At 40.2% G+C, this 72089-nt stretch overlaps 2 long non-coding RNA genes across 2 annotated transcripts; one reads left to right on the forward strand and one right to left on the reverse strand.

The window, feature by feature from the left end:
• The first annotated feature begins 20795 nt into the window (after positions 1–20795).
• LOC118493934 lies at positions 20796–22091 on the forward strand. Its single transcript, XR_004896001.1, has 2 exons — positions 20796–20892; positions 22016–22091. It is a non-coding gene; the product is annotated as an uncharacterized LOC118493934 (long non-coding RNA).
• A 23464-nt stretch (positions 22092–45555) lies between these two features.
• LOC118493982 lies at positions 45556–47143 on the reverse strand. Its single transcript, XR_004896067.1, has 2 exons — positions 47027–47143; positions 45556–45954 (listed from the first exon to the last, which is right to left on the reverse strand). It is a non-coding gene; the product is annotated as an uncharacterized LOC118493982 (long non-coding RNA).
• Between the last annotated feature and the right edge of the window lie 24946 nt (positions 47144–72089).

The raw sequence follows: 72089 nt of genomic DNA on the forward strand, positions 1-72089 counted from the left end.
ACTTGAGGGAAATATCCAACTCTTTATAGCTGCTGCATGCTCTACTCCGGCAAGCTAGTGGCTAACAAAGCAAGGTGACTAGTTAGCTGCTAGTCTGGCTCAACCGATGTACATTGCTGGGATAATGCATGATATGTCCCTCCCCATCCGCTGTCTCTGCTATCTTGGGGCTTAGCGCCGTCCAGGACGGTTGGTTTGCTATCTGCCTTTTTTCAGAAAAAATACAATTAGAATAAAAACTCTTTGAAAACAAATGGAAAATAAAAAAATAAATAAAACGCTGGGTCATATATTTTACTTTTTTTGGTAGCAGTGATGCGCGCAGTTGTGTCTTCTCTTTACAACTTCATCACAATTATGACTTTGTCCTCCCCAAGGCGATTCACTTCTGTGGAAATTTAATTTTACCTTATTTTATTAAATTATTCAATTTGTGCTTAGAGGGAATTATTTTCAACGGACATTATTACTGGAGAGATTTAAATATGTTGGACTTCAACAGATTTTAAACGGTAATAGATAAAAAAAAAAAATCAAAAAAAGATGAACGGTAATTACAAGATAATAGAAACCCTGGGAGGAACACACCCAACTCTTTGACTCAATGTCCTCTCTATGACTTCTGTGCAGTATAAGATGTCACACTTCTGGATTGGTAAAAATGTTGCATGTGAATATTATCGAGGAATGACATTTCCTCAAAAACCTATATGGCAAATCATATTAGAAGTATATAAAGTATTTTGTAGGAGACTAGATTGGTAGTACAATATGCAGGGGTGCCGTTACCTGACCATGTTCAACTCTACAGTTCCAGTGAAATTCATGTGTGGTCATACATAATAAAACTCAGTAAGATCCATGTTTTAACCAGCAAATTGATGGAAGTTAACAACAATACACGGCTGCCAGAGGATACTGCTGGCATAGAATTCTCGATACTCAATTATTTTAATCCAGGAGTTCATTATTTATTGATTTGCTGGGTCTGGTGGTTTATAATTTAGGCCCCAGAAAGTGAAAATTCAACTGTGGAGCAATTAAGGGGATGTTCAGCAACGGAGCCCAAAATTCACCTCCAGCTAATGTTTATAATATTCAAAAACCGCCATGGATTCCACTCCTCTGTATCATTATGAGTCCTCACTGCACTACAAGTTTGAGTCAAACATAAGAATAGTTGGAGGCAATGTGTTCCTTGGGGTTTAGTGGAAATTAAAGTTCTAGAAATTGGTTCATGCCAATCAATGTGGTGAGTAAGGGAGAGGGAGAGGCAGGGAAAAGGGAGAGATGCAGGAAGAGAAAATAATGAGGCCAATGGTGCAGGAAGGATAAACCGCCATGATGATTGGAGTGACAGTGACTGAGTGGAAGAGGAGGGGAGACAGCCAGGGAAACTCAAACTTGTTGAGTTCATCTTAAGCTCAACGTACCCAAACTCCTCTGCAGCACTTGTCTCCTTACAAACTGCCAATCCACCCAAAGTGTCTCCTCGCTCCATCATCCTTCACCACTCCATCCCTCCCTCCCTTAACACACTCACCGCCACAATATTTTCCTTTCCTCCCGCCTTCCTCTGTTCCCCACTTTCCTTCACTGTTTGGATTTGGGCAGAATTGAGCTTCCCCCCCTCTGTCCCCCAACCAAGCTATGAATCACATGGAGGCCAGGGACCCAGTGGCTGCCAGGGCCTCCTGATGACTCCCAGCCCGGCCATAACAAGTGGCTGACAGCTCTATTTACATAAGACCAGCAGGCAGCGCGGAGAACCAGCCCACTCTGAGTTACACACAAGCACAAACACTGTGCAAAAGGCAGATATGTCATAATAACACTTGTGCATGGGGTATGAATGAATGAATGAACGCCTCGCTTCGAATAAATACAGGAGATGCACTGTCAGTTGGTTTCATGGCCTCAGGGCGAAGATCCAAGCATTTGTTTTTGGGAGTTTTCCCACATGAGTGCAGAGGGTGGTGGGACCCAGGGGACTGGGGGGGGCTTTAGACCTCTATATCCGCCCCAGTCATACGTCTCTCATCACTAGATACCACGGAGAGCAGAGTGAAGTATAGCCCTGTTGATTGATGTTTAGCTGTTATATTACGGCTAATGTGCCTCTTTGACCTTTCATGTGGACATGAGCGCTCTAATAATACATCTTTGGCTGCATTTCAAAAATTTAAAATGATGATTTAATAGCTACTTTAAAAATGCACAGAGCAAGGGAAATCTGTATCAAATTGTAACCCCAGCTTCAACTTGAAGTAGCTGTTTATTATTAGGCAGACTCTCCCATTCCATGTGAGGACACTATAGTTTTGCAGGTGTGTTGCTGCTTATTTACCCCGTGGGTAGCTGAGGGGGGAGAAGGAGACCGTATACTATCTCTCCCAGACTGACAGCTGGGGAGAATGTGTATGAAATAAACATGGGTCTGATGCAACACTCAGAACCCTGCTCGGCAGTGGCCTTGGAAGCCTCCTGTACCATCCCCCTGCCTCCCCCTCCTCTCTTTCTTCCATTCTTTCTTTCTTTCTGCAGCACATAAACACACATATACACTCTGATGACACACACACACACACACACACACACACACACACACACACACACACACACACACACACATACACACACATATTTCCCCAGAGCTGTGGATACAAAGGTGCTCATGGGCCTAATGGGGTCAAACAGACTGTAAATCAATTGTAGACCCTCCTCTCCAGAGCTTACTGCCGAGGAGAGGCTCTGCCACTGAAGTCATTTACTCTGCTCCACACAAGCAACTACAGTATAACACATGTTCACACTGTATCAGAGTTACACTGTGACCGGAATCACTGCGGAAGAATTTCAAAGTACGAATGTTACAAACACAATGATGATAAATGTCGCAGAGGTTGGCACATACATATGCCCAGCACCTCCAAATTGTCCAATGGTCCAAATTGCATGCTGCTAGAGCTGATAAACTTCTTTATTATGAAAGAGGCAAACTGTCTTTATTATGAGACAGTTATGTGAAGGGTAATAACATAACTGCAGATATTGTGCAATTTCTTCCATTTTTCAATCAGTTTCAATATTGATCAAATACAAGTAATCTTGTCATTTTACTGAATACTAGATTCAAGATTTTTGAATGCACAATGCAATTAAATAGGACCCTTCCTCAATATAAAAATGTAAAGAATCAATTTGACCTTTTTAGTGTTTTAGTTTTGTACAGTTACAGTTATTCTTATATCCTGTGTGTGTGTGTGTGTGTGTATATATATGTACATATATACTATATGCTATCCCAATTTAACCCCAGCACACATATATGCATACACATGTGTTTATAGTAATGTATATGTATTCAAGAACACACCTACATCATAAATCATACTCACAGACATGTCTCAAAAAGATGGTGACCAGAAGATGTATAGATTGTGATGCAAGAAGTAAATATCTCAGACATATGTTACCTAAAATACCTTCAACAAGTCTTTGTTCAATTTTAAAAAGGCTGATTCTTATTGTCAGTAGCACTTGCTCTCGGAGACAAGGTGCGTTAATAAATTATACTGTTAGACGCTTGGCATTGTGCTTGTCAGCTGACTTGAAGTCCTGTTGACAGGCTATTCTGCATGTTTTATCAGCAACCTGCAAATAACTGTTTCCGGAAAGTCAATACTGAGCTAAAATAGAAAGTGTGCTGAAAGAAACATAGGTGAGAAAAAAACACTAGGTCTGATAATACTTGATTGCTGCATGTGTACATTATACATAAGAACGTATTGACAGCAATGAAAATTGTAGTGTTTAAAACAGAGTAAAAAGACATTTCAACAGCTAATCAATAGGACACATTTTTTATTTTTAATCATGGCCTTGATATGTTGCTCATTACAAATCAAGTGGTATTGAGCGATTCTATCACCTTTAATATGTATTTTATTCCTAAAAGCAAAGACTGAAAACTCCCTTTTAGATAAACTCATGGCTCAACGCTTCACAAGCATCCAAAGCTCTGAGTAATGTCCTGAGCAGCGCAGGCCGTTGCTAGGAATAACAGGCCCCGGCCAGTGTGGAGTCTTGGCCTCTTTGTGCCATTATTCCCACAAACGACCAGAAAGAAAAGTCTCTCGCTGGAGTAACAGCTCTCCAGACGGGAGGCTGTCATGCAGACTGTAATGAAGACACAGGTCGCTTGTTTGCCCATGCTGCGAGGCAGAACGAGCACCAACATCCAGCTTGAGTGTTCACTGTATGTGTGTGTGTTTGTTTGTGATTGGTAGCGAAGGGTTTCTGTAACGATTGATCCATGATGGAAGGTGGCCCTGGCTTCAAAATCCTGTTTTTTTCTTCACAAGCAAACGTTCAGCTTGTTAAAAAAGAAGCTCTAAAATCTATTCACATCCATTCAGATCGAGTCCTGTGGTTTGATTGCTTTACAGAGGCAGTTAATGCTGCTTTTTGCTTTTAGTCGCCTTGGTAAAAATTCTAAGTGATTCCGGTTTTATTATTATAGCGTGAGAAGGAGCTTGCCATCTGAAATGTGTGCATGGTTACAGATGTGACCTCAGTTTGTATTATATTCACTTATTAGAACACTTTAAGTAATAGTCAGAATAAGCGATCTCACTACCTGAGTCATATCCTAAAACTCAGCTGTGGATGTTTTCCTCAGTTACATCCAGAATGTTTACTTCAGTAATTGTTTAATGCCAAAGTCCTGAAAAAAAAAAAAAAAAAAATAGTTTTTACAGATTTGTAGCTTTGTTTTCAACCTTTCTCTGACCAGAGCTGCATCAATGAGACAATACTCCAAAAAATGCAATGGCTTCTCCTGATGCTGCAATACAGTTACCAAATATCCACCATACAATAATTAACTAAAGTATTTAACCCGATGTCAATTACTATATAAACACACATTTGTCAAGGATGTGACTAAGAATTGCATCAAAAAAGAGTAAATGGAAGAAACCAAGGAGGAAAAAGAAGCTAAAAACAGATGCAGAGATGCAGTACAATCTTTCTGGTAAATAGGCTATGTTGGCTACCTGGTCTGGTTAGCAGTTGTTATTGTTCCAATCCTTTCCTCAGATTCGCTTGTTTCATAAAGTTACCACCAGCAGCTTTGTTGTTACGGAAAGGTTTTGGTCTTGGTTTATTATTGGAAAAGTCAAAAGTCCCCTAAAGCACAAGACAGGACGTGTTTACGTATAGATATTTAACTAAAACTCTTTCCCTCTTCTTAACTAAGTCTTAACCAAAATGGTTTTGAAACCTAAACCTAACCTCATGGGACTCAGGACGTGAACCCTAAAATTTCTATAGGAGATATGTGTATCTTCCGGTAAATTCATTCTTGGCACTCCGGGTAAGTACATTGACAACTACTACAGGGTCAAATTCCTTGTATTGTTAAACATTCTTGGCCAATAAAATTGATTCTGATTACAGTCCATGTATGTAATCAACGTTGGGGCAGAACTGACGACATTTCATTTCCGGGATTGTTCAGGTGCCGCTGGAAAATTTGCCGGATGTCTCTCATTTTGGCCGGATGTCCGTCACCTTCCCCTTTCATTGTGTTGGCATTCTAAACTCTAGTCGGTATATGAGGACTATGGTTAATTGCTCCTCAGATCTCTGCAGGGTAAATCCAGACAGCTAGCTAGACTATCTGTCCAATCTGAGTTTTCTGTTGCACGACTAAAACAACTTTAGAACGAGCACATGTTCCATCAAGACAAGTTCCTTCCCGAGGCTATTTTGCAGCGGCACCGTTGCTCCATCTGGTGCTTAGTGCCGCCCAAGACGATTGTGATTGGTTTAAAGAAATGCCAATAAACCAGAGCACGTTTTTCTCCCATCATGGAATGCTGTGTGGACTAGCCAGACCCTCCTCCGCAGCGCTGTGGAGGAAGGGCTGGCAATGCGAGACTAAGCCGACACTAAAGAATACAAATATGTATAATCAAGATGCGATTTGTGGAAAAAGCAGAGAGGGGATAATTTTTGATCATGCACAACAAAACAAAACATACAAGAATTAAACCCCTCTTTCAATACCATGGATATTGAAGTTCATTAATACGTTTTTAAATAGTTATTTATGAACTTTAATATCCAATGAAAAATAATCTCAAAATGAAAAAGCACAACGTGGTGTCAATATAAAACACAGCGCTGTCAAGCCTGGGGAGCTGAGTTCACTTTGCTGCGAAAACAGAATACTTTCACTTGGGAAAGTATTAACTAACCCTAACCCTTAACTACCCAGATAAATGAAAATATAAAGATATGAGATTAACAATATCACAAGAAAGCAAGTCTAACAACGTGCTCCCACGAAAAATGAACCAGGAACTGGATATTTTCCCACTTCCTGTTACAGAATCTACATTCTCACAATTGTCTATATTCCAAACCTCTACCACCTTCAGAAAGAAAATTATAACAAAAAACTTCTGAATACCCGCCCACAAACACAATAAAATTGGATTTGCGCCTACTTCCTGTCATCCTAGAGACACATGGCTGGTACCGTTGGATGCAGAAGACTATTCCAAACTTCTATAACCTTCACACAAAAACCTATAAATAATAAAAAAAACTGTTTAAATCATGCAAAAAAGCACAAAGCATGATGGGAAAATAATTGTTTGTGTCTAAACCATAACAAAGGGTACTGTCACAAATGAAGATGTCAGGATTGCTGGACTTCCATACCAAGTCTATTCCGTCTGTAGCTTTGATACCTCTTTGGGTTGGCCATTGCATTCTGGAGCTGAGCAGTTTATGGGACACAGGAAGTGCCTTTGAAAAAACGGCTTAAAGGGCATGAGGACCTGGGCTTCCAGTGCTTTGGTCCTGGCTGACATAGATGGAGCTACCTTGCGGTGTTAACAACCATCTGTGTTAGTCAGGTAGTAAGTTAAATGTATTTGATTAGGATGATGTTAAATCAGACATATGTCACATATAAGATGGTAAAAATTAAATCAATGATCAATATAACTAGATTACTGCAATACAATTATATATTTAAAAAAAGCAGACCTCAAAACAGAGCTTACTATAATAAAACTCTAATTGGCTACGGGACACATTCCAAGGCTTGATCGACCTCGGGAAGGGTCGCTCTTGGAGGAGGGTGTCTAGTTGGTAATGGCTGAAACGCCCGATGATTCCAAGGTTCAGTACCGATTATTTGTGTCCTAAAATTTAGAATAAAGATTATGCATAGTTCCGATCAAAATTTAAAATTTAAATAATAATAATTTAAAAATATGTAAGAATAACAGAAGCTAACAACTTCAGACAACTACAAAACCAGACTAATGAAGAGTTTCAAACAGAATAAAGACAACATAAAAACTAGAAGAGAAACCAAATCCAATGTAAAATCCAACTACAAAAAGGAATAAAAAATTCAAAACTAATATTAAAATACAAACTGAAGAATAAACTCAACACAGACTTTTAAATCCAGATAAATACAAAACCAGTACAAGGAATGACTACAAATATAAAAAAGGTATATAAAACCTCCAGACCAAAAAGAAAACGGACTACAGACATGACTGCAATTTGAAAAACACAGACTAAAAAACTTCCAAGCATTACTCTGAAATTTGAAGAAAACATATTAAAAAGCCTACAGCTTATTGTGCAATTGATTGATTATGCAATTTCAATTTGACTTTGAAATAATGAAGTGTGGGAAATGCAGGAGAGGAGAGGTGCGGATGGCATGCGCCGGCCAGTGCTTCTGCCGTTGGCTTTCCATCTAACTGCTCAGTTGTCGGACAAAGTGGGGGAAGTCATTAAGATAAATAACAAATACCTAACCCTATCCTTAAACTTAAGTAGTTGTTTAAGTGCTTAAACTTAACTTTCATTGCCGCATGACGCTCACTTTTTACCATGGGCCCTGGTGGTGCCTGTAGGCTAAACAACTGCCGATGGTAGCCGGCGTCCCAGAGCTCTTGGCTAAATACAGCCAGCGACTGCCGCTCGGATTTTTATCGTACTATGGCACTATAGACTGTTCACGTTACAGCACTTTACTTAGTTTAAAATACTTCTATTTTAGGTGTATAATATATGGTGTATTGGTGGAGTATTATGATCACTTTGAGGTGGGGTACATTTTGTCCGTAATTAGTTTAGCTAGTGCAGTAAGCTAACGTTAGAAACTGCTACATGAGTAACATCTTACTATGTGTATCGCTAAAGGCACCTGTCACGTCAGCGTCTGAGGGCAGCTGTGCTGATCTCTCTCCAATCCGATTCTTTCTCACTCATGTCCAAATCCAGCTTTCTCTAGCTTGTGATATGGAGCCGCCTTTTCAAAAGACGTGTAAACAATACGCATTGCTAGGCAACTGGCTGTGTTGTGAATGCTGAGCGCAGCAATATACAGCGGTTTTTATAAGGGGGTACAAATTACAATGTTTCCATTTTCTTTTTATACCACACCCCCCATAACTCACTAGATGATTAATTAACCCATTTTAGGAAAAGGCATGAACTGAGAAATGAAGGAGGTTTTATAATAACAGAGTTACATGCATTTAAAAATGCCAGGCGGTTGCCTTTCTAGTGTTAAGAGAATAGCAGAGCCGGTATGTGTGTATGCTGGGGAGTGTGTGGTAGAGCGAGTGAGAGAGTGACGGGGATTAGCTCAGGAGCGAGTACCGACTCTGGAGGCATAGTGGCAGAAACAAAGTGTCTCTTCTGTGCTTTCTGACTACGGTGGGAAAGCTGTAGCAGGAAAAGTTAACCCTCCTAGATTTCATATTGTTTATGGAGAAGGAAATACAATGCTACCAAGCCACGAACAGTCACAGTTGTTGCGATCTGCGTTACAGCGACGTGTAGTTACATTTTTGGAGAGGTGTAGGGTCCGTATCTACGTACGTACCTACCTTGACGCAAAAGCATATATCCCACTTAACACAGCACTACCAAGAGATGCACTACACAGATACTATCATAACTTCACTTCTCTTCCACTCAGCTGAACAATATTTACCTGAGAAATATTTACCTGAGAAACATTTCCCTCATCACTCTGTTTACCTCTGCCCATAGATGATTGACATTCTTTGCTCCTTCTCACTTAATGTTTTCTTTCCCTTGTCCAAAATCACTTACAGCACCACTGTCAGTCAGCATACTGTTGAGCCATTCTTGATTATTTTAATGTGCATGACTCAACCCTCTGAAAATCATCAACATTCATTCCACTTTTACTGTGTCTAATTGGTTTGGCTCTGACTGAAAGCTGCAGAGTTTACCTGTAGTGTTAAATGCTTTCATTGTCAAACTGGAACTCCAGTCAGTAAAAGTCATAGCAAACGGTGAAAAATTAAGCAACTGTTCTGTAGATCTAAACCCACATGGACAGAATCCTTGCAGGCCATGAGTTAAAAGACTGTACTTTACTGTACTCTACTGCTGTAATGATCTGCTGCAGTAGTTCACTTTGCAGGGTATTGCATCATGATCCGTGATAGCATGAATCATGACAGCCAGCCAGAGGGGCACTCAGTTCCTGCATTCTCAGCTTCATGTCATTTTGCTTTATCGCGATAAGGCTCAAGCCTAGATGAATGCAAAAAGTTACATCTGAGGCTAAGAAGTGGCTGTCGTGACCTCAAAACTCATGTTCCTATCTGATTGTGTCACATCTCCATCAGTGAAACAAGCTTCTCCTATTTCAGTGTACCCCATAAAAATAATTTTGCAGATTTTGACCTCCATTATGATGGTGTGCTGTCTTGGTGCTTGATGCAAATATGAAGAACTCCATTGATGAAAAAGTAGTTGTTTCTTTAAAATAACATGTTGTAATCCCTCTACTGTTAAAGCTTAAACAACTTTGTTTCAGAAAATGTGCTAAACTACCGACTTACTGACAGAAGTTCTCTTATCTCGTTGTCTCTCTAGTTAGACATTTCGGATTTTCAGATGTTTGTATTCTTCTGGTTTCGCACCAGTCAAATATCATCACGCCCACTCGCTCGCTGTGAATTCTCTGGATAATGACATGCTCTAATCAGACATGGGATCAAATGGACATTACACATATTTTGTACTAGGAAGCTGGCAGGGTAAAGTTAATTTAATGTCTGCTCCAACTGATTCAGACATTTGCTTTCTAACATACAACTCCTCTGGGTAATGCCTACATAAGTTCAGGGTTGCAGTGCATGTGTGAAAGGAGCTTTGCTCTCAGCAAGAAATAAAAAAAAAATGCATTGCCCAAAATGTCAAACTGTTTCTTTAAAGTGCTCAGAAAAAAATGGAAATTCAAACATCTTCAATTCCATGAAAAATTGGCAAACTATCTGCAGATAAAGTTGATCGAAAGCTCCAGATAACACCTAAATGGATCTTGAGGTGATATTGATTACCAGTAGCCTGGCCCCGCCCTCCTACGTACTTCCGCTCAATTTTCATTTTCCTTCAGTACGTCATCTGGGTTTGCGGTATATTTGCAGGTTTTCTCCGGCCAATCTTTACTGGTCCAATCAGTGAATGAAGAGAGTGGCTGAGAACGATGACGTTGAGGTCGTGCGCTAGTTTGAGTTGTAGTTCCGTAATAGCGGCGGAGAAAGATGCCAGCGAAGCCATTCGGTCCGTTGTGGCAACGCTGCCGAATATCCAGAAGTTAAAGCCCGAGCAAGAACAATCTTTGCTGAGTTTGGTTGGTGGCCATGATGTTGTGGCTCTCCTCCCCACGGGGTTCGGGAAAAGAATGATTTTCCAGCTCGCTCCATTAGTGGTGAAGCAGTTGGCTAAGGCAAACGCTATCGATGCTAAGCCGACGTCACGACCAAACGTTGGCGATTGGTTATGGCAGATCCAGAGTGGCTCTGGGCAGATCCAATAGTTTTAAACTTCAACAGAGTACAAGGAAGTTAACACTTGTCAATGGAGAGTGGCCAGACTCTCTGTACAAATGAAATGTACCAGAGTCTGGTAGGACCAGGCTAGATTACCAGCACTGAAATTGTTAAAAAATACAGTACATTAAACAGTTCTTACTAAAGTTTAGAAGGCCATAAAACTGTACAATTTAGTATGAGACCTCTGCTTATGCATGCACTACACAATGACACATGCATATCTTATGGAGTTTTTTTTTTACCGTTTTGACTAAAGCCTGATCTAATTAAGAGAGCTTGTTTGTACAGCATGCAGATTTGAATGTGTCTCGGAGGCCTCTAATGCTGCAGGACATGGGGGAGGTGGGGGCGTCTCACCCCTGGACCAACTCCAATTACACTGCTTCTAAACTTCTTACTGTAAAATTTCCATATTTCTCCCACAGGCCCAATAAATAGTGCAAAGCAATATCTCTGGCAGGAGTAAAAGAACCAACACAAGGGACTCTCCCTTTAAGAAAACCTAAGGGGGCAAAGCAGTAAATTTCAGCTATTTTTACAGTGCTGTTTTCAAGATCTAAGGAAATTGAATACAGTGGTGATATAGCCTAGACGCTTATTAAGCCCAGCCTTTTGTAATAGGAGAGAGGCTTGTTCTACAGCAGGTAGACTTGCCAAGAAAGGGTGATTTCACTGAAGCGGCAACACCAGACTGAGAAGTGGTGAGACAAGAGCATTACTCATTACCTGAAACATGATGTGGACAGGAGAATGGCCTTGTTCCAAGTCTTTTCAACCATGCTTTTTGCCCTGGCTGTAAATGTTCATGAATCCTCTAATTTGACAGTTCTTTGTGTAATTCATGGTTGATTTCTGCTCAAAGCTAACAATGACGTTACTGCTGTCATGAACTGGAAATGTTTACTTTGAAAACATTAACTGGGAACGCTCAAGTTAATCGGACAGAACTTTCTTGTCTTGTACAGCCGTTAAAAGTTTTACTGTTCAATAACGAGTAATTGGGGTGAGGCAAAGCTGGTGTTATTTATCTGTCAAACTAATAATAATAAAACTAACCTTTCTGTGTATTTTACCAGCCTGCCAAAGTAAACAGTCCCACTTATTACTGATGACTTCAATATTGTACAGACCTTCAAGAGATAGACGTAATCCTTGGACTTTGCTAATACTGTCGTGAAAACACATTTTGATGTTTGCAGGACTAAATGTGCCTGCTGGAACTGTTCAATGACCAGACAACAGTAGCTGCAATATCATATGCAATGGAAATATATGTACAACAATTTCTCTCAGATGTTTTAGTGATGTATCTTATTTTGTTTTTATTGCATACTAATGGATTGAATTGCACCAATTATTAGTACATTTATGTGTAAAGTCCTTCCTAAGTTCTTCTTAACTAGTTTCAAACTCATATTGGTTGAGTTATGACTTTTTTTGTTGTTGTTTGATCAATGGGGTGCTATGGGAACCATTATTCATAGCTGTGGTATTCAGGCAACCGGGCCTGCTTTGAACACTTTTTTAAAGTAAACAGGATTAAAACTGTTATTTTTGCACTTATGTTGCTTTCAATTACACAGCATAACGCGGGGTCGCGTTATGCTGTGTAATTGAAAGCAACATAAGTGCAAAAATAACAGTTTTAATCCTTTGTAAATGTAGGTATTAATGTTTTCTATTTACATACATGTACATATACATCAACAGATGTATAACAGAATCTGTATCAGAGTTGGTATTATTCATATGGTTTAAAATGAGAGGGAGATCTCCAAATATGTCAACTTAACCAACGCTAGTCTACCATTATGCTAATAATGTTTATAATTAGTTTTTTTGTAAAGCACAAGTTGAAATTTTTCCAGTTTAAATTATTAAACAGCATTTTGATCAAGTGGCAGGTCAGATGTGTCAACCATATTTCACAATACCTCTTTTACTTCAATCTAGGATCATATAATAGCAAGCTAACTTTAGTTTAATCTGTTAGCTCAGGGTACAAGCGGCCAAAATTGGTTCGCTCAGGAGAGTGGCTGGCGTCTCCCTTAGAGATAGGGTGAGAAGCTCAGTCATCCGTGAGGAGCTCGGAGTAGAGCCACTGCTCCTTTGTGTCGAAAGGAGCCAGTTGAGGTGGTTTGGGCATCTGGTAAGGATGCCCCCTGGGCTCCTCCCTAGGGAGGTGTTCCAGGCACGTCCAGCTGGGAGGAGGCCTCGGGGAAGACCCAGGACTAGGTGGAGGGATTACTGTATATCTCCAACCGGAGCTGGTTTGGGAAAGGGAAGTTTGGGGTCCCCTGCTGGAGCTGCTGCCCCTGCGACCCAACACCGGCTAAGCTGACGAAGATGGATGGATGGATGTTAGCTCAATTAGCTACACAACAGTTACATGTGGCAGTTGCTGAGTATAAATAAGTGATAAAAGAAGTAGTTTGCATGTTGCAACCATTTCAACCCATTTTAAACAATTATAGTACAGTAATGCATCTCCACGTCACCACGTTATAACTATGCTACGGTTGAACTCACAAACAGCTGGTGCAGCCAGCTCCTGGTCATGAACTTTCTCCGGAATGGATTTTGATTTCATACAAACCCTTTATGTGTTTCTATATTGATAACAGTAAATCGGTGCTGTGGAACTTCACTTAAAGAACTCTTTCATGTAGGTTTTTTAACGAACACTAAACTGTTTTTTTAGGGTGCCCAGCCTCAGCTTGGCGTGTTTGGTTGTAAAGGAGGTGACGTGATGACAGTGGGCACAGGAGACAGGGTTAAAGGAGTGAAAGATTATGGTTGGCACCACTCGGCTCTGGCCTGGAGGCTCTGTAGGAGCCAGCTGGGAGCACGGCTCAGGTGGAATGAGGTCATACTGTAGCAGTCATGTGAGACGTAGGTAGGTGGGGACGGAGACACAGAGCTCCATGGGTTGTTGTCCCATGGCTGCTTCTCTTTGTGGATATAAGTGTGTGTGTGTGTGTGTGCGTGCGTGTGCGTGTGCGTGTGCGTGCGTGCCGGCATGCCTGCAATGAAAATTAGGGACCTGGGCCTGTATTTACTGCTAAAAGTTTTGTACTCAGTGAAAGATAAAATAACATTCTTCACTCTTAATTCTACTCACAAACTTAAGAATAAAGGTTTGGTTGGTCAAGAGTTAATCCTAGTTGAGAAAGTGACCGCTGCATGCATATGCGAGTGCGCACAGAGTGATAAAATTGAATCCTATCAGGCATTTGAATGATTTCTGAGGGGAATCAGTGTTTGGGAGTTTACTATCCAGTTCACCAGTATTGACAGTTGGCCTGGGGCCTGCACAATAATCACATTGGCATCATTATTCCAGAAATTTAATATAAGTTCATTCTGTTCTAGTCACTTCAAAAAGTTACACATCACACATTATCTTTTTTTTTAGGGGGAGGAGAGTTTTCCCTAGCCTATGTGTGATGTCTGTATGTCATGACATTTACTCTTGTATTTACTGACTCACAATATTTCCATATTTCCTTATTCTCAGAACACTTACTACCTAAAATAATCCCCACACAGACTCAACTATTACCCTGTGTAATTTACAAAATCTCTTGATGATCTTGCTGGACAGATTCACTTACCTTATGAGCCGAAATCACAACTCACAAAACTGCATGACAATGAGTACTTTTAAGGACTTATGAGTCACTATCTGTTTCAATAAATGAAGGAGGTAGGATAACTCATTACAAAAATCTAAACTAATATGTTTGGAAAATGGTTGCATGCAGGTATAGCACATAGTATTATGCCATTATGCATCCTAGTTTCCATAAAACAGTTTTATTCTGCAGTGTGTAGCATTACGATGGTCATATCGCTGCTTACAAAAGCATTTTCAGGAGCACTTTGGTTTCATCTGTTTGTAATCTCATTCTCTAAAAATAATTTGTTTATATTAAAAAATATTGGTTTAATAACTTATCTAGATGAGCAATTGTTGCAGTGTAGCTATTCAGAGTTCCTGAGCCACAATTTTCCAAACTGTATGTCAGATTAAAGTAACAGTCTGGTTAGACTGTATCGGTAGACTCGTCTTGGGAGTTTGCAGAGGGAAGTGAGCTGTGCACATCTTCCTGAAGGCTCCATAATGCATCCTACAGGCCCAAACATAAACCATCCAGCGCACTTTACACAACCCCAAAGGAAATGTACAGCTTGAGATAAGAGTCTGAACAAACATTTCAGTTTTTCTTTGCTCGTGTGTAGGTTTATTTTGAGAACTTTGTATGTAGGGGTCAGAGAGAGCCAGCCCATGGCAGAGGATGTTGTGTCTCTGGCTCCTTCCCAGGCTTGTTTCTGCTTACATAAAGTGTCACAACAGGCAGGCTATGATGACAAAGTAATGGGATGTAACCAGCAATCCCACTTAAACTGCAACATGCTGCCTTCACAGCAGGAGGAGTTACTCTCTTCCTGCACTTGGATAAGACATGTTCAAATTCAGTAAATTGCCCAGTAAACCTTTTATATACAGTACATATAAAATCTTTTAGGCCTGCAAACATACCCTCATTTTGCTTTACAAAAGACTTGAAATGGTTATTTCCACACCTGATATCCCTTTACAGGAAGAGACCGGGTATTTCCCTTCCAAAGCCCAAGGTGGAAACATGAGAAAGCTTTTTGCTGATCACTTTGTTCATATATTGTTACATACTCAACGGAAACAGTTAAGTGAGAGTGAAAAAAGGCTAAGCTGATCTACCTGAGTGATTGATGTCAGTTTCCAGGTGATGTTCCCATACCTATTTCTGTCACAGTAGCCACAGTTCTTTCAAAGACAATGAGATTCTTTGAAAAAGATGAAAAATACAGAAATTCAGCTGAACCCTTGATTCGCCATTATTTAAATCCTGATAAGCACTTGGATCAGGCAAGCAGTATCGTCAGCTGGGAAGTGTACTGGAAAGAGAAGGAAAAAAAGTCTGAAACTGTATCTGAGACACACCTGCTCTTAGCAGGTCATCTGGCCTGTGACAATCAAGCCTCTTTTCATTGGCGGTGTTGAGAAAGTCACACCGTGCCTTGTGCAAACCTCACAATAAAGGCAGCGAGAACAGAAGGCCGGATTTGCTCTTTTGACCCTCTTGTGTTTTCACGCCTTTAAGTTTGCAACACTCTGAGCTCCGCTTCATCAAAGGAACACTGGCCTCCTTTGGAGACTCGCCCTTCCATGGGAAGATTCACGGCGAGGCACAGCCGCAACCTGATCCACTGCGCATCCATTGATTACAATGTTATGACCCACCATTTGTACACAAGGATCACGGAGTTTAAATGTAGGGGTATTTGTCTCTTTGGTGCATTAAACCTGGAAATATAATACTTGAAAACGTTCTAAGAATTGTAATCTTACAATTATTTATATATATTTATCTCAATCTTTGAAAATAAAATTGGGCGAGGTATTTTTAATTAGCCACGCTAGCGGAGTGAATATGTACACATATTCATGGTCCCCAGAGGATGAGTCCTATTGACTTTGGTGATCCTCTGATTTTTCCTTTAGCACCACCATGAAGTATACATTAGCAGTTTTGTCTCAAAATATTGCCATGAAATTAGGTTCAGACATTAACGTCCCTCTCAAGATGAATTGTAAAAACTTAAGTGATTACATTTTTATCTGGCGCCAGCATCAGGTCAAAAATCGAATTATTGTGTAAATTATTTGACTAAATAAATGCAAAACTAATGACATTCCCATCAGCTTTTGTGTTTAGTGCATCCGCATGTTAGCATGCTCACACTAGCATTTAGCTCAAAGCACTGCTTTGCCTGAGTACGGCCTCGCAGAGCTGCTATGGCTGTAGACTCTTAAGTCTTGTTTATGATTTGCTTGAGTTTTCATGAATCAAGAACACTCATCATATGTTATTAATGTTAATCTTGTTAAGATGTCACTCATTTTCTGATGAGTATTTAACAAATCAAGCCTTTACCTTTTGCCAGGTTGCTCCACACCCCAAACAGTGCAGTTTGGGACTTGTCCAGATTGATGTTTCTATCAAACATCTATTCAAAACCAGTTCTGGAAAATGGTGTCAACTTCTTGTTCTTGCTCATGCGAGAAAGCCACAGTGCAGTAACACAATGCATCATTACACCCCAGTGTAAGACCTGCAGAAGGTGATGAAGACTCTGAAAAAGCAATCAAGGCCAAATTGCACTGTGGCATTGGAACACTCTGTCGAACAGGCCCAGACCAGTATACGTCTCATCATCCAGCCCAGCCGCAAGGCACACATAGATGATAATGAGTCTCTGTCAGTGGCATCCGGCAGTATTGAACCAGATCTGTGTGTCGGGGGAACAGCCGAGGCACAGGCACATCTCCTCTAAGCCCTGTCACCAGCTTGTATTCAGCTTAGGCTGATTAAAACTGATGGGGTGACATGATTGTGACCTGTATGGATTTCTGACGCTCCCAGCCACACTGCCCGACTACATGTGTCTTCTCCCTTTGACAAACCCACCTGGGAGCCGTGCAAACTGAGCGGCAGAATGCATAATATAAGAGGCAGCAGGCAATCAATACCAAAACAGTAACAACACGGGTGAGAGAGAAAAAGCCGGGGAGAGAGAGAGAGAGAGAGAGAGAGAGAGAGAGAGAGAGAGAGAGAGAGAGAGAGAGAGAGAGAGAGAGAGAGAGAGTGAGAGAGAGAGAGCGGGAGGAAGGGAGAGAAGAAAGCATCTAAACTTCCCAGCTATGTCCATCAGCAGCAGTCATAAGTATTAACTTCTAATCCTGGTGTGAATTTCCCGTCTCAACATGAAACTTCGGCAAAACTCAATAATCCCCTTCAGGAGTTAAATCCATGCAGAGCAGCATCGATCTTCAGGGGTAAACGTGATATGTTATCACCCTGACACCTGATTCCTGGGCATGCATTATATGATAATAAATAAATTGTAAACTCAACACCTTGCAGAAGTTAACAGTTCTAGAAGCCTGTGTTGTACTTCTTGACTGCATTGAATTAAATAAAATGTTAAATCAGAACTGAGATTATGCAGCTTAATTACCATTTTAGTGATTAAAATTATGTTTTAAACATGATGTTTTTATTCCAAACTAGCCCGCAAATAGAGCATATTACAAAATCCACTTGAAATGAGCATTTCCCGGGTAGCATGCATGATTGTTTGTGTTTAACTTTTGTGATTGACGTCTCCTTCTCCCTAACAAATTCCTTTCCATTCTGGCACTTCCTCACTGTCACTCTCACTCGAGGCTACAGAGAAGCTGTGGCTTTCTAAAGATTAAGGGACATATCTAGCATATCCCCGAAAAACAAACTTAGTAATTGGGTGCCAAACCACTCAAGGACAATGGGAAGAAAGTAGACAAGCATATATTGGTTGGCGTAATGAGACATAATCAGTCGTGTTATTACTTCTGGCAGACAGAGTGCAGTCCACACAGAGTACGAAACACTCTGCACGTACTCCTTGACCCCACACGGAGCAGTCCAAGCGCCTTGAAACAATGGAGGTTTTATGAGTCTGATTTCAACTCATTATTGCTTCTATGCAATAGGCCAATTGTGCTGATTGTGTGATAGTTGGAACTGCTGTCTAAGGTGGATTTGCGATATATTAATACTTTCATGAATGGTCATTAAATGTTTCCAGTCTTTAATTACTTACTAAATTATGCCACTGGTGAATTGCTTTGGCAGGTCCAACAAGTTCACTGAAGTCTTTTGTATTATATGATTGAGTTTAAGACTGTTTAAGAGGATTGTTGTTTTTGTCATTAAAACTGCACCATACAGGACAACCATATAACAACATATCCTTTATAGAGCCAGATGTACTGAACCTTTACTGGAGATCCTCACTGCCTGTGTCCTGGTCAGTCTAAGATCCCCTGAACTAGTTTACAGAGAGCCTCAAAGGCTAGGAGTGTGTCAGTGTGACATGGGCCTTGACAGCCTGCTGCTGGGCAGGGACCTGCTGCCCCTTGTGTCTCCACCTGGCTACAGTAACCCACTCCACAGAACTGAGCTAAGGTACAGTATGGTGCAACAGAGAAGTGTGTTATACTGCAGTTAGTCTACTGTATATCCAGATGTCAGTTACCTTCCGCTTTCTTTGTGTTGGAATTTTAAACTCCGGTTGATTTATGAGGACTATGGTTAACTGCTCCTCAGATCTCTGCAGGGTAAATCCAGACAGCTAGCTAGACTATCTGTCCAATCTGAGTTTTCTGTTGCACGACTAAAACAACTTTTGAACGTACACATGTTCCACCAAAACAAGCTCCTTCCTGAGGCTATTTTGCAGCGGCACCTTGGCTCTGATTGTGATTGGTTTAAAGAAATGCCAATAAACCAGAGCACGTTTTTCTCCTATCCCGTAATGCTGTGTGGACTAGCAGCCCCTCCTCGGCAGCGCTGTGGAGGAAGGTCTGGCAATGCGAGACTATACTGCTGTATACCCAGTCCCTGTAAAGTAAACTTGTAGTGCAGTAAAACATTACTCAGTAACGCATTACAGTGATGTTATTGCTTTTCTCAGTAACAGGTAGTGTAAGGGACTAAAATTTGAAAGTCATTTATTACATTACAGTTTCTAAGGGTGCTTTCACACCTACCTGGTTGGTCCGAACTGTTGGACTTTTCAGTTTGATCCGAACCAAAATTACAGGTGTGAAACCTGCCCCGGACAACGGTCCGGACCAAACGGCCGAACCTTGGTCCGACAAAAATAAGTAGTCTTGTTCGATCAAAGTGAACCATGGTTTCGCTTCATTTGTGAAAGCATTTTTCGAATGGTTCAGACTTTCGGACCAAATACCAAAAGTTCTGGCAGGCTATCGTTAGGAAAAGATCGTGGGTGGGGTTACAAAATGTACGTTTCAGTGACACGCGTGACAAGAACAGGACACGAACCCCAGCCTCCTGGGTGAAAGTCCTGTTTTATTTGACCCATCTGCCACCCCAACCAACCTCCTTATGCGTATTATCGGTTTTTCATACCACTCGCTACTGTTGTCACTCTTAATACTAAGTCATCTTACAGAACCGCGGTCGAGCTGTTGCTATGCCCATATAGACGCTAAGGGTGATTTTTGCGTGGGTATCTGACGCTGAGAGCCACTGACCAACGTCAGTATTTTACGACTTGGGAGTGAGAACAGGTTGTTTCATCATCTATCATCTATTTCTACATGTGTTAAATACAGAACATTTGGCATGTGGGTCTGTATGCTTTAGAATTTTAAATGGCAATAATGGATATTTTTTTAATAATAATGTATCAAATGACATTGTGAAAATGTAAAAAGGGTGGCTTGTAGTGATGAACCTACAGGGAATTATCCCCAGAATCTGCAGCTCAGCTTTACGGAGCTTTATAGAGAGTCTCAGCTCATTGTTGAGCTCTCCAGCCACAACTGTACTGTTTCGGTTCACTCTCACCGCTCTCATAGAGTCGTTTTCAGCCGCAGCTGGCAGCAGGGACAGAGCCTGAGCATCCACAGCCTGGTCATGATGAGGGACAGACAGCAGAGTTAATTTCACATCAGCAAGAGGTACTGGTAAGTGCCAGGAGCAGGACACATTATAATAGGCTGCCTTTATCCCTATCTTAGCGAATTGCATAGTCAGCTATCAACATGGGTGTGCATCAGGATTATGAAAATTATCGTGCCATTTACTGCTGTCAAACTTAACGTGTTTAATTATTTCTGTTAGGTTAATTTGAAACATTAAACGTGTTAGAAATGAATCGCTGGTTGACTGCGATTTCACTTTGTTGTATATGAGAGGTTGTAGTGAGCTCACTTTTGCTGCTATGATGAAGACTATGGTATTGAATTAAACATCAGCATTGGTACCACTCTAAACGTGCTAACAAACAGGGAAGGGGGCTCAATAATTCACCAAATGTAACCAAAAGTTTAACCAAAAAATCCTAGCTTGCACTTTCTGTCTGTCTTCCATCTAGGGTTGCACGATTAACAAAATGTGACATTGCGATATTGATTATGAATATTGCGATATCGTTATTAATTTCAATATTTTTTAAACATCTGTAAAATTACAAAAGTTATGGGAAAATGCATCAAAATAGATTCATAACAAATTAAACAAGTTTTCTTACAACACAAGGTTTATTTCAACTGACATAACTGTCATATTGGACTGGTACAGCATGAATAAATAAATAAGGACCATGTCTACAGAACAGGACATGTTTTACTGGTTGTACAGTATAAAATATATAAAGAGAACAGGACATGTTTTACTGGTTGTACAGTATAAAATAAATAAATAAGGACCATGTCTACAGAACAGGACATGTTTTACTGGTTGTACAGTATAAAATAAATAAATAACGACCATGTCTACAGAACAGGACATGTTTTACTGGTTGTACAGTATAAAATATATAAATAAAGAGAACAGGACATGTTTTACTGGTTGTACAGTATAAAATATATAAATAAAGAGAACAGGACATGTTTTACTGGTTGGACAGTATAAAATATACAAATAAAGAGAACAGGACATGTTTTACTGGTTGTACAGTATAAAATATATAAATAAAGAGAACAGGACACAACTTTTCTTTCGCTTCTCTGATTCATTCCCTTTTGTTGTCTCTATCCATTTCTTCACCTACACTGTCACTCTGTCGAAATATGCACACGTGGTACGCTACATAGGGTTTGTCACGTACTGGACCCGTGCGCTGACGTGCACTAACATGTGCAAGTGGCACGGTAACTGGCCAATGAAATGATGATCATTATAGCGTTTCAAGCAGGCTCTAAATCAAACACAACTAAGCCACACAGCCAACGGACGGGACGCAGCGCTCCACAAAATAAACTAAATATTGCATACTTATTGCGACACTTTTGATGTAATATTGTGCAACGTGATATTGCGATAACGATATTTTATTGCGACACTTTCGATATAATATTGCGCAACGTGATATTGCGATAACGATATTTTATTGCGACACTTTCGATATAATATTGCGCAACGTGACATTGCGATAACGATATTGAGTCGATATATCTTGCACCCCTACTTCCATCAGAGTGCAGATTTTCCTTGTCTTTCATATTTGCGTTTACTATTGTGGAACTGGCAAAGACCTGGTGGTTGTTTGTGAAAGCTTCACAGACAAAATTGATAGGGCCTAGTCATTTTCATCATTTCACAGTCTTAATATGAATCAAGAGCGTTATATGACATTGACAAAATATTAAATAGGTTATTCAATGCTAATTTTTTAACACAAAGCAACACATACTACATGATATCATCAATAATAGCTAATAACCTATCTTTAAAATCATTTGTTTATTCAGGTTGAAGATAGTTGCAGGGGAGAGTGACAGGGGGAGTGCAGGGAAGTGCCAGGATGTCCCAGGATGATCAGTAATACTCTGTACTGTTTTGTAATTATAAGTTTGTGTAATTTGGGGTTTCTGTAGCCAGTGACATTTCATTATTTGTATTTTATTTTCAATGCAGATGTAATGGCATTGTACATTTTTTGTTTTTATTTGAAGGCTGAGGCTTCATTAATAAACACAACCCCAATTATCGTCATTGGTTTTGAGATGTTACTTGCTGTGAATACCTTGTCTGATAGGCTACAGTATTGTGGCATAGTATCAGGACATCCTGGCTAGTGTCTGTAGCGCACAGCTAGGGGCGAATGGCCGGATGATGGGCCTATTTCGGAGAAAGTCCAGGGCTGTTTTTTAGCCCCAGTCAGTCCCTGGCTGGCAGCTGTTTTCAGAGAAAAAAAACCTAGCAGACAGACACTATTGGCGACCAGCTGGTGAACATAGTGGAGCATTTAGCAGCTAAAGAGACAATATTTCCCTCAGGAGTTGTTAGAGACTAAACACAAAGTTAAAAGACAGTAAATATTGGACTTGCATTCACCAGGTGGCCAAAAACACAACTCCAAATGAACAAGTAAACAACAAGCAAAAGTAATTTTCCAAGTGATGTGACAAATTATTTTCGCTGTTGAGTAATTAGTTAACTAACTTGCACAACAATGGAAAGCCAACAAAAACAGTTCACAATGAAAAAAAAATAGCAGTATTGTTTCGAGCATGTAGAGCTAAGTCATACTATACGTATGACTTTGTTGCAGTTTAAGCAGCTGTTACAATAAGTCATGCTAATTTCAGTGCACACACAAAAACTATTTTAAAGCTGCTAAAAACAGTCAAACAGACTGGATAATCCATCTCTGTTAATCTTTACTTTATTGGGGTCCAATTAATTTCCCTTTCATTTCATGGCTCATTATTGTACTCCGTGTTCACCAGTTTGCATCACACCTCTAATGACCTGAGCTGGAAGGCAGAAACAGCTTCAGCGTTGCTGGACTTTGGCCAAAGCACACTAAATGGACCTTGATTAAAGAACAGTGTAACCACTACTGCATACGGTGCAATGGAAAACATATATACTGCTACATTCTTGATCTTGATTTTTTTATGAAAGTGGCATTTTTTGACCAGGGTAAATGAATGTGATAATGTGTATGAATATGTTATGTAACCATCCTTGAGCAATGTAAAGCACAGGGGTAGGGCAGTATATTGGGAAGACTGGCTTTTTTTCCCTCCTGCTGAATGCCCTTGCATGGAACTTTAGGACAATTGGAGCTATTCAGAGACAGTCTAGATAAAGGGCTTATGGGAGTGAATAGGTTGAATCAAAAAGGCAGCCTGAATGACTTGCCTCTGACTCTGCCGTGATTGACACTCTAAATAAAGTCATGGCGGGGGAGCTGGAGATCCAGCTTAGGGGAAGCTTCTGCCTGGGGTTTTCCTGCTCCCTTGTTTTTAATTAGTCACATTGAAAACTGTAACTGGAGTTGGGGCTTAAACTTATTTAATTGCTGCATAATAGCTAATTTAATAAAATTGTGGAGCAATTAGGATGGATATTTGTTGCAGGCTGGTGTAATAATGCTTGCAGTGTCTTACTTTCTCTTCCCCTCACAGTTTTGAAGTGTTTTTTTGCCAGGGGATTTCTCTGTGGGCAGTGGTGCTCCTGAGTACAGAATATGGGGCTCTGGCTCCATTGAAAACATTGCTCCAGAGTAGAATGTACTCAAGTTGTTCCCCAGTTCTGCAGAAATATCCCAATTAGAATGAATTTCTCTCTCTCTCTCTCTCTCTCTCTCTCTTTCTCTCTCCCCCCCCCTCTCTCTCTCTCTCTCTCTCTCTCTCCAGGCTGTGGTTTTATTTCCATGTATGTCCAAGATAAGCTAAGCGTGCCATATGCAATTTCTTATGGACAGTTCTGCCAAAAGTTCTTGCGCTGATTTGATTTTTGATTGCATAGCGTACTCTACCAAACTATAGGCAGACTGCTGCACCATCATCTATATGACTGTTATAGCTGTCAAATGTCTCATTACCCCATGTCAAGTCAAAGCTGTATTCATATTTATGTCATGAAGCTGCACTGTATGGGAAATTGTGGTACAACCCATTATTTATTGAAGGGACGGTGACAGACAATGTACCTGAGGAAGTCTGAAAAGTGAAAAATAACATTCCTCTCCCTTAATAAGGCTGTCTTGTCAAACATTTATGGGACAGAAGGAAAACAAGGGCAGAGGCGTACGTTTATTGACATCATGATTGGGGAAAGGCTGTCACAGGATACAGGTTATGGAGAGTACCAAAGAAAAATCAGGCATTGTGTTTGGAGGAAGTGCTTAGCACTGAATTTCCCAGAGGTCTTTTCAAAAGAGCAACAGGCTGTGTTTCACGGTGTTTTGTGTGTGGATTTTTGTGTGTGTATGAAAGCTTTAAGCCATATCTATTTCCAGAATACTGCAATACAAGAGCGTCACTCCAATACCAGATTTCCATTATTTGAAAAAAAGAAAAGAAAAATAGACACCTTGTCATGCATTACCTGAAGGCAAAGTTCAAATACTGGAGTATTATTGATACAAATGACTTCTTATGGCTGTATGTCAAAAATTAACAATAAGGCCTTGGATGTGACAATTTAGCAGTTTTTGTCTAATTTGAAAGTAGTTGTACTTTATCTGAGTAATTCCATTGTATGCTACTTTATAGTTCTACTCTATTACATTTCAAAAAGAAATGTTGTAGGTTTAAGTCCTTTAGTGCCATTTGCTATACATGCCCTTGAAAAGGCAAACCCATCTGGTAAAGCTATGTTTTATGTATTTCTTTTTGTTAAATAGTCAGTAGCAATCTACAGCAACATGATATGCTTATTCTACATAAACAAACAAAAAACTATAAATATATATATATTTTTTTTAACTATTCAGTTAATTGCAGGGGTGCAAACTCATCAGGGGTAAAAAAAAAAAAAAGAAAAAAGGTGACAAAGATGTCCCGGGAAGATTTATTTTAAAATATCAGCTTTAAAATGTGGATATACAAGTCGATTTAAGCATGATGATATAGGGGGAATACTCACCATAGAATTAATGTAATGTCTGCTACAAATGTAACGTAATAATATTAAATAAACTCATCGGATCGAACACGAATCACACACATATTTGGATTTTAAAATTGTGTTTTTTGCTGAAAGGTGCCAATTTTGCAGCCCTGAAATGAATAATTTCTTCTTTTCTTTGGTATTTTTGTCATATAGATGTGTAATAACGATTGCTGGGTAATATGTATGTTGATGTTGTCCAATGTCAAGGCTCTATTTGATCATGTGACGAGACTGAATACGTTACTGTAGCTAATTTATGCGCAAAATCAGCTAGTCACTAACTGTGTCTGTCTGCTGTGGCTACTTTTCTTAAAGGGGTGATAGAATGATTATATAGGATATTTTACACTGTTCCTTAAGGTCTCCTAATAGGGTATGTAACATTGGTTGGGCTGAAAATTGCCCGAATGCTATTTTATTAGGCCCTTAACTACCCTGTGAATATGGCTCTATTTAGAACAAGAGCTTTTCTTCCAAATATGGTATGCTCATGAATATTTAGATGAGCTGTGCGCTGATTGGTTTGAGCGAACCCCATAGAAACACATTGGAGACGAGACAGCAGGTCTCATATTTCAGACACTGCAAAGTTATACATTGTTTGTCAGGCTATTTCGTTATTAAATTCACTTCTGAGACTTTTTTAAGCGAGAAATCAACTATAGAAAGCTCAAATATGGGCAGTTTTACGAAAATTGATGGCTAATTGCAAATTTGGTAAGACGTGTCGGACTTTAGCTAGGAGCTCCACACAGTCTGACGAGAAAGCGGCAACCTCCATACCCAGTGAAAGTCACCGTTTCTCGGTTACTGGACTACCGGGACTCGGGGCTCCGCGGAGCTGGCTGGCTGCCAGCTGCCGGCATAACTAGAGTATATTTACAGTTTGAATTTCGTCACGCCACTTATATAACATATACCCCAAGGTCTTATAAAGCTAACAACGGTGTCCGATTTCAATTTAATGCATTTTTGTGAACATTAGGGATTTCGTTAGCTGCTACTGTCCCTTCAATCCTATGTGTACAGATCGCGGCTAGTTAGCTTCACGTTCGGCATAATTAGAGTATATTTACAGTTTGAATTTCGTCACGCCACTTATATAACATCTACCCCAAGGTCTTATAAAGCTAACAATGGTGTCCAATTTCAATTTAATGCATTTTTGTGAACGTTAGCTGCTACTGTCCCTTCAATCCAATGGGTAAAGATCATGGCTAGCTGCAGGCCCTGGAGCTCCATCAGGGCCTCGGCATTTTGTAGTCCAGTAACCCAGAAATGGTGACTTTGCGCGGGAATGGAGCGCCACTGCCTTCCCTTCGTGACGGAGATCCAGCTAGCTCACAGCGAGCCAGAGTCTATGAAGTAGGACACGCCGGGCGGCGAGGCAGCACCGGCCGCTGTCACGTAGCCTGCTGCACTCCTGCTGAACTGCCACACACAGTTGGACAAAATTTGCAATTAGCCATCAATTTTCGTAAAACGGCCCATATTTGACCTCTACATAGTTGATTTCTCGCATAAAAAGTCTCAGAAGTGAATTTAGTAATTAAATAGCGGACCTCTGGAGATCTGCATGACCTAGCTAGAATCAGAAGACTAAGCTGACCTCAGGTCAGTGGTGTAGCCTATGCAAATGTTGGGGCGTGACAAAGACTAGGAGTTGAGATGTTGACGTCAACTTTTAGCTTTGTTCAGATTCGCCCGTTTTCAGTGGCAGTTTCAAAATGTGAGATTTGCATAGTAAAGGGGTATCAATGGGATTTTGAGCTTCTATGTATGTCCTATTTACCCACCGAACTGTCGTTATTCAACTATGACAAGGTAAAATCGGTTTTGCATTCTATCACCCCTTTAAGAAAAAAATCTGAATACTGTTATTACTGCGAGTATAGCAACTATTATTGCATGTCATGTTAGCGATATGAGAGGCTTTTGTAATTCTAATAAATAATGCAGATAGGTGCACGCCTCAGCCCATCATTAGCAAAAATGTTGCTGCAAATGAGGCAAACATGAGAATAATACATGTCCCCGTTGGTGCTTCAATTATTGATACAGACTCTAATTACACAATTATCAGTCAAATGGAGCAGGGTATTTGAGGGGCACATGGTGGAGTGCTCTGAAAGCCATAATTGGGATCTAATGGTCAGGGGCCGCTCATTAATTGACCCCTGCTGATATGCGCTGAACAGAACAGTCAATAGAAGGCTGTTAACGATGCAACATGGACCAAAGCACTGTAAATAAAGATGGCAGCAGCCACTCTGCTGGAGCTGTTGTCAGCTGAAGCTGTGGAGGGATGATGGGCATGGTCTGGTAACACACTTTTGTAAACCCCCTACCCCGCCGCAACATCCCCCAACAATGAGAGGAGACGGCTTACACCCAGCAAGGCTCTTTGAAACTAAAGAATCAAACAGAGAATGGCGTGTCTGTGCCAGCAGTGAGACGCAGTACCCACTGAGCCCTGGGGGGCTTTGGCTAGACAAACGCAGTGCCCAGAGGTGGCATCCATTTACTGGTTTGCACACATTTGGGAAGCACAGCAAGGAAGGCGTACCTCTTTTTACCAAGGCAAAGAAATCATGGCACTTACTAGGGCAATGACAGACAGTGGTGACAAATAGACTCAACTTATTGGACACTTTAAGAATGTTAGCTTCATGCAACATCTAAAATGCAGCCTGATTTGTCACACTACAAGTGTGCACAGAAGGACAGAGAAAATGGATGGGGGTGTAGTTCATGTTAGTTTGATGTTCCACTCAGGAGTTGGCCCAGTGACCAGGCAGCCGTCCAGTAAGCTGTCCAGCCACCCCATCAACCAGACAAATGAACAAAGTGTTTGTGAAAAGGCATCAGCAGAGGACACCCTGCACCTGGGGCTGAGTAAACTTTTTCATGCTTTTCAACAACTCACCCTCTTTCTTTCTGGTCCTTTTTTTTTTTTTTTATCTCCAGGGGGGTATAACACACGTTGAAAAAGAAAACATTTCCTACCAGCTTGCCTTAAGACAAGCCTTTGTTTTTTTCTCGCCACCTACTGTTGGCAGAACACTGTTTAATAGTCTGCTGATAATGTTTCTTTTCAGTTGCTAAGTCCACAACAATTCCTTCATGAGGCTTAAAGCTGAAGACGATAGGAAACATAAATCACAAATGTGCTGCTTGAGTTTCCAGATGGTAGCCATAATGGATAGTCTGAAATATGTATTCAGACATACTGTGATTGACTAGCAGACATGAGAGAGCAGAGGTCAGAATGTTTATGTCCCTCATGATTATAAGTCATTGCAGTTCAAGACAATGGGGAACATTTGGATGATGCACATGGGGTACAGCTACATCCTGGAACAACACTGAGCCCTCAGGGATATGTGGATTAACTGTTTGACCCTCTAAACCTCAGTGACTGAACACACCAGTTACTTTCCATATTTGTGAGCCTGTGCTATTTTCTCTGTTACATCATACTTACATCATTACTTAGCCAGCAACTGCACATCCCTACTCACCTCAAAATGCCTCAAAAGAATATTAATAAATACATTTAAATGGGAAGCTATATTTTAAGTTTTACAGAATAACTGATTTTTTTCCCCCTGAACATTCCTGCTCAAGGATGTCCGAAAAAGTCATGCAAGCCCAGGGCTATGTGCTCTCAATTCCATAATAAGCTAACTCCAAAATGTATCCGTATGCAGAGATACTAAAGTAACAAGCTAATTTTGTCAAATGTAAAGTAGAAAGTACCGATATTCGTGTTAAAAATGTAAAGAGTAAAAGTAAAAAGTCAGCACAAAATAAATAGTAAAGTAAAAATATCTGAAAAATCTACTTGAGTACAGTAACAAAGTATTTGTACTTTGTTAGTTTCAAATAATTTCAGTGGAGTTAATCGTTATTATTTTTCGCATCATCAATACCGAATTCAATCTAATTGGATGGGAATCTACGTTGCTCGACAGATTCGGCGGCATTCATTCGCAAATCATTGCGGCTTGATGGCGGTAACATTAGCACATAGTAGTATGGACGGCGTCATGATTGAAAATGAAGAAAACGGCGATCCCAGAGATTCGGCAAACAAGCAACAAGACATTCCCAATCATCCTTGGCCTTATCTGAGAGAGATGTTTGAGATAGTAGGCATCAAGAATGACTCCTGGCGAATGTGCTGCATAACTCTAAAAGTATGGGGAACTTCTTAATTAATGTCTGTTTAGTAATTCATATTTTATCCTTTATTTTCTTTTCTGAAGTTTCTCAGCTTGCACTCTAGTAACATTTGTGTGGTCCAAGTAGCTTTGCATAAAAAATGGTTGTCATTTTTTTTTATCCAAGGTGCAGTCGGCAGAGATGTGTTTTTAGCCTGCGGCGGAATACGGAATACTTCATTGAGTGATTGTTATTATTATGCTAAACTAAGCTAACTGTCTGTAGCCCATAGGCAACAGTCACACCACAAAGTGACATTAATTTGTCCATGCAAAATAGGTGGGACTGGAAGCTTGGTGACGTAGTGACTACTTGCAGGGCTGGTGAACTACTATAGCTGCCAAGCTAACCATCAACTTGCTAGCCAGCTCAACCGGGCTAGCGTTTATCAGTCACAATAGCTCCCAGAGCTTCTCTCTATTTTCTCCCTACAGTTCTGTTTACTTCCCATTAGTATTTTATTTTTTTGCCATTGCACACCATTTTGTTCAATAAAAGCGTATTGAAAAGGGAAAATAAAGCTCTCTGTGCTAACCAGCTAACGGTCAGTTAGCAAACTTGTTAGCTTGTTAGATTCGTTTTTACCATCAACTACTGTGTCATAACTGTCTGCAAACATTACTTTGTCATAGAAATTTTCTGTGCAACACCACTAATAAGCTACAATAGCTTCCTTTATTTTGAATTGGGCAAAAGTGCTAATTTGCTTGTCAAAGTTCTATTCAAATTTGAACTTCACCCGGAGCATTGCCGTGGATTCATTTAGCCTGTTTCTAAAATTCTATTAATATATATTCACCATACAAATGAGACAGTGGTATCGCTCGTCGCATTTCACTATCAGCAAAAAAGAACATAAGCAAAACTGTCAAACTATTTCTTTAATATTTTAGTCTGAATCGGACCAGTGACAGTGTAGTGAAAGCTTGGGTGTGAATCTTGTGAAACACCTTCCTGCAACCAAAGACCAGGCTCTTTAAATATGTATGCTAATTCGGGGCTCTTTTCTGGGGTCAGCGTGTGGATCCTTTTCACGGTCGTTAATGGAGGTGTAACTGGACTCAAGTGTGTAACGATCTGGTTACCCTGACATTTTTAGGAACCCGGTGTGGCGGCCACGTGGAGAGTGGACACTGGAATGCTAGCCTAAAATTCAAATATAGATCTCAAACTCTCTGTGGCAGCAACAGAAACGCCTTAGGTTGTCGTTCCTCTTAGAAAAAAAAAAACAGCAGTGAACTAGAGTAAAGCACACTGGAATGAATTTTGAAATGATTTACTACAAGAATTGCATTTTTAAATTTTTTTTTTTTTACACACACCTTATCTTTTACCTCATCACTGTATGAATGAGAGTTACCAAGCTGTATAACCCTTCCTAGTGAGTATTCAGCCACTATCATCACTGTGGAAGTGTGAATAAGAGACTCATTCTTCATTTTCTAAGAGTAGTCATAGTGGGAGTTTCACACACTGTGTCTAGAGTCTGGAAAATTGCACTGTGATTCCGCTCTCCAGACAAGGGAATAGTTGTCAACTCCTGGAATGTTCCTGTGAAAATAAACAATGCTAAAGACTGCTCTCTGGGTCTCCCTGTCTTTCCCCTCTTAACTCTCCGTTTTAACCCTCTCTGCTGGAGCCTTGAGGCATAAAACATTTGCGGCACAATTGAGAGGGGAAGTAAATCAGAGTAATGTCTCCTCAAGGTTGGAGGCAGTCAATTCTGGCCCTGAGAGTGCCATCTTTCAACTCCTCAGCAAAAACATGTGTTCAAGGTACAGTTACAGAAGCCTGTCCAAGTCAGCCGCAGATCATATTAATCACGTCTTTTCATCATGGCACTAAAAAAAAGAGTTGTTCAGCGCTTTATGGTTTTCGCAGTGTACACAGCTACAGCCTACAATTTGTTTGTCAACTCAGTTCTGTGTGCACATTTCGACATACATATTATTAGTATTTCTGCCCCTAGTGATCAGAGTGAAGATGTCAACGTCCACAACTGTCACCATTTGGCTTGGTTGAATAAGTATTAGCTTGTATTAGCAGTATTACCCTGGATTTACCTAATTATCACCGTGTATTCATTTAATTAATCTGAAAATGTCTTGTAATTGATGTGATAATTATTATAAGAATCAGAATCAGAAAAGGGTTTATTGCCACAATAACTTACACTTACGTGGAATTTGCCTTGGTGATTGGTGATACATAAACAAACAAACATATTATTCATATGAAATAAACAATAAATACAGAAACAAATATATACAAAATAGCTGTTTTGCATAAGAAAAATGATAATATAATTATGATATAAGTTATTGATAATGGTGGATATATTAATTTTCCATCAAAATTAAAACACATTGCACAAAAAGATGTTCTGCTGCTAACCTCCAGTAATGAAGCAACCCAAAAAGCTTCGGAAAACCGCCGTGATGTTATTTTGGGCCAACATACTTTGACAGAGTGCCAGAGATGGCCAAAAGAGAGAGTTAAGAACAACACATTTTTTAAACAGAAAATATGTGTTACTAAATAGTTGAGAAGACCATAAAATGCCCACCAGTCAAATCAATCCAATATGTTTTAATCAGCCTGACTAGTTCAGAGTATTGCAAACATGCTTAGTACCACAACTATGTTTCAACTGATACTACTATCATGTGTTGTATATGTAATGTGAGACTCCAGCAGGAAAAGAAACATGCACAGTTTATCCTTTTAAAGGGCAGAATGACTTACAATATTCTGTATTATGCTGCAAAACTCATACACATCATCTTCTCATGGCTACCCACATATTTATTGTCATCTCACAAAGCCACCACATATGAATCATTCATTAATCGTTGGTGAGTAACACTCTCCTGTGGACATTCTGCATTCTACAGATAACTGTTCTAGTAGTATGGGTGGGTAAGTCGGATCCAGAGAGATGGTAAAGGGGCCATGGTCTGAGCTGGCACCGGTAGCACAGATTGACCGTTCTCTGGTTTCGTTGCCTTGGCCCACATACAGAAGCAGTGGGGCCATCAACTTATTAGGAGCCGGCTGTCATCGGGGGAATTTGCAGAGTGAGTTTGTTATTGGATCCTTGGTGTGGGTGGAAAAGCAGTCAGGTTGTCTTTCTAGACTTGCGGTTTTACTGATTTAACTGCCTTCCAACCACTGAGTTATCTTGGCTTCTGTTGTCCTACTGCTGAGCACCGCAGTGGTTCTGTAACAGTGAAGTCAATATTAAGGCATATGTCCACTTTTTGCTCCCCCAAAAACTTTACTACCTACATGGATGATATCACAAATTGTGAATTATGTGTAGACACATATTGAGCTTTTCTCAAAAGAAGGAAAGATCGACTTCACCCCCAACATTGTGAGGAAACGATTTTTGCATAGGTTTCACCTCCACAAATGAGACAGCTTCGTATTCATTATCATCATTACAGATGGTAACAAACGGGCAAATATTGGCTTTCTCTAAACATAAACGCCTTTAGATGTATAAAGATAGTTTGAAACAATGTATAAGATCATAATACTATAGTTGCTATTCCAGCCCTGTTCAGGTCTAGCAACTTTGAGAATAGGCCTTTTTCACAGAAGACATCTTGACATCTCGCAGTAGTAAGAGCACAGTTTTGAAGAATAAAATGAATGATGGCTGATCCAGTTAGCTGCTTCAATTACAGGGTTGTGGTATTGTGCACCCTGGCTCACTATCACACTGTCATGTCCAACTGGGACATTTAACCAATTTGCACTTATGGAAAAGAAGACTAGATGTCGAAACCACACAAATGGCCCAGTGAGGATACTAGCTAATTTAGCATCACATCAGCATGCAAACATGCTCATAATGACAGTGAGAACATGCTAATGTTGAGCAGGTGTAATGCTTACCATGTTTGCTATCTTAGTTTAGCATGTTAGCAGGCTAACATTTACTAATTAGCACTAAACACAAAGTACAGCTGAGGCTGACGGGAATGTCAGTTTTGCAATTCTTTTGGTCGTAAACTAAAGAATTGGTCAAATAAAAATTTTGACCTGATGATGGCTAGGTTAGAGATAAAGTTAATGAAGTTAATACAAATCAAACATGTCCCAAATATAATGGAAATCCACCCAATAATTGTTGAGATATTTCACTCAAAATTATAAATGTTAATGTCACGGTGGCGCTAGAGGTAAAGTCGGGGGATCACCACTCAACAGGATTCAACCTCTGGGAACCATGTCTGTAGCAAATGTTCCATCGGGTAGGCTATATGTTAAATAATAATTGAATTTATATGTTAAAAAGAAATTGAATTGTTTGAACTGCTGGGGGCATTAAATGCAAATCACTTGGTACTGTCCTAAACAGGGCATACTGTTTCTTTTTACCATGTCTGCCTCAGGAAATGCTCCTCGAGGAAAAATAAAGTTTTTTGAATTGTATTGATTTGAATCAGGATTCGTCCTATGGGCACCATGGCTGAATGTTCAGTTTGAATGTGATCAGTAATAAACTGATAAATTGCTATTTATAATACATGTATCCCAAATCAAATGCACCGTGCAAAAGCTATCATTTAACTTATGGATGGTAATGACAGCAGTATTTGTTGGGAGAGTGAAGGGGCAGTGAGTTCTCTAACTGCGGCACGTACGCTGTTCTGCAGCTGATACTCAGCTTCACAATTCAAATACACAAGGCCCAAACCAAATATTGCTCTTTGGGATCCACCAGGCATTTGATTATTTTCCTTTCAAATTAAGTTTCATTATTTTGATGTCCGTTCCACATTTTTAACCCTTACAGTGTATGAATGTCACTCAACCTCACTTAGAGAGCATAACAGCGAAGCATAATAATAAAACTTGTTTAAATTAATGGATCCATCATTTCTGAGAAATGAAAAGATGACCTCTTGGTCAATTGGTACTGTCATGAGACAGAGGAATGTGGCATTTGTCTCCAGTTTATTTTGGCCAAGATGCAGCTTTCTTGGGCTGATGAATATTTAGAAGAGTTTGTCCTCTTATTTGGCTACACAAAGCAAAAATAATGATGGTAAAAACATGCAGATGGAAAAGTTTCCACTGGTCATATCAGCTACAGTAGACGCACGTCTGTTAGATGTAACCTTGAACATACAGTTACATACTTACAATCACAGTTAAATAATACAAAATATGATTAATGGCGACCTTACACCAAACTACTTTTCAAGTGATTCCACTGTTACAAACTAATTTCCAATATCGGAATATCGGAACATTGTCAACAACCAATGGGTGCGCTCCCTCCAGGAACAAACAGGAAGCAGCAAATGGCTAGAGCCAGTGTTGTTTATGGTTGCAACGGCTAAACTCAACGCTAAATAACGAAAGTTGCTGATTTTCAACCCTTCTAAAGCGCGTCATCCAACGGGAGTTTTACCATCGGATGAACGTGGACCTCCGGGTACTGCTGCCATTCATCCGCATGTACAACACAACAGAAAATCTGCAAACTTTCCCTTAAGTTACCAGCTAATGCTAGCGGTAGCTAGCTAGCTTGGTTAAATTTTTCAAAACGAATCTAGTTGTAGTATTGCAAATTGTAACCCTGCAAGATCCCCAGTCTTTACATATTATGACAACATAAGATGTGAGATGGTGTCAGACTTTAGTCTTTTCAAAGTCTGTTCAGAGTCTTCAAGTGAATGGTAGGCATTAGCCTCTCTGCATTAACTCTGATATAAGGTAGGTTTTGTTAAGATTTAAAAAATTGTTTTTACCATCATTAAAGCTGACTCTTGACATGTTGGTCGGCAAACCCCCAATAACTTTGTGCCATTTTATTACTGACATCTAACTAGATTTTTGATTAACACATGTGAGAAGGAATTACAGTCACTGGAGCATTCAAGGTCAAGTTGACTTTCCCTGTCACCTCCTTAACGTGGCGTGAAACCAGTAATACATTCTGTTTAATGGAGTGACACAAGGCATCGCTGTGGGCTGGGCCAGATGGGTTTGATCGTGACCATCTAGCCAGAAAGTTGGTGCTGAGCTGCAGAAGGCTCACCAGGAGCCCTCCTCTATTTCAATGCGTGGCCTGACAGCCAGCATTTTGCTGATGGGGACCTAATAAGGCCTGACGTGGAGTGACCCCGGTCTATGCCTGCTGAAAGCCTCCAACACCACCCCCCCGCCCCAACAACCCCTCCCCTCCACCACCACCCTGCTTGAGCCATCAGACGGCCCTTTCATCAGGGAGGCTCATACGAGGCTCATACAACTCTTATCATGGAAGGCTATTGCTCGTGTCAGATATGCTTAATGACTTAATCTATCCGATCAAATACAGGGGACGCTGGTATGCTAGGAATGGGACTAGGCTTTGGCAGAGGGGAGTGGAGTGTGTGTCTGTTGTGGGAGGTGGTTGCCTTTTTTTCTCCAAAGAAACAATTTAATTATTTCCTCCCAAGTTGGAATCCAAACAGACATAACCGTTAACCAGACATCCTTGGTAACAAGTAGCAGTCCGCAATTAGTCAGCAGTGTTGAGGAGTAACTAGTTACATGTAACGCCGTTACGTAATTTTATTACAAAATAAAGGTAACTGTAATCCGTTCCAGTTAGCAACTTTATTTCTATTATTTCTAAAAAGCAACTTGCGACAAATTTAGCGACTTCAGAAAGCTGCTTCTTAAAGGGTAAATTCACCCACGTGACAGATATATATTTCATTTCTTAACAATAGTTGTATTTAGCCTTGCATATAGTGCAATATACATGCAGATAGTGTCAGTTTTATGTGTTTTATGTATGTTTTGAGATATGTGCAGTACCAGCCTGGTCTCACAGAATTCCGTGAAATGATAACAAACTGTTAACACCGCATTACGTGGTGGTGGCACGGAATATGTGAAAATTCTGTGTGGCCACCACGGAAAACAATGCCAATGTAAAGTCAATGAGAAGATGACGTAGCATTAAGAGCGACTACGATAGCGAGTAGTATGAAAGCCCGAAAACCCGCTTAGGGAGGTTGGTTGGGGTGGTGGATGGGTCAAACACAGGACTTTCACCCATGAGACCGGGGATCGTGTCCCGCGTGTCACATTTCCGCGTGTCACATTTACTAAACTCAACCGTCCCATTGTGTCCCGCGTGTCATGGGAAACGTAAGCCCACCCACAACGTTTTCCTTAACTTAAGGGAGCGTGTTCATTTCACGGAATTATTCCGTGGGCCCATCATGGATTTTTTTTGCGATTCCGTGAAACTGCCACAGATTTTGAGTTAAGGGGCCGTGTTCATTTCACGGAATTCTGTGAGACCAGGTTGGCAGCACAGTGGTACATATACAGATTTCATATGGACTCTTTATTGAGTTGAAAGCCATTCCAGTCTGTAAATTATGAAGAAAAAAAGAGTTTCTAGAAAAAAGTTGAGTTTTTCAGATACAGTTCTGAAACCCATTAAGCACCACAAATGAAGTCCTATTCATCTCCCATGTAATTGGGGCAGAGGTAGAAATCGCAAAGGCTCTCAAAATAAAAACCATCATGTGTGGCTAGACACCACTTAAATATCATTTTTTGTATTTAATTTGGGTGGGCCTACTCTTTACAAATCGCTAAAAAAATCCCATTCATTTCCATTGTGTTTGGGTGGCGAAAAAAATCTAAATGTTCTGTCTGAACAGATACCGCAAGAGATAAAGCAGAACAATATGTCCCTTTGTAATTCGGATCTGACTCTTTAAGGCCAGAAAGACTAATGCACATGCCAGTGCTTGGTGCTCTTGAAACTACAATACCTCCTGTGCATTCTGACAAGTAAAGTCTTGACCGAGCCCTGGGCTTTGCTAATGGAAGGCAGACAAAACATTTTCTTAGCTCGATAGCATCTGTTTGCAGTACAGAGTCAAGCGGATATCAACGTTGGCACGTGAAAGCGAGGGGGAAAGAGATTGTGACCCATTTCAGACAAGTGCTAATGAATGTAAACATCACTGTGATAAAGACTCAGCATGAGAAAACATAACCTCTGCAGAGAGAGGGCAATTGAATCCATTTTTTCAAACGCCTCTCGCCTGCCACAATGCTAATGTCCTCATCATGGGAGACGTGAAAACAAGCTCGGGATGAGTTGTGTCAAAGAGACGGCAACAGAGAAGGAGGGAAGACCTCCTGTTGAGAACATGAAGGAGGACATTTTCACTGCAAGGAAGGTGAAGGACACCTCAGGGTGGTATCCACTTAATAAAAAAAAGTGACAAAACTTTAGATATTTTTTCTTTTCCTGATTAGGAAGGAGTGTTTTGGGCTGCGTGAGTCAGCGGGGAGCTGATTGAATTTGTCTTGGTTCAAAAAACACAATTACTTGAGGGAGAAAGATAAAGATGCCTTCAATTAGCTCTCAGCTTCCGCATATAAATATTACATGGTGAATTTTGTTTCTCATTAATAAATTCATTTTCTGATTTATTTATTTCCTGTCGCTCCCCCCCCCCCACCCCTCCCTTTGTAGCAATTATCAGGAGGCTATAGCACCTCTCTTTGTTGTGCTTATTTTCTGAATGCACCAGGATTGTGTATTTCCATAATCAGAGTATGACATCCACCCACTGACCGGTGGCCTGTGTTGACCCTCATTAGTCAGGCCCACACACAGCATCTGTGCACAAGGCAGTCGGTTAACCCCAGTCCACGTAAACCCCATCCGTCTCTGACAGCAGCTCAGCTCCAGCACAAACAACACTGATCCTCCTTTATCAACATTTTAAATACCCCCATGTTGAAAAATGGCATATCATGTAACATAACTTGTTTAAAGATTTGATCCATATGATCATCAACTATGCAATAGATTGTAGATTGATAAAAGGTCAGTAGATTTGAAGTGATTGAAGTGAGCCTTGGAATGATCCATGATACCTTCAGCATGTTATCGAATATTCACACTATTTAGCTTTTAATTTGGAAACTGAAAAACACATTCAATGCAACTGACATTTGAATGTGTTTCCGCAAAGTACTTAACTTGTCAATCAGTCCAAATTTTAAATAAAATGAAAAACTGCATCAACCCATTAAGCCCATTGAGAATGTCAGTGACCTCCCTGCAACATGTTTAAGTCGACAAGCAGTGAAAAAACAAGAAATTCATCATGAAACTGTAAAAAAAAAAAGTGCCAACTGGACAAGGACAAATGGAAAGAATGCGATGCAACACTATTCATTTGAATGATAATATTTGTTTTTGTTTTTTTCTTTTAGTTGTCCACCCGACGTGTTAACAGAGTCAGTCATCATGGGCCAGACATGTGCTCTGTCAGTGGCATCCACTGGGATGTCATTTCTCATGGCCTCTTGGAAAACACAATATACAAACTTTGTCATAAGGCGGGACCACCTAGGGAGGGAGGGAGAGAGGGAGAGAGAGAGAGAGAGAGAGAGAGAGAGAGAGAGAGAGAGAGAGAGAGACAGAGATAGAGACGGTCACTGTTGCTCCATTCAGCTAAAAAGGGTTATGCAAAATAAAGTCAGTACTTTGATCCCCTTTCCTGCTTAACTTTACAGTCAAGATAAACAGCTAGTCAAACCATTGGAAAAACATTGCATTATTTATGCTGATTTTGTGAGTTGTCTGTAGTTATGAGGCTGGCCATGGAATTAGCCAGGTTATTAGACAATTTGGTACATCTGTGAACCTGTATAGTCTAATGCAATCCAACAAATCCTATCCCCATGATTTTGTATTGACTATTTTGATCAAAATGTAGCATGCTAATATCCTCATGGTGACAATGCTAACATGTTGATGTTTAGCAGGTATAACGTTTGACATGTTCATCTTTTCAGTTTAGTGTGGTAGCATGCTAACAGTTGCTAATAAGCACTAAACAAAGTGCAGCTGAGTCCGATGGGAACATCATTACTTTTGCAGGAATCTGGTCATAAAGCATCATCAAGTATTGGAAACTTTTTGATGTGATTATGATGCTAGGTGAAACACTAAGGGATCAAAAGTTATTCAAAAAGTGAAATATGAATGAATTTATGTTCCAAATTTCTTGAGAATCCATCCAATAGTTGTTGAAGCATTTCACTCAAAACCACAAATGTGAACCTGATGGAATGGACGCTTCGTAAAGCCGAGGGAAGTTGCAGATTCAGGTGATAATTCACTGTAGGCTCATCTCTAGGAGCGTCCTCTTTTACATTGTCTCATTGTTATTATAAAAATATAGCTGCTTTAAGCTTATTCATTTATTGAATCCAAAGATGTAAAGGCTCCAAGTTTAATAATTCTGCAATATAATCACTGTCAGAAGATGTTGTATGGCAAGAGGAACAGCAATAACTCCTCTCTTCCTTAAACATTGTTCTGACAATAACATGTGATAACGTTCTCAATCAGTTTTATCTCACCTGCAAGCTGCGGCAGGATAGTAAAGTTTAGACTGCGGTGTTAAGATGCATAGTCATACCTCAGTCAGCTCAACTTGATCTGTAAGATTACTTAATCTGTCAGAAAGTGTAGACTGCATTAGGTAGAAGGATAAAGGAATTGGTCCTAGAGTGGTTGCAATCTTTTAGAATTCTTAGATGCTTACACTTACATGGCATCAATCTCACGCATACTCATTTTGACATTTGGCATCTCATTTTCATTCCTGCCTGCACAGATGCAGTACGAGTGGCTGGAATTAGCATGGGCTGATTTGGATGTGATTACAAAATAACACTGACTGTGAATGTGATCCAATCCAGAAGAGGAATAAATAAAGATAATCTTTTGCAAAAATAACATGCCAATCTTAATGGATTGCTTCTTTCTTCCCCGTTTAAGTCATGTGTCACAGCTTGTGTGTTTTCAACGTGGCCAATTATAATCACAATCGCATAGCAACACCAAAAGCGCATGTTTGACATTGCCAAACACTAACAAGAAAAGAATCATAACTGCAAGTGCTAATATTTGTTCACAGAGTCCATGTTTTATTCATGGGACATCTGTGCCACTTGGAATCAGCCTGAAGCTTCACAACCCAAGTTATTTAATTAAACTCTGCAAAATTGATGGACAAATGTTTGCTGCTTTTATTTCATTTTTCTATTTTGCAGCAGCCAAAACCTAACCCCATAACAATGCATCAATAATCTCTCAATGCTGCATCACCTCAACTGCCAATCAAATGATGGACTGGGGCCTGTTTGCTTTCCTGATTTGAAATATTAATACAGGTTAGCCTTGTGAGATGTAAAAATGTAGACTGGGGCACATGCTGGCACCAGAAGCAAGGCCGCAGCTTGACAAGGCAAAGAAGAGGTCCTTAAATAAATGATGAGTTTAAAGGTTTGGAGAGGCTTTCTGACATGAAATAACCAGTGTACAATGAGTGCAACCCTGACCCAAGGATTTCAACATAACCTCATCAGCATCAGTGGGGAAAAAAGCCCACATTTATGTGCAACTTGTGCCCTTTCACAGTCAAGAACACTGAGAGACATGCACATTATACTTTACATAAACCTGGCACCTGTCTGGGCCGGAGTCAATCATACTGGCTTGAAGCAGCAGACACAATGTTAACGATCCAGATCCCTCTTCTTCACTCTCATTCTTCCTGCCGCCTGTAAAACTGAAAACCCATTTACGCTGACAGGCTGGACGCTTGTTCTCTCAGCATTGCGGCTGCACTGAACCAATTCACCATTGTGTGAATTGCTGTTGTGGTTTGCACTTCAGGGCCACCGTAAATACTGGATAAAGTGAAATATGTATAATTTTTACTGTATTGTGAGCTGATGGATTTCCTGGTCCCTTGACACTGATGGTGGAATGAGAGAATGCAGCTTGAATGTGGGAGCTGGCACAGTGAGGGCCTTCACTGAGCCCAGGCCATGGCTTCCAGGGATTTGTTCAAATGAGAGCTGAGCAGGCCTGAGGATCTGCTGGAGCCTTCCACATCTCAGTTTCTCTGTGAGTGTGCGAGTGTGTGCATGCAGGCAGACATGCCTCAGAGGGACTGTAGACTTAGTACTTTTTCTAGTTCTAAACACAATGTTGAGGGCTGTACAGTCAGTAGAAAGCTAAATAAGTGGGGTTGTGCTTCAGTTTGACAGACATGGTTGGGTGAAAGCTGATCCAGTATTACATTCAAAAGACATTGGTGTACAGACCCAATGACACTGATCCACTGTCTGATTTTGCCCAGGTGTACGCATCCAAACACATCAGCAATAACATATTATACACTCTAGTAATCCCCTTTTCAAAACAGCAATGGACTCATCAAGTAAAATTTTGCTTATAATTGACCATTCGATGAGCCCTTAGTTACTGTTGCTACACCTGGCAAACTTTTCATTTATTGCATACTGTAAGTCATTTTTTAAACAATAGGTACTTGATTTCAGATAGACAAAAGCAGGATTCAGGAAGAGAGGTCTTTGAGATTATAACTTTATAAAGGTCCAACTGATATTAAATTGCCTTCTTTGTCTACCACAGCATACCAGCTCTGTAAATCACATAAAATGAGAAACCAAAAAGTATCATTCACATAATACTGAAACTAGCCCTATAAGAATGTTAGGTGGAAATGTAAGATTTATGATTAAGTTATTTAATTCTAACATAACATTGTTCAGGTACTTAGCTTACATGCTTGGACAAGAAAGACAAAGATTAGATTTATACTTTATTGTTTGTATTTTCAAACATGACCAAAAGGACTAACCAATGTGTTTGCAAAGGTAACTCTACATCAGCTGTGAGTCTGGCGCCTGGAATGTAATAGAGCAAAACAGAGCCACTGATATTTAGCTTACAATCTGTAGCATCTAGGACCAGTTCAGTGGGGAAATACTACACAGTGGATGTGCTAGTTGTGAACAAGTCTTTTGTTGGTACACACATTACCCCTTACAATAATGTAGTATGAAATCCTCCTGGCCATGGAAGTAAGGCTGGGTTGCATTACTATTGTGGGTAATAAGCTAGTTAGCTTAACATGCTAACGTTTGCAGCTGACGTTAGAGCAGACAAACATACTGTATAATATTTTTTTACACTTTTGCTCTTGTATTTTTGGTTTTGAAGAGGGTAAAAAAAAAGAAACCATCATCCAAACTCTTTACATATGGAGTGTTGCTCCTACTAAAGCCCCACTTCAACATGTGGAAAAATCCAAAGCTTGACAGGCCTGCTCTGGGTAGTTATGGTTGCTAAACTATGACTGGACAATTGCTAGGATTTTTGGTTTGGGATTTGGGACTTGTTTGTGTCAAAATAAAAACAATTAACTTTGAATATTTTAATACATAAGACTGAACATTTTGAAGGGTATAAAACAGTAACATTTCTCAATTTACTTTCACAAGGCCAAGTGGTGAATGCTTCCTCATTCTGTGGCTTTTTAGACAAAGTGTTAAAGGTGTTAGTCACCTTTATGTGTTACTCACTGATATTGAAAGATCTCCCAGCTAGCTGGTCCTTTGCCAGACAATAATGAACAGCAGCAACCAGGGCTGAGCAAACAGAAACATTTTAAACCTGATATATTCTCTCATTTGAAATGCCAAAATATACCACAGGTTTCTATGGTGACAACACTGTTTTTTTCATTTATACAGCTGCACATGTTCAATTACATTTCTGTTTGAGTTATTTTGGCGCTATTAGGACAAAGTGTCACAGTCATCTGACACTGAAAGCCTTTCTTTAACAAATGCAGTGCCAAATTGGGGAAAAACACAAAATATCTATACAAAAGGAGAGCTTTATAAATATACTCATCCTATTTGTTAAGGATTAATCTTCCTTCATTAGACGTTGGTTGTATCACAAGCTAAACTTCCTCCAAGCATCTGAAATGGGCTCTTTGTTGCTCTGTTTTTGTCATTAAATTTCCTTCACCCTGTACTTCGTTTCCACCTAAAAGCAGAGAATATCAGGGAGAGAAAAAAATCAATTACACCTTGCACTTCTGTGTGCATGTCAGGGGCTTTTCAGCATTTGGAACCTAATTAAATTAACCTCAAAGGGAGAGGGACTGGAAACGCGGCCAGGGCACTCGGTGCACGTCCGATGATTAGTGCATTGATTTATTAAAATGGGGCTAGAAAGCCAGACAAGACAAGACCCTTTTCCCTCCGCCGGGGTCTTGTTTACTCCAGACTGAGATGGTTAGAACCGTTCTGCTCTGCACTCCTCTGCGCTGCACGGAGGAGTTAATTAGTGGCGAGTAAGCAAGCATTTCTGAAATACAGTTAGAGCTAGATATAACAGGCACTGCTTTGTCCACGGTGGCGTGGCAGTAATGCAAGTCCAACAATTTAGCTTCTGGATGTGTTCTTGCAAGATTGGACTTGTGCTTACAGTGACAAGAAAAGGAAACCTAAAACATTTTTCTATGTAGTTTGTATTAGATATGAAATTATAATGAAAAGAATCATGGAACCAAAATGTACACCCAGCATAGGCGTAATTTACTGGGGGGATGGGGGGGTTCCCCCCCCCCCCAAAAAAAAAAACCTATTTTAATTTCCTTTACATAATTGAAGACATTTGCACCATAAATTGATGCAGAAAAAAATGTACCAGAATGCAGAAAATGAAGTGTTTGACGCTCAAAAGTGGAGATCTTGCCCCCCCCGCCCCAATGTTGAACCCAAAGTTACGCCCTGATGTACACGGATAACATTTTGATGTACACGTGAATAAAAGCCCTGTATTTCTGTCTGTGTCTCTCAACCATTTATACACACACATACCAGGGTTTCTGCAGGGTTCACCAAGTCAAATTTAGGACTTTTTAAGACTTTTTTAAGACCATTATGAATGAAATTTAAGACCTATATCACAACATTAAAAACAAAACAAAAACAGTCAGATGTCTGAGTCGGGAAACATCATCTGAAACAATTCTCCGATTTCCTCATTCACATTATAAGATTGGTGTCTAGTCACCCTGTAGAGGACCAAGAGTAGGTTTGGGTATTGTTTTTTTATTGTTTTTTTCGATACCGGTCCTAAACAATTACAATTACACAACAAAAAGAAGAACTACTATGACAATAACATTGAATGCACCACCAGCTGACCAACCTTAATTAAACGTACCATTACGTCCTGCCTGTGTTGTTTCTACGTTTCTACGACACTACAACTGTGAGAGCACCACCTGTGTCTATGGTGCAGCTACTCTTTGTCTTTAACAGCAGACTGTTGTCCCAGTGTTGGAATCATTTCCAGTGAAATTCTGCCACAATTTACACTGTTTAGCTTTCAACATTTAAGGGTATTTAAGCAGCTACTGGCTACGGTGGGCTAACCTGCTGTGAAGTGTATTGTTAACTAGCATCACATACAGTAGCATCACATACAGTGATGCTTCTGTTGCCTCTGATGTCCTTTTCAAAGCATCAGAGAGAAGGGCAGGCATTTAAGTGGCACTGAAATGAGGCACCGAAATCCGCGTTATTATTCAGCCTGGGTTGGGTACCCAAACCCGGTGCCAATATGTATCTACCCATATTGGCACCGGGTTTGGGTACCCAACCCAGAGCACCTCTGCTCGGTTGGCTCTGATCCAAAAGCGAATCGGAGGTGGCTTATGGGAGTTGTGGAGCTGCTGTGTGGGTCTGGCCTAGGCAGTGTGGAGGAAGTGCTGGGGCCGGGGCTGGAGCCGCCGCCAGATACTCGGCAGAACTGGCTGATGGCTGTCGTTTACTGGAGACCCTTCACAGCAGTTAGATGTTTGTCACTTTTTGCATGAGACTCCAGCACCCATACACCGATTGGCTGCAATTTAAATTGCATGTTGGCCTCATTTGTAGTTGTAATACAGCGAATTATATTCAGACTAACGAAAGAAAAACACCATGAAATTTAAAAAAAAACATTCGCGCTGCGGGAGCATTTCAATGAGCAATAGAGGTAACGTTACATGGATGTAGGAAATTTAAGACCTAGACAGAATACTTAAGCGAATTTAAGACTTTTTAAGGCCTTAAATTTTGATTTTAAAATGGAAGACTTTTTAAGACCCCGTGGAAACCCTGACATACATATGTAGCACAATGAAATGAACGGATTCAAATGGAAGTGGGATGTTGACACAATAGTACAGCAGTAAGTCAAAGTGACCTAAACCAGGAAAAGGTAAACAAACAGTACAGGTCATGGGTTCAGAGCCCAGTGCCTCCTAATCCTCAGAATGGGCCTCTCAAAGAATCTGTTGCCACAGTGGGTCATCTGGATATCCTGGCACTGACTCACTTTGTCAGCAAGCCTGTCGCCAAAAGACAAAAATATGCTCGTCACCACACAGAGGCATGTCACGATGAGCTGGAGATCTCTTGACACACAGGGACATCCATATCAACAAGAAGCACAAAGGTTTTACAATGTGTCATAGTAAAAGAATATATATATATTTTTGAAAACAATGAAAGTATTAGTTTGTCTTAAGAATCGTTTATGTAATTTTTCAGGCAAAAACGCCAAATATTCCTGATTCCTTTTCCATAATGTTGGCCGGACAGAGCAAGAAATTTGAAGACGTCACTTTGGGCTAATGGAAATATGGATGGGCAATTTTCACTACTTTATGGACCATATGATTAAAGGCAGGGTTGGTAACTATTACCAGTAAACACTTTTATATATTGTTGCAAATGGTCTTTACACCCTGATAGTAATATATAACTTATGGGCTCTGAAAAAGGAGTGAAAAATATCTTTTATCTGTAGCTGCTGTAATCCTGTAAAAACGCCCACCAATCACTGCCTCACGGTCCGCTTTTAAAGAACCAATGAAATGCCTCCTTGCCCCGCTGTGCGTACTCTACCCCTCGTGTACAAGTCTGAGCTCAATGCGCATCATCGCTGCATTGCTAATAGAAGTTATGTTTGTTTTAAACATTCGCTATGATAGTGGTATGGGTAAACCCAGCCTGATCTGCTGCAATTTTTGCCTTGCAGCTCAGGCTGGAAACCTGTACATTTATCTATACTGCTTCCGTTACAATTTTGCGGGGACCAATCACAAACTGGCTTATCCACCTGGCGCGCTATTTAACACGATGACGATAGAGAAGCGACCAAGCAGCTTCTTGTTTACATTCAACATAGCGGCCACCGAAGCGCAGCAACCCGTTGATGCTGCTGTCGCTGCTACGTCACCCGGATCATTGGTCTGATTGGTTGAAGGACTATCCAATTGCGTACAGAGTCATTTGAACTATGCCCGTTGATCACGCCTCTTGTGCTGTAGAAAATACAGAGCAGACTCCCCAGACTAATGTTCAATCTTAAAAGATTGAGCTTGGTTTGGTGATAGCCAGACTAAGGTGTTTGCTTACCGGTGAATGAGGACATGAAGTAAAATTGTGGTTTTGTCTCTGCTCCGCTCTGAAGCAGCGACGCAGCAGTGCTCGTGCACGTCTGTGTGTGGGTTGGAGCCCAGAGGGCAGGAGGAGGGGTTAGACGAAAAATCTTGCTAGCTTTTCAACATTACCAACCCTGCCTTTAATTGATTAATCAAGAAAGCAATCAGCAGATTAATCAGCCGTATACATATCACAAAGATATTTAGGCCCAGATTTCACAAAGTGCTTTAAGTGGTTAATGAGAACAGCCTGCTCAACTTGCAACACAAATCCATAATAAAATCTGTCATATCATGCTTGACAATGTCTCTGTTTTTCATTGAAATAGCTGGCTGTTCCCCAAAAGCAATATCTTACTTTCAACTTTAAATCACCTTTTACTTACTGACTGCAATGAGCTGCATTTCATTTACACTGTAAAGACAATCAGTTCCAGCCATCTCACTAGAGAGCAGCGTGTGCAGGCGTGAGATGCAGCTAGGCTACAGAAGATCAAGGTAAATTAGTGCTTTATTTCAAACATCAGCATTAGAGGCATTAACAAAAAAACACATTTTTTTTTTCTACACATTTTCAGCGCTTATTTCTTCGTCCCATAAGTGTGACCTACTGGTAAAAGTGACTCATGAGTTTGAGTTCCTGTCCCTAAAACAGTACAACAATTACTGATTACTGACGGTACGGACAAAAAATAAATTGACTCAAAAATTGAAACTCATACTTATCTAAAAGCTGTAGTAAGTTTGTTTAGCTTGTCTCAAGTTAAGCTGCTTATCTGCAGTGTGAGGAATGTCGAGCCTATGGGTCATTCCATTTATGTTATGAGAGGAAATACTCCACGGGACAATCCAAACATTGTCCAAGTGCAACCCAAGTGCCAAGAGAAGGAGGAGATCCCAGGCCTGAGTGTACATTTAATCTTAAAACAACATTACCATTGATACTCATGTTTAGATATATTCTTTAGCTCGCTGTTATCGCTCACAATTGCGATATTGTTTGGATTCCCACATTGCTGTTTCAGTGGACTGGCAGCTCACTGATGGAAACCCTTCCCTGGGGAGTCTAGAAATGCAGCCGTTTTCAATGTGTCTGATCCTGCTTCTCTATCCTGAGCTGACTGTAATTGGCAGCCTTTCCTCCTCATTGAGTTATTACATTTCCCCTCTCGGCGATCCCACGTACCCCTGGGAGCACTTCACACTGTGAGCGAGTCCCGCGAGTCCTTCCTCTGCAGGACACACAAGACCTGCAATATAGTCGTCCTCATGGTAACCGAAATCTTTCTCTGCCTAGCTCTCTCTTCCTCTGACTCTCCATAACAGGCCATCATAGAGTTTGCCAGCGTATAATGAGGCACTAAGTGGAAAATAGCATGGCGCCAAGCATTATCATTTTGAGATTCCGTAATGTCCACAATTAATGCACGAGGGTGGATACTTTACATTTTGAAAAGAGAAGAAAACAATGATGTGCTAATGCATTAGCGAAAGGGCTTCATGCCATCGCTCTTCAAAGACGCAGCTGCAAAAAAAGGGTGCAAAAAAGGTTTACTTTTCCACAGGATGCAGGTCCCTTTCAACTTGACATCTCGTGAATGGTTTTTATGATGTGGCGGCACAAAGATGATTTATTCTCCTCTAAAGTCACCCAAAGTCGAAAATAAACACAGGTTCAGTGGCTGCCGGTGTCACTGCTAAGTAAACACAGACCTACCTGCAATTAAAGCCCCTGTTTTCTCCGGTGGAGCTGACATCTTGGTTGTGCGGGAGATCAGGAGCGGCAGGAGGCCACAGTCCATTTCTTGTGTATTTTCCACAGGAATAATTGCAGACACTGTTTCGTATGATTAAGGGCTCCGTAATCGTACAATTTCCATATTGTTGACTCATACTTGGAGACGGTTTTGTCTGCCGTGGCACAAACTGGTAATTGAATAGGAAATGCAGATGCAATTATCTAGTGTGCAATAACTTGTGAGAAACTTGTCAGTGATCAGTATTTCCACTAGTTTAAGGCTCCAGACTGAGTCCTGACACTCACCATACGTCCTTCTTACTGTGGGAATATAAATCAGTGTTCCTGCCCTAACTATTGCAATCAGTAAAGAAAACAAAAACCTGGGGCTCCTCTTTATGCAGGCAATGTTCAAACCTGCACTGTTCTCAGAGCTGTGCTGTATTGTGTGCGGAAAGAAATAACACACATACAAGTAGAAATGTAAGTGCAAGCACATGGCAGTTGCTTCATTACATCACTACATAGGATACTTCTTTTCATTGTGCATAGGGAAGAATTCAATTAATTTTCCTTCTTTAGAAAACAAACTACAAATGTATCTCCATTAGGGAACAGTCTCTCCACTTCAACTATAATAAAGCTGATTTAATGCAACTTGAGATAACAACTAGGCCACAAGTTCCAGGTAAGACCCTGTCATTATCCATAACTAAACTGCAGTCTGGACGACATTGTGTTTGAGAGGGAAAAGACAATTAAGGGTGTTTGTCTGACAGACAGCTGGGGCATGGATTGGGGGAACAGAGGATGCAACTTGATATCTTAAAGGAAAAAGCCACCCTAAGAACCTCCTGTGTTGAGAGCGTGTGAAACAAAAACACAGAGAGGAGTAGCATTTTCAACCATAAAAGACATTTACACTCAAATATTTCTGTCTTCAAAATAACCAATAAACTACCAGCTACATCACACACCTTAACATCAGTTAGTTACAAGTACAGTATACAGTACAGTAACATTGATAGACAGTTAAAAAATATTATATATATATTAAAATCTATCCACAGAGAACCAGATATACTATGTTTTTTTTTTTATTCCATGCATTCTTATCCCTTATCTAAACCTGCCACCTACATTAACCACAATGCAACTCGATCACCAACAGTTCGGTCGGTGATTCAAGTGTGTTGTGCTAATGTAGCCTCTAGCCACTAGCCTTCAACCGCGATGCGGAGCGTACTACAGAGGTATGATAAGCTCTATTCTTCTGTCTAACTCCACACCCCCAGATTTCAATTTAAAACTTGTAGTCTTTAGGCACATCATTGGAGGCAGTTTACGTTATTAACAGTTTATGTTATTTATGAAAAGACGGACTTTGATCAATCAATCAATCAGACTTTATTTGTATAGCACTTTCCGTACATTTTGATGACTTTGTGAAGTAACGTGGGATCACGGGAGTTGTGATATTAATTGTTGAAAAACCACCATTGCGTGATTCAGGCAAAAATGACCCTCGGTGCTGGGGTTTGCTGGCTAGCCTACTTGCTAACTTAACTTTAGATGATTTGACTACCCATACAGCTACTGTTGCCAATGTTATGTGGCGTATTCAATCGAGGGCTTGCCCAGCGCTGTTAACTGTTTAACCCCTAACCCTAACCCTGTTTGTCTGGGTTTGAACATTGTTGGGATAATGTAGGTACACCACTCAACAAAATATATAACATTGGTCTAGTCATTATTAGACCCTATACCTAAAACACAGCTCCTGATGGAACCACAAAAGACTTTATACAACTTTTTGTCCCTTACAGTAGTTATCCCCAAGACTGTACACTCAAAACCACAAATGTCAACCTGAAAACTTTGACCTGTTAGTGGCACTAAAGGAAAATTCAATGCATCCAATAAAAACGTTTGGCCCAAAGTGGTGGACTGACCAACAGACCGACATTGGCCATCCCCAGAGTCACACTGCTAGCATGGTTAAACAGTATTGTAACAATATTCTTATTATATATATATATTATTTTATATACTTAATGGTGTTAAATAAGATCCACTTTAGAATCAGTTTAATTCAACACATGGTGAACATGACGTTAAAGTGGTTCTTCAGCTCATCTGATAGGGCTGTGGGAGTAAGGGATGCATCACATTACTTTTTACATTGCTACCCAATGTTGTTATGCAAATGTAATTACTAATGCATATTTCATGTTATCATAATTCAGAAAGAAAGACCAGAATAACAATAGCTTACCAGGCTTCAACAAAAAAACCTTTCTGTACTGTACTGAACACAAATGTATTGATTTGTAGTGACAAAGCTGACAAGCATTGAGAACTTTGTAAGTGTACAGACAGTTTATTAAAAACATAGTTTATAAAGACAGTACTGGTAAAACTGGTCACATTCGATTAGCATGAAAACATATCCCAGAGAACGGTCGACTTGGTACCCATATGTTATTAACCCCTAGGTTCATTTTGCGCCAGAATTGTCCTTTAAGTCAGTTTAGAGCAAATGTGGTCACAGTTTATAAATAATTATGTGCTTTTTTAAATGCCTTTAATTCCATAGTACTACGCAGAATGAAATCATGACATTTATCCTGAAAAGCATGGAGTCACCATCCTCCAATATCCAGGTGCATGCCCACTTTTTGTCAACTGGGGGAAACATGCCAGTTTACATCACCTGGAATGACGCAGAGTAAGAGAACAGAGCAAAGCGGAGTAAATGGAGCATAGCAGAGAAATTCATCTGCCAATTCTCTGCCATCTCGACTCAGGTCTTGAGTCTGGATTGAAACACACACACAAGCCTGTCCTTGTTTCATTCTCTCCACCTCACTGACTTCCATGTCAGCACTAAATTAATGAATAACAAATGACCAAAAAGGCTCCTACAAAGATCTATAAGGATAACGGAATTTTTTTTTTCCGTCTCCACATGAATTAAAACAGAAACCTCTGTTTGGCATCACTACTGGTCACTGTTGACTTTTCAAAAGAGTGGACAGTCTATGCGGTATAGTTGATTTTCCACAAACCTTCCTCTCTTAATTACAGTTATAATGAATGTATGGACTAGGGTAAAGATTCTGATAGCTGAGGGTAGCTGGAAGGCATTATTTGGCCACTACTCCTGACTCCTACTCCTGTCAACTGGAGGCATGGTTGAGGGTTGAAAAATCTTTTGAAAGTGTCATACCATCTGATGGCATCTGCTCCTGACTTTATTTTACTTCATCAGGAAAAATGTGCTATAATTGACAATATTAAGATGTAAATGTACGTATTGGTTGAGTATGGGGCTTTTCTTGAAAGAGTCAAGCTGCATTTGTGCTGGATAATATCTACATACTATAATAGAGGCTGTAGTCTGATTATTACTTTTCATGATTTTGGTGACACCTTTGATTAATAGGCAATTTTTAATCGGCACTTTTCAGATGCTACTTGCCGATCAAAGTGTGTACAGTTCTATAATATTTTCAAACCTGTATTAACCCTTGAAGACCCACCATAGACTTTTTTAGGGGCACTGTGCACTTATAGATTAATTGTTAATGCAGCTTAATGCGGTGTGTCAAATATTTCTAGTCATAAATCAATAAACATTGTGTTTTGGTTAGGCTAACTTTTTCTCATGCTCAATTATGTCTCATAAATTGTTGCAGCAACTTGTGGGTTGATTCTATTTGTTACACAGATTTGGTGCAAAATGTAATCACGTTTGACCATTCAAGAATTGGTAAAAGAAAATGTATAAAAGAATCTCTCCAAAATACCACATTAGGACACAAACAGTTTCAGAAAGCTTCATGAGGCTGTGATTATCCTAGAGGTCACAATAGATCATTTTTACAGTGAGTAAAAAATGGTATCACTACAATGAAATGGCTACTATAGGGACTAACATGATCACACATTAGGCTCATTGAATCCACAAGTCTCTGCTTACCAGTCATACACATAGACGTCATTGAAGCTATCACTGTTCATACTTACTACCAGAACTTTTTTTTTTGTTGTCTTACAAAAAATACCGTCGATACTGCTGCAAAGAATATTATTTATGTTAGAGGATATTTAAAACAGCAAATGTAAAATTGGTTGTGTTATATATCAACAAATAATAGAGAGAGGCATTTATTTTCATGACCTGATGACCACACTGCTACTTGAAATACTGCTAAAAGCATGCTGTTCCAATTAACACATGAAACATTTTCTTCCACGGTTTACATGAACAGTGTGTCTTTCTGTACATCAAATGCTCTTCAACATGTCTGCCTCCCATACACAGAAACTTAAGCCTCTGTGTATCATACAAGTGGAAGTTATGCAATGTGGGGGAAAAAAAAAAGACAAGGCAAAGCAAAGAATCCTCTCCCATCTGTTACAACTTCCCGCTACATGTCTGAGGACTCTCTTTGGCTAACATCTTTAACAGCAGACAATCGACAAATCACCGGGTCATATTTCATCATCAGCTGCCGGTCTGTTCCACGCCTGTCTTCTCCACTGTGGCTCAGTGACATGTGGAGAGAGAGCAAAGAAGAGAGTGAGAGATATTGGAGAAGCAGGAGACACACTGCAGATGGGTGTAAAGAGTATACTGTATGCGTGACAGGAGTGGTGTAAGCTTCTGCTAGGAAGAAAACATTGCACTTATTTTACTGTCACGGTGTACGATTGCAGTCAGAAAATTCAATTCATGAACACCCAGGTCACCCTGAATCAAAGGAGGCTGAAGCCTGTACAGCAGGATTAGGGGTAACCAGCAGTGGAAGCCCCTTTATACCTTAGTTTCGCTGTCTTCCACAGATATTCAGTGATATTATTCTTCATTCATCAACGGGGCCTCTGCAAAAACAGAGTAACTTATGGAGTAATGCACGGAGTGACATACAGAGTAGGAGTAACGTACGGAGTAGTCGTAACACACGGTGTAATTAGTCCCTGAACTGGTTAAATGCCTGCCATAAAAATTATATTAAAACTACTTTTAATGTCTGCTCACACATATATTGAACCGAAACAGAAACAGAAATACAAGAAATACAATATTTGTAAGAATTAAATATGTAAAAGGCTAAAACAAACAAATCATATAAAATTAATATGATCTCAGGTTGTTGTTTTTTTTTTTTAAAGCAAAACCTAGTTGATAAAAACCATACAATGCTCTTAATACTTTAATATTAATTTTTGACTGCTAAATGAATGACATTTAAAAAAAATGAAGCAAGACAAGATGTTACTGGTGGTGAAACCCTTTTGAAAGTACCTATTTAATACTTTGCGATTCACTTACTTACTAATATTTCTAATGTAATGAGTCATTTGTGGAGTTTGAGAAATTGGTCTGGCCATTTTGTTAAACTAATCCAGAATAAATCCCAGTATCACATTTACAGAAAACTTCTCTACCACTACAATGCACCAACTGCTACATACAGTATCAGATGTCTGTTTTGGCAGATGTTTCACATATTAAAAGGCCATGGGAGGTTCTGGTTGCAGTTGGCAGCTGTGATTGATGTCAAAACTTAAATGAATAAAAATTGTGAGAGTCACAGTCCAAACATGTAGTCTCAGTGCTTTACATTCTAAACCCATATTTAGTTTCATAATCAGCTTAAGTATGCAGTGCACAGATCATATTAAGCAGAGATAACTAAGGATGTTAAGTTTCTGTATGGGAGGGGTGGGGTCATTTGAACTGTTCTGCGCTGAAGCGGTGCAAAGGCTCATGGGGAAAAAAATGTGCTGAACGGTTTCTGTCCTAGTTAAAGTCTAATTTAAAAATGTTCTGTTAATGTTTTGGGTGTGCATTTATGTTACCTAGGTTTTAGATTTGTATGGTGGATTTAGTGTTCATGTTATCTCCATTTGTTGTTGCACCATGACCGAGACCTGGGTGGGGACTGATGGGGACTGGGCAGTGAGGTGTAGTATGACTACTTAAATCCTTGTAGAGCATGTGGGAAATTACAATCTATGCATTGTCATCCTTTCTGTTTTAAAGTCAAAAATATATATAACTGATTTCTTTCTATAGCTTTGTAAAGTATTGCCTAATGTTCCATATTTATTATATTTCAGCAAAAGTAGTGATGTAAACTTGATTTGTCTACTGCATCAACTTACCAGTCTGTGTTGATACAACTTGACCTGTTCATAACTTAAACGGTTTAAGGCAACGGGTTTCCACGCAAATTTCTAGTGAAGTCAACTAATTCGGGAACATAACAACCATCCCTAGCAACAGTTGCAGCACCAGGTGCACACTGTTTCCTAAATCGTTTGCATGGTCTGGTGGAAAAATATGGATTTTAATAAGTCCCTTTAGGAGCAGTGGAGGGCGGGAGCCTGGGAAAGTGGACTGAGTCAGTTGTCCTGTGCATTACATTAGCTTCTTTAAAATGTTTCATAATGACAAACATTCAGGATTTGAGCTTACTGAGCTGAAAACTGACAAACTTCCCTGCGTTGTAGAAGCACTAGATCTGACCTAAAATACAGCCAGTTGTTGCCAAATGACTTCAGTGTACAAGTACGCCTACAAAACTTCCTAAAAAAGAAACTGCTGTGCAATTACAAAAACGAAAGGCCCAATTAATTGTTGACTTACACTGCAGCTCTTTGCACTTCAAATCTAATGCCCAATTTTGGGATGTACTATTCAGTACCATTTCCCTCACATGCTTGCTTAGCTTAAGCTTCTCAATTATTCAGACTCGGATCAATACTCAACACACTCCTGTGAGGAAAAGCAGGAGGCAGAGACAAATTTAAGCCTGAATCAGGATTATGGATTTGTATCAATTTATGTGTGGCCACTCAACCAAGAAATCTGTGGAAAACACAGCGAAATACGGCTAAGTGGGGAAAGTTGGAAGGCTCAGAGCTTCTGTCCATTTTAACTCCTTGTTCTTCAGTGAACCTTTTTTTTTTTTTTTTAGCTTTGGCCAATTATTACACCGCCAGCCTTGGTCTGTCAATGGCACCTTTCTCATTAGCCTGTCACCAGTTCACTCCACAGGCCTAATGAACAGGGACTCCATTACCCAAGTTTACCTCCAACTTTAACAACAAGGCTGCGTTAAAAGTGCATACTGATAGACAAGGACAAGTCACACATCAATGGCATCCCTAACAAGAGATAGAAAGACGAGAACTGTCCTTTTATAAATTAAGTTCACTTGGGAGTGAAACTTTCATTTAGGGATTTTAAGGGGGATTTGTTGGGATTTCCTGTTATGGCTTGGCTCCCCCTAGTGTTGTTTGTGACAAAGTCAATGTGTTCACACCTGTAGGTGACACGTTGGTTATTAATTATCAGCTTTCTTGTGAAATATGACACTTGCCAGATCACTGACATACAGTTACACACTTAGAATATTAATCTGAGCCTGTCAGTGGCAAAAAGAGCACTTTTCTGAAGGTAAATACAAGCTGGAAAATTGCCCTATTAACTTACATTGTAGCTTGTTCTGCCGCTGTAGCGATCTGGAGTGGACCAATTTCCTTTTTTAAAGATTATTTTTTGGGCTTTCCCACCTTTATTTGACAGCACAGCTAGGTGAGAAAGGGGAGAGAGAGGGGGAAGACATGCAGGAAATCGTCACAGGTCGGCTTCAAACCCTGGACCTCTGCGTCGAAGCATAAACCTCCAAGTATACGTGCACCTGCTCTACCCACTGAGCCAACCCAGACATGGGCGGGACCAATTTCAAAGATTGTTGTTCCCATCAGTCACTTAGACACAAAAACATAGGAAAATAGGGTCCAGGTTGAAAAAAACGGTAGTTACTCTTTAAGGTAACTGGGACAAACACGGACCTGATGAGCAAAGTCTCTAGACCACTTTTCTGTTGCCATCAACCTAATTGTCTCAGGTCTTGCTTATTTGGAACTTGTGTGGGTCTTTGTATACTGTCACATGTTGAAACAAATAAATCTAATAGACACATTTCTCTGCGACATCACTTGACTTAATGATAAATGTCCTAAAAATCCTCCTGTTGCCTGTTTGTGAGGATTTTGACATGGCCTGTCTTCCTTTTTGGACCTGGTTTGGATCATTATTGCATTATAGTTTTGTATTATCCAGTGTTCATCTGTGTGTTGATGTGTGTGGTGTAAAGTGCGTATCCATACGTGCGGTTGACATCTTTCGGCAGTTACAGAAATGTTCCTCCCTCGCTGGCTGCATGCAGCGGTGTGGCCTGGATCCGTGGTCCCGCTCTCCGCCAAAGCGAAAGCCAGAATTAGAGATGGCGGTGAAGCCTACCGCGGGCCCTTGTTGTATTTAGATTGGCAGATGAACAGCAGCTTCTCTCAAGCCCTGTTTACAAAGGGCTCCCATCCACATTTGTGGGAATCGTGCCTGTAATGATCACATAAACAAAGGCCCTGAAAGGCCTGTCGCTCACTCTTTCTCTGCCTCTCTTTTAGACAGGCATCAGTCCAATATTGTGATGTTTTGGTTTAAAATTAGAGGAGGAACTCTCTTGGAAAATGACATCTCTGCTGGTCCCACAATTTGATTGTGTGTAGTCACAACGTAGGGAGTCGAGTTTTTAGTGTGTACTGATTGAGTTTTGAAACCACTTCTTTAATTGAGATGAATGAGTGCAGCAATTGCTCCAGTCTGTATATATACATCATGACAGGAATGTGTTAATCATGGTGTGGTAACTGACAGCTCTTTTTCAAATGCATTGTGTTGTATTTGGGATGACAAACAGTCCTTTCAATCCAAATGCAGACACAAACAAACACAAATCTGTTGCCCTCCTGCAAATCATGTCACTGTTTTTTTTTTTTATCAGGTTTGGGATGACTCAACATGCACTAACCCTGCCTCATATTTTCAACATTTTAGCTTTCAGTTCCAGACAAAATACCAAAAGCAAGATCATAGCACAATGATTAAAGGAAAAACCCAAAATGAAAAATAATAACAGAGAGAGGGTTTAAAATAGAGTATGTTAAAATACATGGCAGGGAAATACTATCCCCGAGAGAGGGTCAGACATGTAATTTGAAAAAAAAGGCAGAGTTAAATGACATGCAAGGAGTAATTATAGAGTCTGAATAGACAGAATGAACTGAAATAATAAAATACCACCTAGGCCTGTCAAGAGTTGTTTTGTGGACCGAGGGAAAGTAGCCTTGGGTTTTAGAAAAGGCCAGACCAGCAGGCCACCACCCATCCCTTCTCTTTCCGGCCTTATAGGAAACTATAAGGATAAATTGACTCAGTGTGCTTTAAACACAGGAACACACATCAAGCTATAGGGTTTTGCAAAAGAGTTGAAAAAAGTTATCAGTACCATAAAAGCACGTTTTCTAGATATTTCACCAAAAAAGTAAATAATCTAGATTCAGAAATGTTCTCTAAAAAAGACCATAAAGTGACTAAGTTAAAGAGATCCCCAGAATTAAAAGGACTTTAATTCAAGAAAGTAATTAAAACAAAGTAATCTGCATCACATTCAAGTAAAATGACCTAATCCTTTATACATTATTTAATGTAGTGCCAAGACTACTTTCGATTAAAGTTTAGGGCACTGGGCTGGACAATTTAATGATAGCCCATTTTCATCATTATTAGCCTGTTGAAGGTGTTATTTCAAAGGACAGAGCACTTCCTTTGACTCAGTCCTCTCAGCCAGTCTGCAAATGTTGTAAGTGTCACATTACCTTCAACCTGATGGATAGCATCCTCGCCTATCCAAAACTGCTGCCCCATTATAATGATGTGGCTCGGCTGTGATTGATTGCATTTGGACTGGAAGTGATGGATGAGAGCTCTTAGTTTACCAGCCGTGTAGTTGTTTATGTGATCATATTTCTGACCTTTTACATTACCACTGTGATGTGCCTGTCACAGATGAGACATAATACAATCCAAGTGACATCTTTTATGTTAAAGGAACATTTCACCAGTAATTTATGTGGACGTCAAGTCTGTGCTGGGGGTCTCAGCACTCGGCTCTGCAGTATCTCCCACAGTGTTTCCATTTAGTCACCAGCATGCAGTGCATGTGAGGTTGACAATATTGAACCAGGTGTGTGTGTGTGTGTGTGTGTGTGTGTGTGTACCTAGCTGTATGCCTCTTATAGCATCCAACTACATTAACACCTGCCTAAAAAATTTGCAAACACAGGCGCCTTTGTTAGTACCATACACAGCAAATGACCATAACCAGTTTTGTGACGATAAACTATATTTTTTATCACACACACATAGAACTTACTTCAGCCAGTCAAACTGATTTCTTTGACAAGGGTGATCCGGAACACAGATACGATTAGTTTTCAGGAGTGGTCAGACCATTTGTCTGCAGTAGTGTGTGATTTGTGAACACATTGTCCATGGTTCCAATGGTTTCCAACAGGCTTGGTACAGCATACAACGATATTTCAGACAATAGTTTGGTTTGGGTTGGTTGACACTCAATCCCAGCCCAATTGTTGCTCAAGATAGCGTTATATTAGCCTAACGCATTGATCTTCATCCTCAAAGTCTTCTCTTTTGTAATACTGAAAACATACAGTTTGAAAATACCAACAATAAAGCCTCATAAATTATGATATAATGAATGTATTTCTGTAAGATAAGCATCCAAACAGGGTTATAACAAATTAACTGTCTGATCTTATATTTGTCCTTATCACACTGTAAGGGCTAACTAGCTCTGATGTGCAGTACAAAAATAATGCTGTTCCTTGACTTTAATGTCTTTGTACATGAGCCTTCAACTGGTGAGGATGCTGACTTTTTGCTTGAGACCTAGTCTCGCATTGCCAGACCTTTCTCAACAGTGCTGCGGAGGAAGGTCTGGCTAGTCCACACAGCATTCCGGGATGGGAGAAAAATGTGCTCTGGTTTATTGGTATTTCTTTAAACTAGGGGTGCACCGATCCGATATTAAGATCGGATATCAGTCCCGATTTTGACAAAATAGCTGGATCGGGGATCGGAAAAATTAACAGATCCACGGGCCGATCCAGTTTTGTTAGTTTTTTTCCCCTCTGTCACACGTGTGTCGCATGCTCGAAGAGTTGAGTGTACAAATAAATAAGAATTCAATACATTACATCTGTTATTTTGTCTTCGTTAGGAAAGTAATGTTTAGTTAGGAAAGTCTGGTGCCTTTAGTCTCTTCCACATGGTGGAAGGAAGGTATAAGGTGGAAGGTATACAATTTATTATTAATTCAACAACGGTATCGGATCGGTATCGGGTATCGACAGATACACAAAGCCCAGGCATCGGTATCGGGACTGAAAAAGTCGGATTGGTGCATCCCTACTTTAAACCAATCACAATCGTCTTGGGCAGCGTCAAGCAGCGCACGGAGCAATGATGCCTCTGCAAAATAGCCTCGGGAAGGAACTTGTTTTAGTGGAAAATGTGTATGTTCAAAGGTTGTTTTAGTCGTGCAACAGAAAACTCAGATTGGACAGATAGTCTAGCTAGCTGTCTGGTTTTCCCCTTGTAGAGATCTGTGGAGTTTAAAATGCCAAAACAAAGAAAGCAGAAGGTAACGGACATCTGGCCGAAAGGAGGGATTTGGTTTGGGTTGAATTAAGAATGTTTGTTACGTAAGTTAAGTTATGTATGTACGTAAATTAGGCCTACGTAACATACTTATTATAAACTTAATATAAATGTCAACATTTACTTTTGGTTTTTACATGCATGTGATACAAACAGCGATCCCCCATCCATCCACCTGGACCTCTTCCCTATTAGGACTCTACACGGACTTTGATTAGAAAAGTATTTGTGATACGTCAAAAACAAGCGTAATCCAGGAGAAAATACTATTCCGTCGAAATGTAATTAAGAATGCAGTTTAGTTGTATGGGAACGTAATCTGTAATCATAATCTGATGTGTACTCTCATAAATCACTGTCATGTACATGCGTTCACATGGTTGTAAAGGAAGGGCTGCAAAAAATACATTCAAGTTAAGTTCCACAATGAATCCTGTAGTGATGTTTGTGTATTCTCACAATTTAACGTATAGATCAAATTGCAAGTATGAAAAACAGATATATAATATCCTCCAGAAATGGAAATGGTCTGTTTTTGTATTAAAAACGGTTTCACGTTCAATACCAAAATATCTTACTTCCCAGTGTAGAAACTGCATGTACCCAGTGTGGGCCAGCCGTTAATGGTGCACACCCAGTGCTTATCTAGGATCAGCCCAGATTGTGTTCAATCACAGTAGTTACAGCCGCCCTGCCTGGTGTCCACATCTCTCCTCTCATCTGTCACTTAAAGGCACTGTGCATGCAACATGTAATACACTGGCCACCTAGCATGTCACTCCTCCAAATGGCAAGTAACTCAATTTTCCACAGATGGTTTGAGAGGAGGAGAGAGAGAAAACAAGCTGAAGGGATGAGTAGGTTTTGGCAAGAAGGGTAATGATTCACATTTTGAGGAAATGATGAATGGTACCTATGACCGACTGTATCTTTGTACAGTATTTTTGTTTTGTTCTCATTAGCGTCTCTTAGTCAGGGATGTAGTGTAGGGTAACCATAAACATTTTACATTTTTCTTTGAGGTTTACCCACTCGTAGTTACTGTAGGAATATCTTAAAGCAAGAACTTCAAAAATGTTGGAAATAGAAGTTTTTTTTCCTAAATAAATAATTGATTTTTGATTATACTGCTGGTGCTGAACCCTAACATTGGAAACTGTTTATAGTAACCCAGTTGTGGGACATCGCTATCACCTAGTGGCCACATAGAGGCATAGTTTTAGTCTGAATAAACCTATTTTTAAATATATAATATATAAATATGACCATGGTTTTCTTGTTTCTCTGTATTCTCAGGAGCAAATATTTACTTACTATATAAGGGTAATGTAGTGCACTTAATATACGAACAATAGAATAGATAATAACATTTTATTTTAGTTACTGTGTCTCTGAGTTTCATCTTGCAAACAGCTTCCTTACCAGTGCATGTCTGGGATTGCTAATCATAAAAACACCAAGCCAAGCCTTTATTGACATTGGCAGCTAATATTACAATACATTTGACTGTTGTTTTATTTAAACATATTTGCATGTGAGTGCACAAACGGGGTGTGGGTACAGTAAATGTGTAGATAACATGAAGAACATTCAGCATGTTAACACTGTGTACACCTCTATTCGCCTACATGTCCGCAGAAAAGGTGGGGGGAATATGAGGAGACTTGTTGCACTCCAGCCTGAGCTCCAGCAGCAGATCTGCTCAGATTGATGGCCTTCGGGGATCAGCTGTGCTCCAGGTCTGGCAGCAGGAAAAGACTCTTCTGGGATCCAGCTTAATAGAGATAGCAGACTGTCTGGCTCTGTCTGAACGCTTTGGTTGTAAGGGGCTGAGATGGATTGGTCTGTGTGTGTGTGTGTGTGTGTGTGTGTGTGTGTGTGTGTGTGTGTGTGTGTGTGTGTGTGTGTGTGTGTGTGTGTGTGTGTGTGTGTGCGCGCGCGCACTGATAACACAAAGAAACAGACATACCTGGCATAGCTTTACTGGCTCTCCACTGACTATGATGTGTGTCAGTCATGTAGTAGATGTTTCAAAGCATGCTGAGGATGGAGTGGGTAGTACTCCACTGATGTGGAAAACAAATCTAGAATGATTTTCATTTCCTTAATAGTAACTGACATGCATGCACCACAATTAAAGACGATTTTAAAAATTATAAAGCTTTCTGGCTCACCGTCATTTTCTAAGTCAAACAAAAAACTACTCTGGAGACTTCTAATTTAGATAATAAAAGCTCATCCAACTCTTTGAATGAGAAACTTATATCATCTTACAATTTAAATTGTTGCCTTTTTATTTAACAGGCGTAAACTATAACACACACGCAGTGATATGCACTGTGTAAAACCATGAAAAACATCTGCACAGAAGTAAAATATTAAACCAAATACTGGAAATGCATAAAAAGTCCTGTAAGACCAGATTGACACGAATAGATAATTTTATTAAGAAAATTGATTTTGCAGGTACAGTTAAGAATTATTGTATTTAATATTTACAAAAAAAGACAAATGTGTCTTATGTATATACTGTAAACCCAGATATACACACATATAAAGATACTCACAAATATAAATTTAACCGAATTCAGTTTAGCTTGCTTCCGCAGTGTTCAAGCACACACTAAGAGACACACAGTTGCATATGTGCCAGCTGATTTAGAATTTACACCCCTCTAGAGGCCGGTCTTGTGTTAGTCATTTTACATGGCTCATCCATCACAACTTGTTGCCAGCAGCATGCTCTTAGCGAGGCCAGCCCTGTGTAGCCCGGGTCCTGTCCTCAGGGGGAGACACCATCATGATAAAGCTGTACCTGAGTGCTGCTGTGGCAGATGTGAAGAAAATGGCATGGTAATGATAACTGATAAAACAGGTCGCTAACCTCAAAGCTATGGCCATCATCTTGGCTTTAAATATGTCTATATTATTTTACTTAACTTAGACCTTCATATCGACATAGTAGCCCCACTGACAGTTGGATATTCTATTGTCAAGGCGGACCTGAAGGCTGCAAAAACTCCAAACCATGAGCATATAGCTTAAAGCTATAGTGCTTAGTTTATGTCTCCCCCATGAGGAATTCTAAGCAATGACAACACTGTCGGCGCATTGACATGATACAAGCCTCCTGTGCTTCTTCTGTGCATTTGCTAGGTTCGACTAAACACAAACTACAGCTGAGAAAAATAAAATGACCATCTGTTCCTCAATTAATCCACATATTTTTATTGGAGAAAAATGAAAACCCCTACTCTGTTCCAAATGAAGACTTCATTTTCCATCCTTTCTGTGCAGAACTTATGTAGGCCAAAAACCAGACAAGGTTTACTTACAATATGTTCAAGCCAATGACGCTTTTGCTTCTATAAGCCTTTCACATCTATCTCAGTCCACTGTAATGGCATTCTGGCATGTGCAGCTTGTATTTCTTGGACTCTTATATAATGTAGACTAATAGGTTTAACATGATGACATGTTGGTGCAGACAAAAGCCTTTGGTTTGAACAGCATAACCCTATATCAGTCACATCAGCATGAAGCTTTTTTTCCATAGGTCAAATGTCCAATGTATGTTGTGAGATTTCCACAGTGGCTGACTGATTATTTTACCATTTTATCATTAAAATTGCATTTGAAACATCTATCTCCCTTTGTTCTTTTGCAATTTGAACAGTGAAGATATCCCTTACCAATCTTTTAAACTGAAAACCCTAGAAATATAGGACCCTGGGAACACAAGGATGACCCCGATGCAGCCTAATACACGTCATGTGTTGTTCCTTTATCAGAGCTCTTTTCACCATATGGTGGTAACTGGATGCATTTACGTGAACTACTTAAAGGTGCTGTGTGAATAGGCTGCCTTTCTCCCTTTTTACTAAGCCCTATTCCCAAAATAAACTGTGTTTTGTACTGTATGTATATATATATATATATATATATATATATATATATATATGCATATGCGAAAATTTGCCAAACATCACTCATCTGGCGATAGCGATGTGCTTTCCTACGATGTGAAGAGCGTGTGAATTCAACATTACGTTTTTACATTTAACTATTTTAGAGGCTGTGGATGTTGTTTACTTCATTAATGTGTTTGCTGTGTTAATGGACTGAGGATGGGAGTAGGATTCGGTATTCGGTTTCGGATTCAGCAGAATCTTAACCAGTGTATTCGGTATTTAGCCAAACCCCAAAAATCTGGATCCGGTGCATCCCTAGTGTTTAGTGCTAATGCACAAACTACAGCATGTTAACACGCTAAACTAAGAGAGTGAACATGGTCAACTTTATACCTGCTAAACATCAGCATGTGCATGCTGACATTAGCATTTAGCTCAAAGCACCACTGTGTCTGAGTGGAGAGTCACAGAGCCGCTAGCCTAGCTGTAGACTCTCTCAATGGTGGGCACCAGAGTCAGAAATGTTCCAATTCTACCAGCAGTGGTTGTAACATTAGTAAATCATTAGTACATGACTTTTTCTATTCAAATCCTGCAGGACTCAAGAATGAATTGCTTTAGGGCACAATCCAGGAACCAGTGTCACTTCACTAGCAAAAAATTACTGCAAATTGAGCAAACTGTGACATCTCAGACACAACTTATCTATTACATGTGTTTAAAAAAAAACCTTGTGTCAACTTCACAACAGAATTAGGTTACATGAGGCACCTTTAAAACTATGCTCTACATAGTCTTGTCTTCCCCACTAGCTTTGACATCTTCCACTGTATATGTCCGTCTATTTCCATCTCCCTCTCTCCCTCCCTGCCTTCGTCTTACTCCACATCCCTACTAATTACCCCTCAGCAGTGAGACAGTGTTGTGTTTAGTGACATGCCGAGGCAGGCCCAGTCTGGCTGACTGGTGGCTCTGACAGCCTGTCACATGCATAATACATACATATGCGCACTCACTGAGCTACTGTGATGGCAGTTAGCGGCCGGAGTCCTGGCCTCCGACCTGCAACCTCACTCCCCTACTGCAACCGCGCCCCCACAACTACTAACCTCCTTTGCCGCCATCACCAAATCACACATGATTTTAAATGAGCTCCCTGGCTATATGCTGCTGTGCTGCTGTCTCCGTGTCTGCCTCTGTTTGTCTGTGTCTCTCTGCCCTGCTCTCTCTCGCTCTCTCTCTCTCTCTCTCTGCTACTAATGAGGGGTTCTTAGTGGTTGTCAGTGCAGATGCTGGAGGTTCTAATGGAAAGTCAAAAAGATGCAACCTGAGGAGCAGGGGAAGCTCTCCAGGTCTGGGAGTCAGCAGGGTTTAGGTTAATTGTACGAATAAAATATAGCACACGTATCAAGGGTAATTTGTCATCATTTGTTAAAGAAGCATCTTTTCTTACGTCTATGTGGGCTCATGTGAGTCTGTGTATGTGATGATTTGGAATGGTTGTCAGACAGCGGTGTGTGTAGCTGCTGGGTTCTCCCTGATTGCTGCCTCACTAGCTGACATGTTTCCCTCTACCTGCTGAGACAGGCCCTGCTGACATAGATACTGAGAGATCATTAGTGTAAGCCCCCCTTGACATAGCCGTCTGAACAACAACCCCCCCCCTTAACACCTCCTCACCTCTCCCGTTGCTTCACTGCCTCCAGTTTTGTTCGGTGCCCCCCCCCCCCATCTCATAATGTTCTCCCTGTTACTATTGTTGCACCCTGGCAACTGTCTGGTCATATTTTGCCTCTGACTGCCCATCTAGCCACAGCTATTGGTTGCTGAATGGACTACTACACTACTTTGTACATTAAATCATTGGAAGCTAAAAACTGCTGTGAATTAGATATTGAAAAAGCTAAACGACTAGCTTAAGGATAAGGCTAAAACTAACTCATACACAAAACAAAACAAAAAAATCCAAATCAGATTGTAGGAGCAAAAACACATGTATCAACAGTACAATTCTAAAGGTAGTTTTACAGATCACTGACAGTCACATAATGTGATGTTAAAGGTTGAGATCTCCTGAGTCTTCTAGCCGCAGCACTCTGTAGTTCCCTCGGCTTGACATTTGGGACAACACGAAAATACCCTTGAAGATACAAACTGGCCGCTTAATAATGTGTTAAAAACAGATAGAGTTTTGACTTCTAACCTAGGGGACACTGGCCAAATCAACTAATGTACGGACTGCTTAGGTCAGATGGAACAAGGGGATAATGTAAATGTGTTCTTAGCGCACATCACTAGACATTTTCTTATTTCAAAAAGCCTCTGCAAATACTACTGCATGGCTAGATATCACTAGGGGTAACTCGGAAAATATCTGTCAATGTGATTTGGGTTAACCTACACGTTATAAGCAGCTTTGCAGCTCTTGGTCAGTCTATAATGATCAAGAAAACAATATTTTCAGAGAAGAGAAATACTGTCCCCATTTACTAACATGGTCCCAATCCCAATAAGATGTCTGTGGATTTAACTTTCTTCATATGTTTCATTGAAACACTATAAAATACTGAGTAGTTGCAGCATGTTATAAAAGAGCTGTTTGATCAGTGTACACTACTAAAGGAATTCTATATATCTACCCACATGCATATTGATGATGAGATTTCAGCCATTGTAAGATGAAAAAGTGATACATTTTCTACAACTAATCCCCCCATGGTGGGTATGATGTTTATAATCTTTGCTAATTAAAGATAATGCTGTGTCTGTCTGACATCATAAATGTTGGGTCCATAAAAGTAAAAATAAAGTCATTTAAGGATGTGAATAAAAATTAATTAGCGAGAGGAAGATCAGTGGACTCGCTATAAAGAGACAGATAGAGATTTTAAATGAGCGTGCTTGTGTTTGTATCGTTAATAAAGCGAGGTTTAGGCCAGAGAAGGGTGCTTTAAAGGTTTTTTAGATTTTACGAGGGTAAAATTAGATCATTCATCAGGCTCAGAAATGAGGATGTTATGCCTCTTTGAACACTGCCCAACATGAAACCGAAAATATTAGATGATTAGATGAGCTTGAATGTTAAAACTGCTTTACTTCCCTGATTACGACATTACAGTGGTTATGCAATTACTATTTCACACATTCCTGCCTCCATATCAAGTCGACCTTGGAGAATAAGCAAGGTTTTCTGTAAACATGAATCATGACTACATTAAACTTAAAGGAACACGGCGACTTATTGGGACTTTAGCTTATTCACCGTATCCCCCAGAGTTAGATAAGTCCATACATACCCTTCTCATCTCTGTGCGTGTTGTAACTCTGTCCGACGGCCCCACCGGTAGCCGTATATAAACTGGGAACTATATTCTCAGAAAGGCGAAGCAGTGCTACTTCTGCTACTTAGGCGGAGTGATATGCTTGCAGCACCTGAGATGCCCCGACCAGAGAGTAGCAATGCCTCGCCTTTCTGAGAATATAGTTCCCAGTTTATATACGGTTAGAAGATGGCTGTGTCTCATTTGACCTTGTTATTTGTACACTCTGTGACTATACAAATCACAACATGTAAATAGGAACATGTTGGCGTTATTTTGTCACTTATTCAGAGCAGTAGGCTAGTTGGAACCTGTTACCTGCAGGATCTGTGCTAGGCTAGGTTACCGGTGGGGCCGTCGGACAGAGTTACAACACCCACGGAGATGAGAAGGGTATGTATGGACTTATCTAACTCTGGGGGATACGGTGAATAAGCTAAAGTCCCAATAAGTCGTGTGTTCCTTTAACATTTAAGGTCAACAACTTAGCGTATTATGAAAGCAGTTCATACATCGAAGGGCATTCAACATTAATATAGCCCTTTCAATAAATATAATGCTATTACTATAATGAACATACAGTGAGGAAAATAAGTATTTGAACACCCTGCTAAGTTCTCCCACTTAGAAATCATGGAGGGGTCTGAAATTGTCATCGTAGGTGCATGTCCATTGTGAGAGACATAATCTAAAAAAAAAAATCCAGAAATCACAACATGATTTTTTAACTATTTATTTGTATGATACAGCTGCAAATAAGTATTTGAACACCTGTCTATCAGCTAGAATTCTGACCCTCAAAGACCTGTTAGTCTGCCTTTAAAATGTCCACCTCCACTCCATTTATTATCCTAAATTAGATGCCCTGTTTGAGGTCTTTAGCTGCATAAAGACACCTGTCCACCCCATACAATCAGTAAGAATCCAACTACTAACATGGCCAAGACCAAAGAGCTGTCCAAAGACACTAGAGACAAAATTGTACACCTCCACAAGGCTGGAAAGGGCTACGGGGAAATTGCCAAGCAGCTTGGTGAAAAAAGGTCCACTGTTGGAGCAATCATTAGAAAATGGAAGAAGCTAAACATGACTGTCAATCTGCCTCGGACTGGGGCTCCATGCAAGATCTCACCTCGTGGGGTCTCAATGATCCTAAGAAAGGTGAGAAATCAGCCCAGAACTACACGGGAGGAGCTGGTCAATGACCTGAAAAGAGCTGGGACCACCGTTTCCAAGGTTACTGTTGGTAATACACTAAGACGTCATGGTTTGAAATCATGCATGGCACGGAAGGTTCCCCTGCTTAAACCAGCACATGTCAAGGCCCGTCTTAAGTTTGCCAATGACCATTTGGATGATCCAGAGGAGTCATGGGAGAAAGTCATGTGGTCAGATGAGACCAAAATAGAACTTTTTGGTCATAATTCCACTAACCGTGTTTGGAGGAAGAAGAATGATGAGTACCATCCCAAGAACACCATCCCTACTGTGAAGCATGGGGGTGGTAGCATCATGCTTTGGGGGTGGTTTTCTGCACATGGGACAGGGCGACTGCACTGTATTAAGGAGAGGATGACCGGGGCCATGTATTGCGAGATTTTGGGGAACAACCTCCTTCCCTCAGTTAGAGCATTGAAGATGGGTCGAGGCTGGGTCTTCCAACATGACAATGACCCGAAGCACACAGCCAGGATAACCAAGGAGTGGCTCTGTAAGAAGCATATCAAGGTTCTGGCGTGGCCTAGCCAGTCTCCAGACCTAAACCCAATAGAGAATCTTTGGAGGGAGCTCAAACTCCGTGTTTCTCAGCGACAGCCCAGAAACCTGACTGATCTAGAGAAGATCTGTGTGGAGGAGTGGGCCAAAATCCCTCCTGCAGTGTGTGCAAACCTGGTGAAAAACTACAGGAAATGTTTGACCTCTGTAATTGCAAACAAGGCTACTGTACCAAATATTAACATTGATTTTCTCAGGTGTTCAAATACTTATTTGCAGCTGTATCATACAAATAAATAGTTAAAAAATCATACATTGTGATTTCTGGATTTCTTTTTTTAGATTATGTCTCTCACAGTGGACATGCACCTACGATGACAATTTCAGACCCCTCCATGATTTCTAAGTGGGAGAACTTGCAAAATAGCAGGGTGTTCAAATACTTATTTTCCTCACTGTAATAGGATTTTCTAGTGACTTTGTTGTACTCAATAGTATGTTTTAAACGAGTATTCCATAAATTCAGTATTGCACTTCTATAAAGTATTAGACTAGACTAGTATTAGAGTGCAGTTTCCAATAACCTATGCCTCTAAGTGTTAAGAATTTGATCATTTCTAAACATAACTGAACAGATAAAGAGATAAGTTAAATAAATATTTCTTTTTAAATACTCAGACAGTTTTGTTATTTTATGACAGTTTTGTTCTACCCCACAAGGTGGCACTGTCAGTCAAATAAAGCTCAGTACATGAGACAGCAGCTCACAGTGGAGTGAAGAGTCGGTGCATATTATGACATGTCAGTCATGATAAGTAACATTTTGATGCAGTAATATGAATGAGTCTAATGGACAGGAATCAGGGCCCACAGATCTGAGGCGGATCATCTCCCTCTTGATATGTTGTACAGCAAAAGATGGTGGGTCTCTCAGTCCATGTATTCCATGATTTGTAAAGGTTAGTAGTGCACAGTGTTGGCTTGGACAATTAATTAGACCTCAAGAGCCATGTCAGTGCCAGTACAGTGGCATTCAGCGTATGCAGTGGAGCTCCAGAAGGTTCCATGTGGGATCGGCTATTTGACGTTTCGCTGAGGCTTAGAGGTCTGGCCACTGTTCAAGACACATAATATGTATCACCACCAGAATTTGGTGCATTGCTGGACAATGACTTCCCTATTCCTCTGCAGGGGAACAGAAGACCGGATCTTTTCTCCGTTCTCTCTGAAACCCCTTCCATTCTGCCCCTCCTGGACAGCCTCAGATATCAGCCCAGCTAAATTGATGTGCCCCAGCCAGTTAAACAAGCACACAAGCAGGTTGTACTGGAGTAGAGTGGGCCACATGCTGCTAGGAGCCTCGGCTTTGAATTTTTACAGTGGCACCTCTGAAAGGCCGGTGTTACAAAAGTGAGGTATACACCGTGCAGGATTTTTATTAGAGTTTAGTGCAACAACATGCAGGGATAATGATGTACTACGTAGACCGTGCGTAATATCTAACATAAGATAAGATAAGCCTTTAATGTCTCCTATAGGAGGAAATCGTCCTGGGCAGTCGAGAGAACAAAAATGGCGACGCATCACACATAAACACACAATAAACATACAGTAAACATGCATAAAACATAAAAATACATTATCTCATCCAAATGCGTTCAATAAACATTCAAAAAACCTCACACAAGACCCCCCTACCTTCCCCCACACTCACAGAAGAAAGAGAACCCACTGCACATCCTCCCCCTCATATTGCACTTAATTCTATCCAGATGCACATTTCACATTAAATCATGCTGGGATCAATACCTTATGTATTGCACAATGCCCAAATGCACTGTATTGCACATTAAACACAGGAACATTCACCTCTGATCATGAGTGTGTATGTTTTTTTTGTACACTGAAAAAAGCTGCTCTTTCTGTAAGAAATATTCAAATATTCCTCCCATACATCTGTCCCCGGGGCTCATTTAACCATTACAGATTGCTTTTAGTGAGACAAGATAAGAAGGGAAAACAAACAAAAATGTCTGACCAGTCGTTGTTTAACTCATGAATGACATTTGTTTAAATCAGATTGCTGGAAGACATTTACATAGTGAAGGAAATTGCCGGGAAATGTCACAAAGTATTAAAGGGTTTTGATAGGGCACTGAGAAATGCTGCATTTTTGCACTCCCTGGCATTTTGGCATTTTGAGGCTTGAAAGTCAAATGGATTTCATTGATTTGTCTGCATGCTGGATGTTCCCCAGCAGCTCCGCTCGAAATGGTGACTCTTATTGTTGCTTCTGCCAAATGGGCTTTTTGTGACGTCAGAAAAGAGAGGAAGGCTGTCTGCATCAGAAGAGCACACATGGAGCTGCTTTCATTCTCTCTCCAAAGAACTAACAAGTTTATACCAAAACAGACTTCTTTCTGGTTATGAAATTCATCTCAGGTGCCGTCGCAGAAGCACCAAAGCTTTAGATCCATTAGGGGGCACTAGATTATAATGAAACAATTTGAAACTCAAGGTAGAAGCATAGAAAAAGATGCCAGTGGATCTGTGCACCTTGTGGTTAGAATATAATTATACAAACCTGTGGCAAAGATCCAGAAATTGAATATCAAAGAAGATATTTCCAGTGTTTCAGTATTGGCCTTCATTTGTTCCCTTTTTGAGCAGCTGGAGTCTGTTCAGAAACTTTTTTGATTTGGCACCGCTCTGAGTAGAATTGTACAATTGAAACAGAAAAAGACCCCTGCTGG

This window comes from Sander lucioperca, chromosome 1, assembly GCF_008315115.2.
Source record: "Sander lucioperca isolate FBNREF2018 chromosome 1, SLUC_FBN_1.2, whole genome shotgun sequence".
NCBI classification, from domain to species: domain Eukaryota; kingdom Metazoa; phylum Chordata; class Actinopteri; order Perciformes; family Percidae; genus Sander; species Sander lucioperca.